Below are 71,807 nucleotides of genomic sequence, written 5' to 3'. Positions count from 1 at the left end.
TGGTAGTAGAGAACTCAGGTGGGGTGGCCTATGCAGCTAATTTATCACTGCGCTCCTACACTCTGGCTAGGCTAGAATGTGATCTCGCCCCTCCCTTAGGTCAGCAAGCAATAACCTGAAGCTACAGCTGCTGCTTGGGCACAAATATGCAAAAGTGGATTCTGTTAGAGGCTGGGTGTGTCTAAGTGCGGCTCCTCCCCGTCACTCTAGTACCTGAGTGTCTGCCACAGGTAAAGCACCACTCCTCGGTTAACTTTGCCTGGCCATTCCCCATGACCTGTGCTTTCACTGGGAAGGGCACTGTGACTGCAACATACACTTGATTTGCCTCTTTTCAGGCCCTGCCACACCACTGCATGCTGTGAACACATTATCTGGTCCAATGTACTGCCCCAGCAGGCTGGAGCCTAGAACCAGCCCAGAGAGTGGGGCAGGTAGCTCTGATTTTAATGCAATATAAGTTTTTCAAAAATGCTTCATTATTATGGTTTCAGAGTAGCAGCCGTGTTAGTCTGTATTCGCAAAAAGAAAAGGAGGACTTGTGGCACCTTAGAGACTAACAAATTTATTTGAGCATAAGCTTGCGTGAGCTACAGCTCACTTCATCGGATGCATGCAGTGAAAAATACAGTGGGGAGATTTATATACATAGAGAACATGAAACAATGGGTGTTACCATACACACTGTCATGGGAGTGATCAGGTAAGGTGAGCGATTACCAGCAGGAGAGTGGGGGGGGGGGGGGGAACCTTTTGTAGTGATAATCAAGGTGGGCCATTTCCCGCAGTTGACAAGAACGTCTGAGGAACAGTGGAGGGGGGGTGGGGGGGTGGAATAAACATGGGGAAATAGTTTTACTTTGTGTAATGACTCATCCACTCCCAGTCTTTATTCAAGCCTAAGTTAATTGTATCCAGTTTGCAAATTAATCCCAATTCAGCAGCCTCTCCTTGGAGTCTGTTTTTGAAGTTTTTTTGTTGAAGAATGGCAACTTTTAGGTCTGTAATCGAGTGACCAAAGAGATTGAAGTGTTCTCCAACTGGTTTTTGAATGTTATAATTCTTGACATCTGATTTGTGTCCATTTATTCTTTTTACATAGAGACTGTCCAGTTTGACCAATGTACATGGCAGGGGGGCATTGCTGGCCCATGATGGCATATGTCACATTGGTAGATGTGCAGGTGAACGAGCCTCTGATAGTGTGGCTGATGTGATTAGGCCCTGTGATGGTGTCCCCTGAATAGATATGTGGACAGACTTGGCAACGGGCTTTGTTGCAAGGATAGGTTCCTGGGTTAGTGGTTCTGTTGTGTGGTGTGTGGTTGCTGGTGAGTATTTGCTTCAGGTCGGGGGGCTGTCTGTAAGCAAGGACTGGCCTGTCTCTCAAGAACTGTGAGAGTGATGGGTCGTCCTTCAGGATAGGTTGTAGATCCTTGATGATGCATTGGAGAGGTGTTAGTTGGGGGCTGAAGGTGATGGCTAGTGGCGTTGTGTTATTTTCTTTGTTGGGCCTGTCCTGTAGTAGGTGACTTCTGGGTACTCTTCTGGCTCTGTCAATCTGTTTCTTCACTTCAGCAGGTGGGTATTGTAGTTGTAGGAATGCATGATAGAGATCTTGTAGGTGTTTGTCTCTCTGAGGGGTTGGAGCAAATGCGGTTATATCGTAGAGCTTGGCTGTAGACAATGGATCGGGTGGTGTGGTCTGGATGAAAGCTGGAGGCATGTAGGTAGGAATAGCGTAGTGTCATAACAGTGTTCAGATCCCTAAACACACATTCTGAATAGCTGTTGGATGGTTCAGAGCGGTTATTAAGAAGTTGCAGGGCAGGAAGGGAGAGAATCAGTAGAAATTGTAGGAAAAAACTGGCATGTTTGTTTAACTTCAGGAACAAAAATACTGCAGTAGCAGCAAGCGTCTAATATATCTATCCCCCCCCACCCCATTCCTACTGAAGACAAAGGGAGTTTTGCCATTGATTTCAGTAGGGCCAGAATCAGGCCATGTCAATAGTTTCATTTCACAGCACAAGCACCACAGAGTACTTACCGTGGCATTTCGCATGTCAGGCCATGTTTCTTCTAGTGCCGGTTCACTCTCTCCCCAGGGGAGATCTGTGTGTGTGCAGGGAGGGTTCGGTTTGGATTTGCTGGTTTATTTGTTTTTTAAATGTCCAGGCTGCTCTGTGTTTATATTAAGAAGGCAGGTTGGAGCAGTGCACCTGCTACTTAGAGTGGAAGGTGAGAAGGTTTGGGATGGCCCTTGCTTGCTGGGGGAATCCATTCTCCAGTCTCTGGCCAGCCCTATGGGGGTCTGTCTCCTGCTCAGATGAGCTTTCCCCTGATGGTGGAAAGTTCCACTGGGCCAGAGGAGCGGAGCTGTCGAATACGGTCAGCAGCCCAGATCGTTCGACTCTCTACGGCTATGTCTACGCTACCTGTATGACGGTGGCACAGCCACTGTACCACAGCTACACCTGTAGCACTGTACTGTAGACACTTGCGCCAGCGACGGAAAGGGCTTTTCTGGCCCTGTAGTAAATCCACCTACTCAAGAAGTGGTAGTTAGGGCAATGGAAGAATTCTTCCATCAACCTATCGGTGTCTATACCGGGGCTTATGCTGGCCTCACTCTGGCACTGCTAGGTGTGACTTTTTCACACTCCTGAGCAACAATAGCTCAGCTGACCTGAGTTTTAGGTATAGACCAGGCTTCAATACCCTGGGCCATGGAGTGCCTAGAGGAAAATGGCTGATAGGACTCATAGATAAAGAAAAGAGTTGGCCTATGGTTTTGACGGTCATCTTTTTCTTCCACATGCATCACAAGCTGATATCTACGTTGTTCAGCCATCTAACTGCAGCACCATCCAGCATACCAAGGCTGGTGCGCTCCTCCACCACATGTCTGGCCCTCAGCATTGCTGGGACGAGTGGGCTAAACAGCCATGCTGGCCATTGTGGTTGGCAGCCTGTTAACCCTAGTCCAGGATCTGCATCCCAGGTGGCAAACAGGTCAGGCTCCTAGATTTCACCAGCATGCATGTCTCTCTATCCCAAAGCTGATGACGCTCTGCAAGGATAGAACTGTCGGCCCTGATATGTTGTCATTCATCTGAGACTGGCACTGGGACCGCAGCACTGGTTGTGAGTGCACGAACAGCCATTGCCAAAGGACGTTGTGAAGTCAGTTGTGGCAGATAAGCAGGCACTGCAGGTGAAGTTGTTTTCTCCTGGAGGGGGGCAGATATCTCCAGTGGTGCCCCCTGGCATTCATAGAACATTTGCCTCTATTCCCAGGAGTTCCTGCTAGCTTCTGGATCAAGGCAGCGTGGGAGGTAATCATTTTCTTTAAGTGTTCTAGATGGGATTGGTTTGATTCCTAAATAAGTGACAACAGACTGGAAAGCGAGTGGATGAACCTCAACATGGACTGTAAGGGGCTGACTGGCCAGGCGATTATTCAGATGGGAGGTTGTGACCAGGCTCACTTAAGGTGTCTCCACTGAAGAAGGTAAGTGGCCAGAGCATTTGGGTCCTGGCTGAGTGACTCTTCATGATCATGTAGATTGTTATCCATATCAGCAAGACAGATGTCATCTGCTTATACTTACTTATTGGCCTTATCCACTGATAGGCCATAACTATCTATGTTAAAAAGGAGAGGAGCTAGAGTGGATCCTTACGGGAGTGCCTTACAGAGGCATCTAAGATATCTGATTATGTCTCCAGTTTTCACGATGAAGCTCTGATTCATCCTTTCCATGAAGGTCTGATTCATTATCATTTCCATGAAGAACCACACCATGGGCTTACAGGGAATAGTCTGCAACAACTTGGAGGGCAGACCTGTTTGTCAGACAGAGTCATATGCCACTTACAGATCTACCAGTACAGCGCCAAACTTGACTTGATCTTGGGTACACCATCCTCATCTGAAGCCATCCTGAACAAAGGGCAATTGTGATTCTATAACCTTGTTGGTGTGCATCAGAATCAGTCTCTTCATAAGCTTGTATGTGACACAAAGGAGAGAGATGGGTCAATAGCTCTTGGTCTCTTCCACCAGTTTTCCTGGTTTTGGCATAGCTACGACCTTTGGCCTGCACCATACTTTTGGGATGCAGTTCTTCTGGGAACATCAGTTGAGGAACCAGCTTTGGGGCACAGATGAAGCAGGAACTCCATATGGATATAATCCAGGCCTGGAGCCTTTCCTGTCTCCATAATTTTGGGGTCTGGTCCAGCTCTTAGTTTGAAAAAGGAGCCATCAGGTTTGAATCCAGACTAGGAACTTTCTAGCTCACTGCAACCTCAGTTTTGACCTCATGGCTGAAAGTCTTATCCAAGCTCTGTGTACATTCATTAGCCACTCGCTGAGATGCGATAACATTTTCAGTAACTGGAAACTCCTTTTGGCTGAGGCTGGAATCTCCAGAAAGTCTTTTGATGGTCTGCCAGGCTTTCCAGCTAGAATGAGTGAAGTCCATCTTTGTGACTGTCTCTCTCCTTGAATTAGTTCCTTGCTCTTATTAATGGCCTCCTGTTCATTACCAGCACATTTGAATTACAACAGAGCTTAATTCCCTCTGACAACCACCTAGGGATGTATTGTTGGCAATAGCCTCTTTAGAGATCAATTTCTTAGCAGTTGCCTGAACTAATGCACAGAAAATTTGGTAAGAGTCATTTATATTAGTTGGACAAATCATGTACAACTTGCTGACAGACATATCTAGTTCTGCTTGAAAGAATACCCACACAACTTTCTGAAAATTCCACTAGGCCTTCTGTAGGCAATTTGTTCCCAATATCCACAAGCCTGAGGTGATCAAAGATGGCCAATGCTGAGACTTTGGGAAAACTTCAACTTTTTGCAAAAAGAAAAGGAGTACTTGTGGCACCTTAGAGACTAACAAATTTATTAGAGCATAAGCTTTCGTGAGCTACAGCTCACTTCATCGGATGCATTTTCAACTTTTTGCTTTATGATCCTGGTGACAGTTACCTGGATGATGAAAAGGAGATGTCAGGTGAAAAGCCCGCTGTCCATTTGCTACTGTGAACGCTTGGTGTTTCTTGTGGGTCATAGAGGAGTTGTAGGTCAGCTATGGATGCCCACTCTAATAGATTCTCTCCATCTGCATTGTTGTCAGGGTATTCCCAACTGACAGGGCAGGACCTGAAGTGGCCACAGCAGATGGAAGAATGTAGAAAGGTGGGCAGAGTGGGGGCTGGCCAGTTAACTGATGGAGGCTCGTAGACTTTGATCAGCATAAGCTCGTTCTCCTTTAGTGCTTGCCATTCTATGGTGTCATTTGGACCAGTTGTCAATACAATGACAGCAGCCAGCCCTTCTCTAACATAAGACTCCATCCCATATTGTTTGTACTTCTGATGAGCCATGACAGCCTAGCACTGAAAGTTGCACACTGGTGGTTGAGTACATCTCCAGAACCAAGATTACATGTGCTTCAAGGTTTGTAGCTCAGTAGAGAAGGAGATCTCTCGATATTGAATGGCAGCATCTTGAGAACCAGCCCCACTGCTAGGGTTTGCAGCTCTGGCCCTGAAAGGGGCTCTGTAGGAGGATGGCTCATTTGGGCTGATGGTCAAGCAGAACACAAGCTGGTGTTCCACATTTTGTGTCCTTTCATTTTCCTTTACATTACTCATAGGAAAAAAGAAAAGGAGTACTTGTGGCACCTTAGAGACTAACAAATTTATTTGAGCATAAGCTTTTGTGAACTTATGCTCAAATAAATTTGTTAGTCTCTAAGGTGCCACAAGTACTCCTTTTCTTTTTGTGAATACAGACTAACACAGCTGCTACTCTGAAACCTGTTATTACTCATAGGGAGCACCATGAGCAGGCAGTAGATGTGGCCCTCTTTTTCGATGATCACCCAAATACTCACAAAATCTAATAAGTAGGAAAATTGTGAAGAAATAATAGCATATAGGTATATCTGAGTATCTAAAACCATAACACAGTGTGAAAGAGGAATAAATAGCTAGTAAAATGCTGCCCCAGCTGGAACAGGCCATTTAGATTATTTAAGGCGCCTGTCACCATAACAGCAAGGTGTTGTCTTGCAAACATTGAAGAGCAATAAATTATACTTGGCTGCCCACAGTGGCTGGGATTAACAACTGCCCTTCTGCCAAGGACAATAAACATAAGAACATAAGAATGGCCATACTGGGTCAGACCAATGGTCCATCTAGCCCAGTATCCTGTCTTCTGACAGTGGCCAATGCCAGGTGCTCCAGGGGGAGTGAACAGAAGCAAAGCAGAAGTCACCTAATATAAGGGCTCCGCATTGGGCTGCAATGCTACATAGATACAAACTGTGCAGAGAGGGGAGTTTGGGAGGTGTGGGAGCCCAATGGCTGCTGCAGTGGGCAGTCACGCACAGTGGCAAGGCCCCCAGGCATTCATGGCTTTGAAGCTATGGCAAACATCTGGACGGCATCCAGAAGCCAATGCCATGAACAAAGGGACTCTACACAAGGTGTTTGCCTGGATGCTTGCTCACTAGGCAGCTGTATTCTGAACTAAGTGGACTTCCCTGTTGTCCTAAGTAGAACAAATGGCACTGCACTGAGGATGCCCATAAGCTATATAGGCCACATGAGGAAAGAATGGCCAGTCACAGGTGGGACCATGAGACAGCACACCTGTTTGAGAGCACAGGGGCAGCAATGGATTATTTAGCAACCTGTGGCTGAGAACCTGACACCCTCAGTTGGTAATGAAGACACTGCCTCGCCCCACTGCCAACCAGAGCTGCTCCTGCCCCACCAGGGTGACTTACAGCCTGTTTGCATTCATGCAGGGCCCTGTCTCAGGCAGGCACTGGGAGGGCTGAATTTGGGCATGCGGGGAAGTCGATGCGTTAGCTGCCGAGTGATGGTACTGAAGCCATGAACATCCCACCATCATCGTGAGTGACTTTTCTTGCAGGTTTCACAGGAGAGTGGGCAAAACCAAAACCCTTGGTGGCCTTCTAGGGGGAGGAAAGGGGCAGCCAGAGCTACGTGCTGGACCTGCCCTGAGCAACCCCCTGAGGGCCTGGCCTGCCCACCTTGGCACAATCCTGCAGCCAGGTGGCCAATGCCCTGCAGTCAGGGGATCACAGCTGCACCTAGCTCCCAGCAGGCCCTGCAGGCCAGTGCAGTCTCAGATGGAGAAGGACGGAGATGAAATCAACATGCAGACAGAGCTGTCCCAGTACCCTCTCTTTAAAAGGGAAGGTCGTGGTGAGACTCACCACCTGCTGTGACATGGCAGTCAAGGCCACACAGCCTGAGCCTGACTGATGCTCTCTGTGATGCCTTTCAGCTCGAATCACTCGAGTGGCAGTGAGCAGTCACAGTCAGGGCTGCTGCAAGTGGCTACCACATGGGGCCATGCTGCTGGCTGCCAGTCTGCAGCTGTTGTGGCTTGAGAGAACTGTCCTTTTCCCCCCTTGCCCCACTGCCACAGCACAGGAGGGTTCACCACATTGCACTGGAGCTGCGTTGTGATGTGGGTGAAACATTGGGGTTGCAAGTTGCTGTTATCCGTCTCTCTCACTTACTGTATCCTGTCATGTATGAAGGCAGCATTTCTCGATGACTGGTCTGGGGACCGGCACCGGTCCCTGAGATCTCCCAACACAGTTCAGTGGTCAGTCACTTGGGTCAAACTCACCCCCATTTTGTCAGGACAAAGTAAGGTCAGCAGTGAGCTGCTCTGCCCAGCTGCACGGTGGAGCATCAATGCCTAGCCAGGAAGGCAGGAACGTGGCAGTGCTGTGAGCAGCTCTCCCACAGTCCTGTTGCAAGAAGGAAATTGGCTTTTTGGAGTCCTGGCCAGTGGTGCACATTGTGCGTGCAGGAGGACTGACACCCGCCCTAGAGTAACCCCACTGTACCCCAACCAGGAGATACTCATGGGCTGGCTGTGTGCATCTAGGCAATGCTGGGTGAAGAATTTTGTCCCTCTGAGCAAAGCCTTTAACTTGGCCATTGCTCCTTTTCTCAGAGTAGCAGCCGTGTTAGTCTGTATTCGCAAAAAGAAAAGGAGTATTTGTGGCACCTTAGAGACTAACAAATTTATTTGAGCATAAGCTTTCATGAGCTACAGCTCACTTCATCGGATGCATTCGGTGGAAAATAAAGTGGGGAGATTGATATACACACAGACAGAACATGAAACAATGGGTTTTATCATACACACTGTAAGGAGAGTTTCAGAGTAGCAGCCGTGTTAGTCTGTATTCGCAAAAAGAAAAGGAGTACTTGTGGCACCTTAGAGACTAACATATTTATTTGAGCATAAGAAGTGAGCTGTAGCTCATGAAAGCTTATGCTCAAATAAATTTGTTAGTCTCTAAGGTGCCACAAGTACTCCTTTTCTTTTTGTAAGGAGAGTGATCACTTAAGATGAGCCATCACCAGCGGGGTGGGGGGGAAGGAGGAAAACCTTTCATGGTGACAAGCAAGATAGGCCATTTCCAGCAGTTAACAAGAACATCTGAGGAACATTGCGGGGTGGGGTTGGGGTGGAGAAATAACATGGGGAAATAACAGGTTTCAGAGTAGCAGCCGTGTTAGTCTGTATTTGCAAAAAAGAAAAGGAGTACTTGTGGCACCCCAGAGACCAACAAATTTGTTAGTCTCTAAGGTGCCACAAGTACTCCCTTTCTTTTATGGGGAAATAGTTTTACTTTGTGTAATGACTCACCACTCCCAGTCTCTATTCAAGCCTAAGTTAATTGTATCCAGTTTGCAAATTAATTCCAATTCAGCAGTCTTTCACTGGAGTATATTTTTGAAGTTTTTTTGCTGAAGGATAGCCACTCTCAGGTCTGTAATCGAGTGACCGGAGACATTGAAGTGTTCTCCGACTGGTTTTTGAATGTTATAATTCTTGACGTCTGATTTGTGTCCATTTATTCTTTTACATAGAGACTGTCCAGTTTGACCAATGTACATGGCAGAGGGGCATTGCTGGCACATGATGGCATATATCACATTGGTAGATGCGCAGGTGAACGAGCCTCTGATAGTGTGGCTGATGTGATTAGGCCCTATGATGGTGTCCCCTGAATAGATATGTGGACAGAGTTGGCAACGGGCTTTGTTGCAAGGATAGGTTCCTGGGTTAGTGGTTCTGTTGTGTGGTGTGTGGTTGCTGGTGAGTATTTGCTTCAGACTGGGGGGCTGTCTGACACAAATCAGATGTCAAAAATTATAATATTCAAAAACCGGTCAGAGAACACTTCAATATCTCCGGTCACTCGATTACAGACCTGAGAGTGGTCATCCTTTAATAAAAAAACTTCAAAAACAGACTCCAACGAGAGACTGCTGAATTGGAATTAATTTGCAAACTGGATACAATTAATTTAGGCTTGAATAGAGACTGGGAATGGATGAGTCATTACACAAAGTAAAACTATTTCCCCATGGTATTTCTCCCTCCCACCCCACCCCCCACTGTTCCTCTGATATTCTTGTTAACTGCTGGAATTAGCCTACCTGCTTGTCACCATGAAAGGTTTTCCTCCTTTCCCCCCCCTGCTGTTGGTGATGGCTTATCTTAAGTGATCACTCTCCTTACAGTGTGTATGATAAACCCATTGTTTCATGTTCTCTGTGTATGTGTATATAAATCTCTCCTCTGTTTTTTCCACCAAATGCATCCGATGAAGTGAGCTGTAGCTCACGAAAGCTTATGCTCTAATAAATTTGTTAGTCTCTAAGGTGCCACAAGTACTCCTTTTCTTATCACAGCATAGCACCTGAATCAGAGAATTGGAGTGCTTGTGTAGCATATTTCTGCATTTTGAGCAAAGACTGTCTAATAAAAAGGTTGTGATAAAAATTAATACTTGTGTTCACTAGGCATTTGCATTAGTCCTCACAGCATCCCATTGCACAGAGGGGAATGCCAGCTGAGGCTCAGAGCCTCAAAGGTATTTAGGCTCACATTTCCATTGAAATCCATGGAGTTAGGCTCCTAACTACTGTCAAGGATCTGGGCATAAGTGATTTGACCAAGGACATGGAAGGAGTCTGAGAGAGCTGTGTATGGAACTCCTCTTCTGGCTCCCAGTTCAGCACCTCAGGTACAAGGCCATGCACGCGCGGCCTCATACAGTTGCTTGAGCCAGTTTTTATTAAAAGTCATAGTGAATGCAGGAGGGTCCCTATATGGCATCACCTCTGCTCTCCTGAGCCTTACGACCCAGCAGATAGGAACCCAGCCTGTTGGAGGACAGGGCTGTCTCATGGCTGCCTAGAACTGGAACCGACATTGAGATTCCCAGGCAGCGGAAGGAGGGGGAGGAGTTTATGACATCACTTTGGGGAGGAAGGGAACATCTGAGGTAATTTCAGCTTGTAATAGCTGGAGTGGGAAGGAAGAGCTCTTAGCAAAGTTACTTCTGCTCCTTTTTCAGGATTCGTACTGGAGTCGGGGTACTGAGTTGTTTGAATAGCAGCCCTTGTTGGTTGAGGCTTAGCTAGAGGGGGGAAGTACTTGGCCCTCCATTGCAGCAATGGGCTCATGGAACATAAGAACAGCCATACAACGGCCAGACCAAAGGTCCATCTAGCCCAGCATCCTGTCTTCTGACAGTGGCCAATGCCAGGTGCCCCAGGGGGAATGAACAGAACAGGTAACCATCAAGTGATCCATCCCGTCTCCCATTCCCTGCTTCTGACAAACAGAGGCTAGGGACACCATCCCTGTCCATCCTGGCTAATAGCCATTGATGGACTTATCCTCCATGAATTTATCTAGTTTTTTTTGAACCCTGTTATAGTCTTGGCCTTCACAACATCCAATGGCAAAGAGTTCCACAGGTTGACTATACGTTGTGTGAAGAAATACTTCCTTTTGTTTGTTTTACACCTGCTGCCTATTAATTTCATTTGGTAACCCCTAGTTCTTGTGATATGAGCAGGAATAAATAACACTTCCTTTTTTACTTTCTCCACACCAGTCATGATTTTATAGACCTCTATAATATCCCCCCCGTAGTCGTGTCTTTTCCAAGCTGAAAAGTCCCAGTCTTATTAATCTCTCCTCATATGGAAGCCGTTCCATATCCCTAATAATTTTTGTTGCCCTTTTCTGAAACTTTTCCAATTCCATGGTATCTTTTTTGGGATGGGGCAACCACATCTGCACACAGTAATCAAGATGTGGGCATACCATGGATTTTTATAGAGGCAATATGATATTTTCTGTCTTATTATCTATCCCTTTTTTAATGATTCCCAACATTCTGTTTGCTTTTTTGACTGCAGATGCACATTGAGTGGATGTTTTCAGAGAACTATCCACAAGGACTCCAAGGTCTCTTTCTTGAGTGGTAACAGCTAATTTAGACCCCATCATTTTATACATATAGTTGGGATTATGCTTTTCAATGGGCATTACTTTGCATTTATCGACACTGAGCCTTGGTCTGCACTAGGAGTTGAGGTCGAATTTAGCAACATTAAATTGATTTAACCCTGCATCCATCCACATGACGAAGCCCCCCCCCTTTTTTTTTTACTTAAAGGGCTCTTAAAATTGATTTCCTTACTCCACCCCCGACAAGGGGATTAGCGCTGAAATGGGCCTTGCCGGGTCGAATTTGTGGTACTTTGGACGCATTTAGATGGTATTTGCCTCCGGGAGCTATGCCAGAGTGCTCCATTTTGACCGCTCTGGACAGCACTCTCAACTCAGATGCACTGGCCAGGTAGACAGGAAAAGGCCTGTGAACTTTTGAATTTCAATTTCCTGTTTGGTCAATGTGGCAAGCTGCAGGTAACCATGCAGAGCTCATCAGCAGAGGTGACCATGATGGAGTCCCAGAATCGCAAAAGAGCTCCAGCATGTACCAAACGGGTACGGGCTCCGATCGCTGTATGGGGAGAGGAATCTGTGCTATCAGAACTCCGTTTCAGTTTTCAAAATGCCAAAACATTTGTCAAAATCTCCCAGGGCATGAAGGACAGAGGCCATAATAGGGACCCAAAGCAGTGCCGCGTGAAACCTAATAAGCTGAGGCAAGCCTACCAGAAAACCAGAGAGGCGAATGGCCGCTCCGGGTCACAGCCCAAAACATGCTGCTTCTATGATTAGCTGCATGCCATTTCAGGGGGTTCAGCCACCACTACCCCAGCCATGTTGTTTGACTCCTTCAATGGAGATGGAGGCAACATGGAAGAAGGTTTTGGGATGAGGAAGAGGATGATGATGAGGCTGTAGATAGCTCACAGCAAGCAAGGGGAGAAACTGGTTTTCCCAACAGCCAGGAACTGTTTCTCACCCTGGACCTGGAGCCAGGACTCCCCCGAATCCACCCAAGGCTGCCTCCCGGACCCGCCAGGTGGAGAAGGGACCTCTGGTTAGTGTACCTTTTAAAATAGTATACATGGTTTAAAAGCAAGCATGTTTAATGATTAATTTGCCCTGGCATTCGTGGCTCTCCTGGATGTACTCCCAAAGCCTTTGCAAAAGGTTTCTGGGGAGGGCAGCCTTATTCCTTCCACCATGGTAGGACACTTTACCACTCCAGGCCAGTAGCACATACTCGGGAATCATTGTAGAACAAAAGTATTGCAGTGTATGTTTGCTGGCATTCAAACAACATCTGTTCTTTATCTCTCTGTGTTATCCTCAGGAGAGTTATATCATTCATGGTCACCTGGTTGAACTAGGGTGCTTTTCTTAAGGGGACATTCAGAGGTGCCCATTCCTGCTGGGATGTTTGCCTGTGGATGAACAGAAATGTTCCCCACTGTTAGCCACGGGGAGGGATGAGGGTCTGGCCAGGTGGTGGGGGGGCAAAATGCGACCTTGGAATGAAAGCACATGTACTATGTATTTAATGTTAACAGCAAGGTTTGCCGTGAAAGAGCGTACCCATTGTTCTATAAAATGTGTCTTTTTAAATACCACTGTCCCTTTTTTTTTTCTCCACCAGCTGCATGTGTTTCAAGGATCACAGGATCTTCTCCTTTCCAGAGGCTAGTGAAGATTAGAAGGCGAAAAAAACACACTTGCAATGAAATGTTCTCTGAGCTCATGCTGTCCTCCCACACTGACAGAGCACAGACAAATGCGTGGAGGCAGACAATGTCAGAGTGCAGGAAAGCACAAAATGACCAGGAGGAGAGGTGGAGGGCCGAAGAGAGTAAGTGGCGGGCTGAAGAGAGGGCTGCAGCTGAAAGGTGGCGGCAGTGTGATGAGAGGAGGCAGGATTCAATGCTGAGGCTGCTGGAGGATCAAACTAATATGCTCCAGCATATGGTTGAGCTGCAGAAAAGGCAGCTAGAGCACAGACTGCCGCTACAGCCTCTGTGTAACCAAATGCCCTCCTCCACAAGTTCCATAGCCTCCTCACCCAGACGCCCAAGAACGCGGTGGGGGAGCCTCCGGTCACCCAGCCACTCCACCTCAGAGGATTGCCCAAGCAACAGAAGGCTGGCATTCAATAAGTTTTAAAGTTTTAAACATTTAAAGTGCTGTGTGGCCTTGTCCTTCCCTCCTACACCACCCCTCCCGGTGCTTCTCTCCTCCACCACCCTTCCCGGGCTATCGTGGCAGTTATCCCCCTATTTGTGTGATGAATTAATAAAGAATGCACGAATGTGAAGCAACAATGACTTTATTGCCTCTGCAAGTGGTGATTGAAGGAAGGAGGGGAGGGTGGTTAGTTTACAGGGAAGTAGAGTGAACCAAGGGGTGGGGGTTTCATCAAGGAGAAACAAACAATATTTTCACACTATAGCCTGCCCAGTCATGAAACTGGTTTTCAAAGCTTCTTTGATGCGCACTGCGCCCTCCTGTGCTCTTCTAACCACCCTGGTGTCTGGCTTCGCGTAACCAGCGGCCAGGCAATTTGCCTCAACTTCCCACCCCGCCATAAACATCTCCCCCTTACTCTCACAGATATTGTGTTGTGCACAGCAAGCAGTAATAACAGTGGGAATATTGGTTTCGCTGAGGTTTAACCGAGTCAGTAAACTGCGCCAGCGTGCTTTTAAATGTCCAAATGCACATTCTACCACCATTCTGCACTTGCTCAGCCTGTAGTTGAACAGCACCTGAGTACTGTGCAGGCTGCCTGTGTATGGCTTCATGAGCCATGGCATTAAGGGGTAGGCTGGGTCCCCAAGGATAACTATAGGCATTTCAACATCCCCAATGGTTATTTTCTGGTCTGGGAAGTAAGTCCCTTCCTGCAGCTTTTGAAACAGACCAGAGTTCCTGAAGATGCAAGCGTCATGTACCTTTCCCGGCCATCCCAAGTTGATGTTGGTGAAACGTCCCTTGTGATCCACCAGTGCTTGCAGCACTATTGAAAAGTACCCCTAGCGGTTTATGTACTCAGCGGGTTGGTGCTCTGGTGCCAAGATAGGGATATGAGTTCTGTCTATGGCCCCACCACAGTTAGGGAATCCTATTGCAGCAAAGCCATCCACTATGACCTGCACATTTCCCAGGGTCACTACCCTTGATAGCAGCAAATCTTTGATTGCATTGGCTACTTGCATCAAAGCAGCCTCCATAGTAGATTTGCCCAATCCAAATTGATTCCCGACTGACTGGTAGCTGTCTGGCGATGCAAGCTTCCACAGGGCTATTGCCACTTGCTTCTCAGCTGTGAGGGCTGCTCTCATCTTGGTATTCATGTGCTTCAGGGCAGAGAAAAGCAAGTCACAAAGTTCCATGAAAGTGCCCTTTTGCATGCAAAAGTTTCACAGCCACTGGGAATCATCCCAGACTGCAACACTATGCGGTCCCACCAGTCTGTGCTTGCTTCCCGGGCCCAGAATCGGCGTTCCACCACATGAACCTGCCCCATTAGCACCACGATGCCCGCATTGCCAGGGCCCGTGCTTTGAGAGAAGTCTGTGTCCATGTCCTCATCACTCTCGTCACCACGCTGACGTCACCTATTTGCTCGGTTTCGCTTTGCCAGGTTCTGGTGCTGCATATACTGCTGGATAATGTGCATGGTGTTTAATGTGCTCCTAATTGCCAAAGTGATCTGAGGGGGCTCCATGCTTGCCGTGGCATGGCGTCTGCACAGAAAAAAGGCGCAGAATGATTGTCTGCCGTTGCTCTGACGGAGGGAGGGGTGACTGATAACATGGCTTACAGGGTTGGCTTACAGGGAATTAAAATCAACAAAGGGGGTGGCTTTACATCAAGGAGAAACAAAAACAACTGTCACACAGAATGGCCCCCTCAAGGATTGAACTCAAACCCCTAGGTTTAGCAGGCCATTGCTCAACCCACTAAGCTATCCTTTCCTCTGGTATTTCAGGCAGGACTGACTCTCCATTAAAGTTTTCAAGGTGCCCCTGACAGACCTCACCAAAATGATTGTCGGCCGTTGATTTCATGGAGGGAGGGGAGAGCAAATGAATACAAAACAAATCTGGTCTATTTTTTATTTTGATCCACTCCATCTATCTTTTACATCTTTGGCTGGCAGCATACGGTGCAGTAGGACTGCAAGCCATCCACATCTCCTGGCTGCTCGGCAGAAGATGGTGCAATAGGACTGCTAGCCATCCTCATCTCCTGCCTGCTCACCATAAGATGGTACAATAGGATTTCCGGCAGGACTAAAGAGAATGACCTGGTCGAGTCACTCCTATTTCAGTCCCTGCACCCCATGTCTGCCCAGGTGCTCCTGACCAATCTTACTGAGGCAGCCAGGAGCACCTCGGACACGAAGAGGATGGTTTTCAGGCCTATTGCACCATCTGCTGCCACAAAGCAATGGGTTGCTGCTGCTGTGTAGCAATGCAGTACCGCATCTGCCAGCGCCCAGGAGACATACGGTGACAGTGAGCTGAGCGGGCTCCATGCTTGCCCTGGTATGACATCTGCACAGGTAACTCAGGAAAAAAGGCATGGAATGATTGTCTGCCGTTGCTTTCATGGGGGGGGGGGCTCACGACATGTACCCAGAACCTCCCACAACAATGTTTTTTGCCCCATCAGGCATTGGGATCTCAACCCAGAATTCCAATGGGCAGCAGAGACTGCGGGAACTGTGGGATAGCTACCCACAGTGCAACACTCCGGAAGTCGACGCAAGCCTTGGTATCATCTGCAAATTTTGCCACCTCACTGTTTACCCCTTTTTCTAGATCATTTATTAATGTTAAATAGGACTGGTCCCAGTACAGACCCCTGGGGGACACTACTATTTACCTCTCTCCATTCTGAAAACTGAAAATTTATTCCTACCCTTTGTTTTCTATCTTTTAACCAGTTACTGATCCATGAGAGGACCTTCCCTCTTATCCCACAACAGCTTACTTTGCTTAAGAGCCTTTTGTGAGGGACCTTGTTAAAGGCTTTCTGAAAATCTAAGTACACTGTATGGACCAGATCTCCCTTGTCCACATGCTGGTTGACCCCTCAGAGAACTCTAGTAGATTGGTGAGGCATGATTTTCCTTTACTAAAACTATGTTGACTCTTTCCCGTCAAATCATGTCCATCTATGTGTCTGATAATCCTATTCTTTACTATTTTCCTGTTGCTTGGCTGCTACATTACATGGAGGGCGTTGCAGCATGCTGCTGCTACCACTCTATGGATAGATTCTGCCGTGCCAGCCCTACAGGCTCAGCCATCTGAGAGCTGCTGCTGTACTGGTGCTTCCCCCACGCTGCTCAGGGGGAGGCTTCCAGCCTACCTGCTATTGAAACTGCAAAAGAAATTGCAGAATTTCCTTCTGTTTAAGGCTGAGCTGTGGTGAGTGAGAAGGATGTGGTTCTAGTAGGGAGGGGACTAATGGAAAGACAACATAGTGGTCACATTCACTACTGCTTTAGAGCATATGAGAGAGAACCTGCCCCCAGCTAAAGAGAAATGTACAGTGTTATCACTACACAGGAAATAGTGCCTGCAGCACTGGGACAAACGGTGGGGGAGGTTTTAAACAGTGCTCAGGCTCCAGCAGCAAACACTGATCTCGATGGGGAGGGGGAATGCTCCATGGATCTCAAAGCAGGGCAGTGTGGGGAATCTCCATTGTTCTCAATGAGAACTGGGGGGCTGGTGTATCCTTAATGCAGCATTTCCTGGTTTTAAGGTGCACTCAACACTCTGGAAGGGCACTCAGCTCTGCTGGTCAGACCGAACTCCACAGTAATGAAGGTTTGGGGGCAGTGAATATAGAGCTGGGTACTTGCTTGAAGGTCTGCAATGAGAACTTCATTCAGTAGAGGATGCTGAAGATTCACAGACTCCCTTGTCCAGCTGGGAGTCATAGGGCCTTCTGCTAGAGACTAAGGAGGCCAAGCTCAGACACTGGCATGGAAATATCTACGTAATTGTTCAAGATTCAGCAAGTCCTCAGAAGTAATAGGAAGTGTCTGGTCCAGGCACCATATTTCTCACTGCAGTATTTAGGATTGCCAGCCCTCCAGGATTGACCTGGAGTCTCCAGGAATTAAAGATTAATCTTTAATTAAAGATTAGGTTATGTGAGGAAATCTCCAGGAATATATCCAATCACAATTGGCAACCCTAGCAGTACTGCATCCGATGAAGTGAGTTGTAGCTCACAAAAGCTTATGCTCAAATAAATTTGTTAGTCTCTAAGGTGCCACAAGTCCTCCTTTTCTTTTTATGGACAGGACTGTTTTCTATGAGATTACTGAGGAAATTATGGCCTTAGATCTGTAGTAATTAAACCGTCTCCTTCAAGCATAGGCACATAAAGACTTTTCTCAGGGTGGGGGAGGTTAGCGATCTTTTAATACTCTTCTAACTCTTTGGTGAATGGTTCCTGTTCCCCTCTGGGGACTAACTGAAGGATGAGGTAGGCACCACATCATGAAATCTTTTTGTTGTCTATCAAAAATAATGGACTACCAGTTAAGTGGTTTAAATATGAGCAAGGCAGTTCGGAATAAATATCTCCCCCTATCTTTTAGATATGTATCACATAAGTATTCATTTCCACCCCAGCTGCTTCTTGAATTAGAATCAATTAACACACAAAAAAGCCCATGTCTTCTTAATTCAATCCCCTTGTGCATATGCACTGTGTTATTCTTTGATTATCACACTAGTTTTCAGTGCCCAGGATGGACAGTGTTGCCTGAACAGGTAACTGTTCAAAATTTCTTTGTATCCTCCTCCATGCAACCTGTGATTCCATGCATTATTTACATCACGCAGCCAAACCCTTCTCTGACTAGAGAAGTATTCCTTTCCTCCTCGACTTTAGCTATGGTTCACTCATCATAGCATCTTAGTGCTTTGCAAGTGTTAATAAATTACTAATCTTCACAACACTCTAATGAGGTGGAAGAGTTGATCCCCATTTTACACCATGGGGAACTGAGGCACAGAGATTAAAACCAAAATTGGCAGAAATGACAATGACTTTAGATGCCCAGCCTGGGAAGCCTGCAGCCTGATTGTCCAGAGGACTTAGCATTATGTAGCACTTCATAAGTCAGTGGGAGCTCTTCTCTGACCATGATGTAGCTGAAAGTGCTCAGCCCTTCTGCAAATTAGACCTCAGGTCGAGAATCCAGACAACGAGGAATACACAATTGTCATAAAAATAAGGGAAGGGTAACCACCTTATGTATACTATACATAAAGATGCGATAAATCACTCCTGGCCAGAGGCAAAGCCTTTTACCTGTAAAAGGTTAAGAAGCTCAGGTAACCTGGCTGGTACCTGACCCAAATGACCAATGTGGGGACAAGATACTTTCAAATCTGGAGCGGAGGAAAAGGCGTTTAGTCTGTCTGCGTGATACCTTTGCCAGAAACAGATCAGGATGCAAGCCCTCCAACTCCTGTAAAATTAGTAAGTAATCTAGCTAGAAAATGCATTAGGTGTTCTTTGTTTTGGCTTGTGAAATTTGCTCTGCGGAGGAAATGTGTATTCCTGTTTTTGTGTGCTTTTTGTAACTTAAGATTTTGCCTAGAGGGATTCTCTATGTTTGAATCTGACTGCCTATAAGATTACCTTCCATTCTGATCTTACAGAGTTGTTCTCTTAATCTTTTTTTGTTCTTCTAATAAAGTTCCTGTTTTTTAAGAATCTGATTGGGTTCTTGGGTCTTAAAAATCCAAGGCTGTTTTGTGCTCATCTTGTTATTCTCAAGTCTCTCCAGGAAAGGGGGTGTAGGGCTTGTAAGGGATATTTTGGGGAAATAGGAACTCCAAGTGGTCCCTGTTCCTGATTGTTTGTTAAATCACTTGGTGGTGGCAAGCGTTTTACCCTAATCCAAGGACAAAGAATTTGTGCCTTGGGGAAGTTTTAAACCTAAGCTGGTAGAAATAAGCTAGGCGGTCTTTCATGCGGGTCCCCACATCTGAACCCTAGAGTTCAGAGTCGCGGGGGGAGAGAACCCTGAAAACAGTTAAGAGCCTTGGTGAAAGTTTGTGTTTAAATGACTTGACAGCATCACATACAACTCGGTGGCAGAAGCAGGGATAGAAACCAGTTCTCCATGGGATCAGTCTTCAACCCTGCCTCATGTTCAACCTTCTGCAGCCATGAGACTGGGTCTTTCAGACAACAGCCTCCTTCACTACATAACCCTGCCTCATTCCCAGAGGATATACTGTCACCTGCCCCTAGCAGCTGGGAGAAGCTATTGCAGAGAAAGTCCTGCTCAGCTCTGTAAGCCCTGAGCTGGAGCACGCTCAATCCCACTGGGGCTGCGCATGCACCATCCTCCCCATCACACACATAGGTGCATGCTCAGTGCAGACAGAATCTTCAGAGAATTTAGCTGCCAAATTAACAAGTGTCCACCAAGCATGTGCAAACTGAGATTTTCTCAAAAGGTGGCCAGATTTGGGTGAATTTTCACAGGAATCACAAAAAGGCACATTCCATGCTCTGCTCCAAAACATGGAGGTGCTAGTGCTTCTCAATTAAATGGTTGGATTTTTTAAATTTTTTGTTTTAAAATATGGACAAAAACTTATTTCCCCTGATCTCATTCTCAGAAAACGTTTTAGCTGAAATCTAACAAACAAATCTACCTGAGGGAGATGACAGCTGAATGGTTAAAGTTTGGCAAGGTTATAAGCAACAAAAACCAGGGTCTTATAATGGAAGCGACAGGCAACCTTTTGTACAGGCAGGGCTACCTGTGCCGCCCATGAGGGCTAATTTTAAAGTTGAAAAGTGGCGTGCAGAAGGCTCTGGTATAATTGCAAATTACACTGGAAAGTACAGAGGCACAGAGATCCCCTCCTATGCTATCTACTCTGTGTTTTAAAGAATTCCTCTCCCTGTACAAGTATTATCTCTCAGCTTTACCAGGTGTTCAGCTAATCAAATCCTATGCTTTGGGCCCAGCTGTTCCTCCACTCACGCTCCATCTCTTGTTGCTCATTTACCAGCAGATCCATCACCTGCAGATTAAACAGGATATGAGCTGCCAGCCACATGCTCAAGGACATTTTTAAATACAGGAACATTTTGTCTCCAGAATAAACTATTTCAGGCTGTCACCAGCCTCACTGAGGTTCCTAGCCAGGTTTCAGTATGGAGACTCAGCAGAGGTAGCAGCAAATGGCCAGAAGTCCAGAGCAGTAGGATTTTCTCTACCCACATCTGATTGCCTCCTAGCCCCTTATCAGGCACACCTGTATGTCATTCACAAGGGGTCCCAAGGGCATGACTTGCTTCCTCCGCTTCTGTCTGAGCTGCCTGTGTTGTCCTGCTTAGCAAGCTTCTGTTGGTGCAGCTTGCCTCCTCCTCTGACACCCCTGGCTGCCAGATCCATTTGCCTCTCCTCCCCTAGCTGCCTTTCCACTCCAGCACCCACGCTCTGGACCTCTGTGTCATCACCACTGCCTTTGCTGGATCATCGGGAACTGTCAGCTTGGTCCCCTGCACACCTGTAGGAGAAGAGGGACCCAGTGGCCACCAGTTTGGAGCAAGTGCCATCATGGCAGGAGTGCAGCATGGCCACTAGCCCCATTATTTCTGATCACAACTGACGAGGCCTTGCTGTGCACACAGCTCTGCTAGCTGCTTCTTGGCAAACTCAGAAAATGCATCTTTCTCCTCCTGCCCTTCTTCTGCTGCTTTCCTTGGGTTCTGTTTCCTTTACCTGACATAAAACACAAGAGAAATAACAAAAGCTAACCTTTCCTGTTCCCAGCCTTCTCCCACTGAATCACTTCACAACCGAGTTTACCAGGGCCCTGAGTGTGAACCTCAGTCAACCTGCCAGCTGTGTGTAAAACCTACAATTGACTCTGCCACTTGGACATTCGGCTGAGGGCACCCCAAAACCGAAGCCACTGGTTACCATTTTACATCAGAAGGGAGTGCTTTGCTGGGGTTAGATGGTGTCAGCTCCTTTGCCACACTAATGTGGCTGCCTCACTAGGAACTCAGAAGGTACATTTGGTCCAACTGAATTGCTCCTGCTGCTCTGCTGGATAGGACATTCTTCATGCTGTGTCTTTGGGGCCACATCCCTGTGAAGATGCTGCATTTAATCTTTAGTAAGTAGGTTCCTGACCTTGAAAATCATCGAGTGGGCCAGACATTAGCCACCTCCTCTCTAACCATAGCCTACCCACACAGCTGCATTCTCTCAGAGGGGGTGTGCATAATCCACGAAGCTCTGGAAGCAGCACAGGGAGCCAGAAATGAAGCATCCTCAGTCAAGGACCTGCAGTGAAAGGAGGAGCTTCCAAAAGGAGATTATACAAGACTACTCCAGAGTCTGACAGAGAACCTTGCTCTGCAGCTAGAGCTTTACACAATAACCACACTAAATGTTTAGATGTATATTGCAAGCAAAGCTTCCTGTAACCAGAGAAGGGGGAAGACTTAATGAGCTGCAACCTTATTGTGCAATCTAGTTTACCTATGATGATAGGCACTATAGAAAATCCTCGAGATGTACTTCTCCCCACTGGCCCATTTTACTGCAGTGCTGTGGGGTTTAGTGAGTAGGTGGAGACACCAGTATTTTATTCAAATCAGAATCAAAAAGGAAAGGTTAACTTTCTTCATATTAAACAGCAAAAGCGTAATTGCATTTGACAGGTTAATGGCAGGGTCAATGTCAACCTAATCCCGTTATAATAAAGCCTTTATAAACAGCATAATCCCCAGGGGTCTCCCATTGCTATTTTGTGAGCACTTTTAAGATAAACACTTCTAGTGTTTGAGTAAGAGATGTTGTCTACCAGCATTAATAGTATTTGTTCAGACTTCCTTACCTGTCCAGTAGCAGCAGACTTTTAGGATGGTTCACAAGAAAACTGCAATAGCAGCTCCCGGAGGTTAGCTCACCTGTGAACGAGCTGGACATTCATCACCGAGATGTGGCACTCCAAGCACTGGCTAACGCATTTCAGCACTGCCACAGAGAAAAGAACTGTGGAACAATACGGCTTTATTTTTAAGTGTCTTTACAAGGAAGAGGAGTAGAGTTTTGGATGCAAGGGCTTCCGTACATCATGCAGAACTCTGAAGAGATACTGGTTTGCTAGAGCTTGTCTGATTTGATTTTTTTTTTTAAATTCCTGAAGTGATAAGGGCTCTTTAATGCTACCCACTGTGAATGGATTCATACAAATCTCATAAGAAGATGCCAGGATTATCTGTGTGTATCACTCTGAAGCCTAGAAGTCTGTGTGAGTGTGAAGCAATAGAAGCAGCTGCAAGCATGGTTGAGCAAGCTTTTTCTTCAGTATATCGTCAGGTTCAATCAGCCCTGGTAGGTGTGGTCTGTTACCATCCTATTTTAAAGTTTTCAACCATTTTTTGCTCCCCCCTTTTTTTAAACCCACAATTTATGAATTACACCCATTTAGTGACTTATACTTAAAATAAAGGCTTTTAAAAGCATGTAGGTGCCATGGCTACCCAAATTTAGGGAAGCAAGTCAGAAAATGGAAATAGTTCTGCTCTGTGAATTGTAATGTTTATCCTACCAGAAGTCTGGCCACTAATACAGCACTTGTGATGTCAGAGGGCTAACTTCCAGTGCTGAACAGGTCACATATGAAACTGTTTGTTTATATTACTCTTTCAGCTCCACATAAGCAGCACCCTCCTCTTGTACAGGCCAACACTGATGTGGTTCCCAGAACTACCTCCCTCCCACAAAACACTCTACGTTTACCCTCACCATTTCCCGTGACTCTCACACGGCTGACTGTTTTGAGTGGAGTCAGTTAATTGTGACAGGTTTCAGAGTAGCAGCCGTGTTAGTCTGTATTCGCAAAAAGAAAAGGAGTACTTGTGGCACCTTAGAGACTAACAAATTTAGGTGCCACAAGTACTCCTTTTCTTTTTAGTTAATTGTGAGATGTTATTTTGCTTCCAATATATAGCAGAACTATACGACTAAGGGCTTGGCTACATTGGCACTTTACAATGCTGCAACTTTCTCGCTCAGGGGGGTGAAAAAACACCCCCAAGTACTGCAAGTTTCAGTGCTGTGAAGTGTCAGTGTAGGCAGTGCACCAGCGCCGGGAGCTATTCCCCTCATGGAGGTGTTTTAATAAAATAAAAATAAAAAAAAAAGCGCTAGGAGAGCTGCAGTGCTTTAACATTGCCAGTGAAGATGTGCCCTAAGTTAATACCCTCCCTTTAGAAACAAAGCCCACCACCATGCAAGGAAGGGGTTTAGACATGTTTCAGCATGTAAATAGCATACAGACTAACACGGCTGCTACTCTGAAAAAAGCATAACAAAGGTTTGTCTCTCAGCCAATAGTGTGTGAAGGAACAATTTGATACAATCTGTTTTCCCTGCAGACAATTCTATGAACATTAGCTACAGTGGTAGACATTTAGGGCAGAAATGTTAGCTCCTACCTAGGTTTATACATTAGTAGTTACAAGTTTATTCACAGAGTTAACTCCACTCCCCCCCCCCCCCCCCATGAACTGCTTTATAAGCTGATCTACAACAGAAATCCTCTTTGGAGCCTGAAAAAGGTTAAATGGCTGGATTGTATGGAAGCATTTTTAATATTACCAAATTTCACAGACCACATTTTTAAAGAAGTGAGTTGCCAATTTACATGACAGGAAGGGGCTTGTCAAGGCAACACACTGTCACACAGATCACTGGCCATTCCGACTACACCCACAGAATATTCACTATTCACCACTCTCCTACTAGAGCACAGAAATTAAAGTTATGAAAAAGTGAGAGAACTAGAAATAGCCACATTCAGGAGCTGCACTATTTTTTGAGTATGAAGGCTGGCTATTTGCTGGCCCCAAGCTAAACTACACACCCAGTTAAACTGTAAAACTGACTCGTGATGCTTAAACAAGAACAGATGCAGTTACATGCAGAAAGGCATTCAAACTTCCACTGGTATTTTTAGCCATGACTGGATGGCAGATCTCATCAGAGCTGAGCTTTTACGTTACAACCTCATGGGATAATCTCCAAGAGCAGGCTCTGTTGGTGGTTTCACATTGTATGAGCTGGGTTTAATTACCAGCTTATTATACAGCAAATTTCCCCTCTCGCTCAAAGTTGTGCAGCTCACAAGAGCTTATGTTAGTGTCAATATCCTTCAGAAAAGTAGTTAATGTTTTGGCAGTGCTTTTATTACAACTCAGTTTTGTTCTGCAAGTTAATATGAGAAAGTTACAGTATCTTTGAAGTGAACTCAACAGAATCTGGTTAGCATCAGATTGTTCTCTGGGGGGGGCAGGGGGGAGAGAAGGAAAAAAAAAAAAAAAGAGTGAGGCCTATACACTGAACTTGGGTCATGTCAAGGGGTCTTACAATGGGCGTATGTGTGAGCCAGGCCGAACCTCCTGAAAGACTCAATCAAGTGAGGTTTTTTTAGTGTTACTTGCACAAAGCTTTAACCTCCTTGTGCTGCCTTTCATTTTGCTGAAACTTGGGACTTCTCAATACTGTGATCAGTTGTGTATTTATACCATAAATCAGGGAAATCTGGTTGAAATGAGAGCAAGTAGCTTTCCCCTGATTTAATACCTCCCCCCAACTGAGAGACTCCCAAAGGACTAGCCAGTATTATGCTCAGATGAAGCCATCAGCCCAGAGTTTGTTTTCTGATCTGGTTATTTTCCTTAACTCTAAATTTTAGCCTTTAGCACGGATAAGTAGCATCCACTGATGGAATAATTCAGACAGCCAGCATTCACTTTTGAATCTTTCACTTCCACATCCTAGGAACCTGGAGGAGACCTCAGTATGACTCAGGAGAGTACAACATGTAGATATTTGAAGTGCTGGAAAAGTCTGAAAAGCTTAGCATTATTAAGAAGAAACCTTCCCAATGCCCACTTTAATGCCCAGTAAATTTCTGGTTTCAGAGGGGAAAAAAGGAGTTAATATGGTACGCGTGGGACTGCAGTCACTTTCCAAGATAAACATTACAACTCATGATAGCATTAAGTTTGCACGTGCAATTTTAATTGCAAAGTCAGTCAAGCAGTAGTTAATTGCCATTTATTAGATTAAAATTATAAATTCAGTGCTCCAAATAGAATTTTCTTCATACATTGAGCCCAATGAGAAATACTACAGTCTCCAAAAGGCTCAATAGAGCTGGTGAAAAGTTAGGGATAAGAATAATCAATCTTTATTCTTCCCCGAATGACAAATACTTCCTGAGAATAGTATTTCTAGTGCACTTGGCATATTATACAACCGAAGCAGAAGAGAAGACAGACTGAGCCCTCAAAGTCAACAGCTCCACTAGGAAAAAAGTTCTATGAGTAACATTTCTAAATCCAAGTCGAACGAAAAGGCAATTCCTTCCCATGGTAAGTGGTTAAGTCAGATGTTTATGTGTATTGCCCCCTCCCTCCAAAGAGGCTTGTCTGATTTGCAGGCGTTCCCATCCTCATATCCTGTGGTTAATATAAAGTTCTGTCTCCTGGCAACAATACAAAGATAACAACCAGGCACCTTCCATTCTACTTTATTTTCACTTTCAGATAAAAACAAACCATTGTTCTTTTAAAAGAGAATAATCCATTCATTTGTGATTATAAAGTGCATTTTGAACTTTGTGTACAAAAACATTTAAAAAAGACACACATGCAAGAACAGCTTAATAAGGCACTTCCAGGCATAAAACAAGGACAGCAATGCCTCACTTCTACATTCACATTGGCGAAAGAAAAGTGTGAAGAGGAAAGCTCCAAAAAGTTTTTATTTTTTAGAATCATCATTGGTCAAAGAAAGAGTCAGTTCCCAGCACAATGTTTACACAGTGTCAATGTGTATGTTACAACTTCCAGAGCTTTTTCCCATCCACTGCAGTACACGTTGCTTCCAATGGCTGGTATGCATGGCCCCTTCATTGTACCACCAGAGGAGGAAATAAAAGCACACCACCACCCATGGCATTACAGAACACATCACTGTTGCATTTTAGGGTGTCATGGTTAGGATCCAAAGCTGTGCTAGAATAGGTTAGCTAAAAGTTGTAGCTGTACACTAGATTTTTAGAACATGTTAGCTAAAAACAACCAGACCTTTAAATCCTAATAATGCTAAACCACTGACTCATTCACATCCAGCCTTTGGAAATCAAAGAATGGATTTTAAACCAAACTTGGATAAGTCTTTCCTAAAGACAACTTTATGGAGGACACTAAACTTATCAAACAGAAATTCAGGAAACAGACTTTTCAAATTAGTGAATGAAGCCTGTGCAACCCATATTTACATACACACAGTATCAATTTAATGCCCGAAATTAGTGACTGAGTACAATAAGGCTTTCCACAGCCCAATACATTGATGCAAAGATCAGAAAGCTATGCATTCTTTCTGTAAGCTCATTGTTGTTACTCAATCATATCTAATAGAAGGTTGGGTACATCATCTCCTAAAATTATATGACAGCGTAGAAGTGTTTTGTACTGTGGTCTCCAGAATTAAAGAAGTGATGTTTTTAAAAGCAATTTTTTAATTTTTGAGAATAGCATAGCCATTTGTTTCTTCCCATGCCCTCCTAAACACAAATACTGGGTATGTGCCAAAATATATAAAGTTTGTGTTCTAGAAAAATAGAATATCTAGAAATATTAAACCCCATTTGAATTATTCCACTGAAGTATATGAAATAAGTTATTCTGCTCGAATAGCAAGACATTGGCTTAATGACTGAAGTGGGTAATTTAGCTACATTCTCTCTGGCAGTACCTAAAATGACTGTCCTTTGCAATTCACCTCACCTCCAAAACAAGCCATGGTACTCTCCCCTCTAAAGCAACAGATCTCCCTTTTCAACAACTAGAGCAATGATGGCATCTCATGCCCTTGTGAGATCCATTTACTTGGGCAGAACTACATTTTGTATGGAAATAGCACTGAAGGCCAACGTGCGCACTTATGAGGTTAAAACTGTGATAGCTTCTACAATGTCAATACAAGATACAGATGTGACAGCTCAATATGTAATTACAGTGCAAGTCTGGTGTTCTACCAATCTAAGTGAACCCATTCTAGCATGAAAATGGTGAACAAAAAGCTACACATCCATTCTAGTGAGACAAGTTTTAGACAAAAAACAGTTGACTTGGATTAATACAAACTTTCAGAACTTTTGAAAAGTTAGCAGTCACATTTCAGAAACCTTTGTAGTTCAAGCCACTGCTGTGATATTGTACAAGAAAAACGTTCTGAGCCAAGGCACTCACACCGCACTAAAAAGTCTCCCAAATAAACTGTCTTCATAGGACATGACAAGCAGCAGCAGCAGCGAGGTCTGTTTATCAAATTTCAGACCCACTACAGCAATAAACAAATTCACAAACGTGCAATGTACTGACTGTCCATGCAGACTCATGCATAAACCCTTTGGCATCCGGTTTCCTAACAGAACGAAAGCTCATTTTACATTAGCACTAAAAGTAGGAGCTGCTGCACTCCCCAGGCAGGGTAAGGCAGTTAATAGAGACACATATTGAGAACAGAACAGTGATCTTTCAGCCGCTGCAAGATTAAAAATTAAAAAGAAAAATTCCTCAGTGTTACTCCCCAAGTAGTTCCAGGGGGGCTGGAAGACCTTCTGGGCATATTAACAATTGCAGACAAAGAGCTCTTCCCCTCCAATAAAAATGTTTTTTCAAACACTTGATGAGTCAAAGGATTTAACCCCAAAGCTACAAGGATACTACACAGTTCTAAAGGAAAAAAAATTCAAACTCCTCAACATGGCCAATCGCTATGAAATTACTACACAAGTTATATTTAAATAAAAAATATCTTACGGATGAACTGGTGACAGTGTACCAGTATCTTCCCACAAATGCAGATCTCTCCTAATATGGCATGAGGCAAAGCTTCTAGTCATGGTTATTGTGTCGTTTCTAGAATCTTTTCCATCTCTAACCGAAAGCCTCCAGCACAGTAACAAGGTCAGAGAGAGGGCCATTCACGTCCCCCTCTTGCCATAAGCGGGCTAGCTTAGCTTTAATATCTCCTGTCATGTATAAATAGTCTTCTAGCAAAGCCAACTTGCATAGTTCTACAGAAATGTTAGAGCAGTTAAAAAAGCCTCCCTCTTTAAGATACTCAAGCCTGTAACAACCCTAATGTGCAACACAAGACACTACTACATACCTAAGTGAACAATGCAATCACTGAAGTAGTAAGTGTTTAACTGGAGGAGATTAGCAGCATTATACAGAAGAGGACTAGCAGCACTGGGCAGAAACTCTAGTGAGGTCTCCCATTCTGTCAAACTGTTTCCAAGTGTTGAATCTGGGGGGTAACTATCATGATGCAAAAGACACTTGTTTAGCTGGTACTAAAACCACTCGCGATCACTGAACGTTAGTCAGTCATCTTGCTCTACCCCAATGGAGCTTTGCATTGCCATGTAAAGTGTCATTTACCCAGCCCTTTGGCAAACTTCACGTTCAGGCCAATTCCCAAGCTTGCAACAGGCACAGCAATAGTTAATGAATCAAGACTCAGTTCCTCTATTAGTAGTAAGGCCCTAGCTTTTCATACCCTGAATAGCTAGGCCACTCAGGAAACAAGCCATAGGAGCACCTTGGACTTCCAAATTGATCAAAGGCAATGCCAAAATCAGGTCCAGCCTGAGGCTGCGAGACTTCCCGAGCAGATTTCAGTTCAGACTGTATTATCCTGTAATTCAGGCCTCTGTTGCTGTCCCAATAGACTTTCCTATCACACTCGTAATAGACTGCAAACTCGAGTCTTTCATGGGACTGAATTCTCTCTGGCAAGCAGATATCAAAGGAAAATGTGTCCTTGTCTGAACCTGCGTAAGTGTCCTTGACATATTGGCACGGATAGTCTGTGAAGCTTTTCCAAGTGTCAAATGTCATCCTTATTCTCACAGTCTTCTCAAAAGCAAGATTCTTAACCTTCACTGTGCCCACAATAGCTTTATCCTTTAGCATGCAGTTTTCCAGGCAGACAAAATCCGTCTGAAGTCGATTTCTGAAGTCCAGGTAGTCTGCAGAAGGCTGTACGAAATCCAAGACGAAGTTGTCCCTCTCTACCGTCGTCAGACCCACAATATTGTCTATTAACTCTGTGATGTTGAATGGAATATCTAATGGGTCATCAAACTCTGAAAACACTTTAACCATTGTCAGAGCCAAGCCTCTGCTATCAGCAAAAGAAACTCTCTTTTTTACCCTATTTCCTTGGAGAGATGTTGCTGCCTCTCCAGGTTCACTGAACTCAGCCTTGCTGTTCTGAATGCAGGGACGCAACGGTTTGTTTGGTTTTGGAGCTATTTTACAAGCAAATCTCTCTCTTCTCAAGGGTGGAGAACACAGATACAGCTGCATGGCTATGTCCACAGCCATTGCTGGGGTGGGAGCAAAGTAGTCCAGTATTCTGAAAGAAAGAGGGCGAAAAGGTGAGTTTTCAATCACTTAATTATAGGACCTGAAATGGAGCATAAGCAAACTTTATTATGCTGTGACATGAGCTCTCTACCTTGCTTGTCACCATGAAAGGTTTTCCTCCCCCCCCCCCCCCCCGCTGCTGGTGATGGCTTATCTTACGTGATCACTCTCCTTACAGTGTGTATGATAAACCCATCGTTTTATGTTCTCTGTGTGTGTATATAAATCTCCCCTCTGTTTTTTCCACCAAATGCATCCAATGAAGTGAGCTGTAGCTCACGAAAGCTTATGCTCTAATAAATTTGTTAGTCTCCAAGGTGCCACAAGTACTCCTTTTCTTTTTGCGAATACAGACTAACATGGCTGCTACTCTGAAACCTTTGAACTTCAGTTACTGCTACATACAGTCAGCTGCTGTATAGGTTTTTTTTCCCCCATGGAGCACACCTTGCCCCCTCATCCCCCTGCAATAACATAATATCATCAATGACAAGTGTTAAAAGCAAAGCATACAGAGAACAAGAAAAGTAAACTGGTTTTTATATTGCATTTCCTCCATTCTAGCTGCATAAACCATTTTGTTTGTTAAATACTGTGCAGAGATCAACAATCTTTAAATAAATCCAGGCTGTAGGAATCATAGAATATCAGGGTTGGAAGAGACCTCAAGAGGTCATCTAGACGACTGCCCTGCTCAAAGCGGGACCAATCCCCAACTAAATCATCCCAGCCAGGACTTTGTCAAGCCTGATTTTAAAAACCTCTAAGGAGGGAAAGTCCACCACCTCCCTAGGTAACCCATTCCAGTGCTTCACCACTCTCCTAGTGAAACAGTGTTTCCTAATATCCAACCTAAACCTCCCCCACTGTAACTTGAGACCATTACTTCTTGTTCTGTCATCTGCTACCACTGAGAACAGTCTAGATCCTTCCTCTTTGGAAACCCCTTTCAGGTAGTTGAAAGCAGCTATCAAATCCCCCCCTCAATCTTCTCTTCCGCAGACTAAACAATCCCAGCTCCCTCAGCCTCTCCTCATAAATCATGTACTCCAGCCCCCTAATCATTTTGGTTGCCCTTCGCTGGACGCTTTCCAATTTTTCCACATCCTTCTTGTGGGACCATGACTGAAAAGGATTACTGGCCCAGGAAATATTTCTTCTACTCTGTCATGGTGTTTTTAGTTATGACAGGTTGCAAAATACTAAACCTAAATATAGTGCTTTATCCCCACCCCAATGGTTTTGCTGTATTACGGTTAAATGAACATTGGAAGTTAATGTAAAATTTCAGTAGTTTCACGAACTTAAATACAATTAATTATATTTCTGCATGGTTTCCTCTCCAGGAGAGTCTGATATTTTCTCCACTTCACTGCATAGTTGTAGCTTCCTTTAAACATAGAAACAGGAACTGCATATTTCATCAGCAGTAGTAGTATGGAGCTGACATGACCTCGGGGGGGGGGGGGGGGAGCAGGGGAACCAGAACCACAGCACAACATAGACACTAGACTTCATGATAACTTGATTTTTGAAGTTTGGGGGGGATGACATCAAATTTTGTCATTTCTTATGACAACTCCTCAAGTTATTTCAATAAGCTTCCCTCCTCAGACTCTTCTGGCATGATTTTGAGCAGCCAATTTTCTCATGAACATTGGTGTTAGAGATGAATGCCTTACACAACATGATATTCAGTAGATCTAGCTCTAACTGTTCTTGAGACACTGGCAAAATGGTAATATGAATGTGATCCTAAGGTCTGATACTGTTCTCTCATGGGCTACCAACACTAAACAGATGCTGCTCAAGCTTTCCTGCCCCATCCAATATTACAATGTGTATGGTAACACCCATTGTTTCATGTTCTCTGTGTATATAAATCTCCCCACTGTATTTTCCACTGAATGCATCCGATGAAGTGAGCTGTAGCTCACGAAAGCTTATGCTCAAATAAATTTGTTAGTCTCTAAGGTGCCACAAGTCCTCCTTTTCTTTTTGCGAATACAGACTAACACGGCTGCTACTCTGAAACCCGTCTTTATAGCCATGGCGATTCAGGAAATAATGGATAAATATATATGTATAAATACTCATTTTAAATGGTCACAGAGATGAGCAGTGACATTTTGACAGGGGACTGAGCAGTGTAGCATGGGAGTATTCTAGACCAGTCCCCAGGAAAGGCTAGCAGACACAGCAGGGTACATGCAGCTCCACAGGATACGTGCACTTAATGGTAACAGGAATTATGTTCAATTAAAACCAAAGGGACCTTTAGCAAGCTAAACATGCTATAACAACCCGCCACCACCAAAAAAACCCGACTAGTGCCAAGAGCCACCCCCACCCAAGCCACATCCTGCTCTTGCGGAGTCTTCTGCCGTGTGTGTGCTCACCAGTATCTGGCCCAGGGGCCAGACTCACTGAACTTCAAGCCCCAAATTAATGCCACCTCCCACAATCCAGGGAGTCGCCCTCTCAGCCCCCACACCAGGTGCTAGGCAGCATCCCACTCAGGAAGGCAACTGATGCTGGCACCACACAGCCTTGCACTAAGGACTTCTTCCTTCCAGAGAAGACCCCTTCCTGGTCCAGAACTGGGTATGAGGAACCCAAGGAAGCCCCAACCAGCCTGAAAACCAGTGCCTGCAGGCCTCTTGTCCACCACTCAATACCAAGGGCCTGTTGACACCACCCCGCCAAGCAGAAAGCATTCAGGGTGGTGGTGTCTCTTGCTAGGCCTCCAGAGAGCGACTCTTCCAACAGGTAGGGCCCCCTACCATTACAGCAGGAATTTCCACCCAGGGCAAAAGGCCCCACCTGCCACCATCCACTAGAGCCCTTCCGCTCCCACAATCCTCTGCCTGGGCAGCAGGATCCCCTGCTCCCCTTGCTTGGATAGCAAAACAATGTTGTTGGTGGGGGGAGGCAGTGTCTCGGCACACACAGAATACTCTACTGGGGAGGCTGGGTATCGTCAACGGCCCCCTCTTCCAGGCAGTGTCATTCTCCCTCCTGCCCATGTCTCCTGCTACGGGGCATTTGGGAGGGTAGCCCCCACCTACTACAAACAGCAGCAGCCACCTTCCTTCTCCCACCTAACTATGCAAAGATGGTAGCACTGGAGCTGGGTCTGCATCATTATGTTGTTCACACTCAAAGGTTCTTCCCCGCAAACATCAGAACTAGAAACAATTGTACACTGACAGTCTACCGCCTAGATTCGAATGACATGCATGGGCAAGAGTCCGACTTGCCAGGGATGAACTGATTGTTCTACCAATCCTGTATTCTTCAGGGCTTGGAAAGCACGATATAGCCGATTGATTTTATTTAACATGTGATTTAAAATGAAGAGCTTTTCCTTTAAAATAAGTAAGTAAGTAAATAAATAAATAAAAAGTAAAATAAAAAAATCTTTCAATGACTCATCTCCTGTCATTCCCAAATCAAAATCTATGGTCCAATCTCTAAATGAGACCACAGCATCACAACAGCAGGTGGTTAAAGAGAGCCAGGGATAAATGAGAGATCAAGGCTGCCAACCGCTATTGAGAACCGTAGTACCTTACAACTACAATACTCAGGCCAAGAACTGTGCTCCTTACAGAAAGCTGTCTACACATCAACCCTTCTTCAGAACAGCATCAAAATATTTCATCTGCAAGTTGCATTCAACAAGGACTTCTGTTTATTCAGAATGTGCGTCAAGACCCGAGTGCAAAAGTGCACTAAAGCAACAAGCTCCTCCTCTGCGTCCTCATCACAGCCTGACACAGCTCAAATCCAACTAAAACAGGGGTGGGCAAACTATGGCCCGGGGGCCGAATCCAGCCCTTCAAATGTTTTAATCGAGTCCTCGAGCTCTCGCCAGGGATCAGGGTCCGGGGCTTGCCCTGCTCCTGTGCTCCAGCCGGGGAGCAAGGTCGGGGGCTTGCCCCACTTCACATGTGCCATGGCTCTGCATGGCTCCTGGAAACAGCAGCATATCCCCCCTCCGGCTCCTATGCCTAGGGGTAGCCAGGGGGTTCAGCATGCTGCCCCCGCAGTTCCCATTGGCCAGGAATTGTGAAGCTGGAGCAGGGACATGCCGCTGCTTCCAGGAGCTGCTTGAGGTAAGAGCCACCCGGAGCCTGCATCCCTGACCCCCTCTTGCACCCCAACCTCCTGCCCCAGCCCTGATCCCCCTGATGCCTTCCAAACCCTCGGTCCCAGCCTGGAGCACCCTCCTGCACCCCTAAACCCTCATCCTCAGCCCCACTCCAGAGCCCGCACCCCCAGCTGGATCCCTCACCCTCTTCTGCCCCCCCAACCTCCAATTTCATGAGCATTCATGGCCCGCCATACAATTTCCATACCCAGATGCGAGTCTTGGGCCAAAAAGTTTGCCCACCCCTGAACTAAAGTGTCCCAAGCCTCACAGAACAGCATTAAATCCATGTGTGCATTCTCTACTCTGTTGTACACGGTCTTGTAAAGCTTCTACTCACACACAGGAAGCTATTGTTTGTATATGCTATTTCATCCTGCAAAACAACACAGCCTCAAATATTCACAACTGCGTGTTACCTCGACCACTCTCAGAAACATTACAGGGTCATGTCTCATTACGGTTAAACCTAGGGAGGTGGTGGAATCTCCATCCTTAGAGGTTTTTAAGGCCTGGCTTGACAAAGCCTTGGCTGGGATGATTTAGTTGGTGTTCATGCATCCGACGAAGTGAGCTGTAGCTCACGAAAGCTTATGCTCAAATAAATTTGTTAGTCTCTAAGGTGCCACAAGTCCTCCTTTTCTTTTTAGTTGGTGTTGGTCCTGCTTTGAGCAGGGGATTGGACTAGATGACCTCCTGAGGTCTCTTCCAACCCTAATCTTCTATGATTAGAGGAAACTAATAATTGCCGCCTCAATGTCCTTGGCAATATCTGGATAATGAAGGAAATACTGTGTTATTTAATAAAAAGGTACTCTATCAAAAAGCTATTTTGGGACATTCAACCTAAGAGTTTAGAAGTCAAACCTCATGATGCATCCTATTTAGGCCATTAAAGTCACAAGGCCAGATCTACTGAACTGACTGCAATTTTCAGTTACGATTTTATAACTCAGATGTGAACTTTTGCTCTGGATTGACCTTGGGGCACTTACTTCAAAGTCCAGGAATGCTGGGTGGAACTCTGTTGAGCAACCCTAAAAGGAATGGGTAAGCTTTTCATTTCAGTCAGAGACTTACAGTAAGGTTAATGAACCGTCTCAGGTTTTAAAGCATTTGGATCTTTAAAAGTGATTCACTGACAGAAAAAGTGTGTTTAAAGGGACACTGACAACTTGATACACTGTTCACTCCCACCACTTTGGCTTCTCTGCCAAGAAGTCCTGCAGAACTTTTTGGAAAAACTTACTTAAAAAAAAAAAAAAAAAAAAAAACTACTTACGTCCAGGAGAAGCCAGTCTGAACAGAGGCAACATGCAGGTTAGAGTCTCAAGGTTTGAAGAATGACTGTGGGGACACCACTTCTATGAGAGAGGGAATTTAGTACTGAGGCTACGTCTACACTGCCACTTTCAGCACTAAAACATTACAGGGGTGTGAAAAAACACCCCCGAGTGACAAAAGTTCTAGAGCTGAAAAGTCGCGCTCCGAGCAATAAAGCTACCACTCCTTGTTCGGGATTTTTTTTTTTTTTATCATCATCATCACTGGGAGAGGTTTCCCCCAGCAATAAAGCGTGACTACACTGCCCACGTCACCACGCTGCCGCAACAGCACAGCTGGGGCCATGCTGTAACATGGGCAGTGTAGACATACCCTTACAGCACTTACCACCCCGGAACAGAGGTGCTTCAGTTACAGGTTGTTAAGACCTGTTACAGGTTGTTAACACCAACAAAAACAGTAAATCAAATCCTAGACAACATAAATGGAGTCTCAGCTTGTGGTCTACAGGTCAGTGAACTTCACCCAGAGACTTTACAGGCACTGATTTTCAAAAGATCGGACTCAAATTACAGAGTTATTGAAATTTAGGCCACGTCTACACTAGAAACCTTAGAGCGACCCAGCTGTACCAATGCAATTGCTCTGCTGTAAGCCTTAGGTTGTGATTGCAAGTACTTCTCATCCACCTTACCTATTATAATGAAGGCCCTCACATAAGAATTCAAGGCCATTCAAGGGTTTTAAAGGTTGTCACCACCTGCAAGCCCACCTGCAAGCGAGCAGAAACCCAGAGCAGCAACTCTGGATGTTATGTTCATGCATGCCTACCTGCAATGAGGTGGAGAAGGACAGGTGTGTTCTAGAAGAACAGAAGTCTTCCTGTGGCCTTGAGGACCTACTCCTACTCAGGAAGTTATCACAGCAGCGAAGCTTGAAGGTAACCAAAGCATCAGATCACTGGGAGGTCTGCACTAGCGAGTAACGACTGCACATCTCCTGGCCAGCCATAGATGAAACACCATAGACCATCCATGCCATCTGGAATACTTCTCCCTATTAACAGGGGCTCTACACAAGAACAGGAACAAGGTGAAACCCCACGAAGGCACCAATTGCAATCCAATATGCTTTCAGATACCTCAGAAGGAGCAGCCCACAAAGTGAATCCCTTAAGATCCTACAGGAGAGGTAACAATGGAACATACAGCCAGACTGGGTCAGTCCAAAGGTCCATCTAGCCCCGTATCCTGTCTTCCAACAGTGGCCAGTGCCAGGTGTCCCAGAGGGAATGACCAGAACAGGGAAACATCAAGTGATCCGTCCCCTATCGCCCATTCCCAGCTTCTGGCAAACAGAGGCTAGGGACACCATCCCTGCCCATCCTGGCTAATTGCCATTGATGAACCTCTCCTCCATGGACTTATCTAGTTCTTTTTTGAAACCTCTTATAATCTTGGGTTTCACAATATCCTCTGGTAACCGGTTCCACAGGTTGACTGTGCGTTGTGTGACAAAATATTTCCTTTTGTTTGTTTTAAACCTGCTGCTAATTAATTTCATTCGGTGACCCCTAGTTCTTGTGTTACGAGAACGAGAAAACAACACTTCCTTATTTATTTCCTCCACACCAGCCATGATTTTATAGACCTTTATCATATCCTCCCTCAGTCATCTCTTTTCCAAGCTGAAAAGTCCTAGTCCAATTAATCTCTCCTCATACGGAAGCTGTTCCATAATATCACTTTTGTTGCCCTTTTCCTGTACCTTTTCCAGTCCCAGTACATCTTTTTTGAGATGAGGCAACCACATCTACGTGCAGTATTCAAGATGTGGACGTACCATGGATTTATGTAGAGACAACATGGTATTTTATGTCTTACTATCTACCCCTTTCTTAACTGTGCCCAATGTTCTGTTAGCGGTCAGTAATCTAAAAAGCTACTGGCAGATCAAATGGACACCGACTGCTAGATCATACAACTGACAAGAGCCGAAGTTCCACACTTGGATCTGAACCCCAATCAAAGGGGAATCCAAGAAGTCAACATCTGTCAGGGAAGGTGCGAGTATAGCGGGCCCTGCCCCAGCACAGGGGGCTGGACGAAATGATCTCTCAGGGCCCCTGCCTGCTCTGCATTTCTCCAATTCTCTAAGGCTGTGGAAGCCGAGGGGTGCAGCAGCTTCCCTGAAACCCCTCTGCCACCGCGGGGGTGCATCTGGCAGAATAACCTGTCCCCGCCCTTCAGGCCACTTGCCTATAATTCAGAAGTTGCCATTGCTGGGACCCAAGGCCGCCCCACACCTTGGCAGAGTCAGACTACAGCGTACAGGGTCCCGGTTTCTCCATTCCTCCAGATGCCGTAGCTGAAGAAAAGCCACGCTCTTGCTCTCAAGCCTCAATGCTCGTTTAGGGGCCACTTACTCGTGGGGCTCCAGCCGCCGCGCCCGCAAGCCCCGGGGCACCCGCCTGCGAGGCTCGCCCTGGGCCGCTGTAGCCCAGCGAGCTCGGACCCTGCCGGGCGAGCGCGGGGCGGCCCAGCGGAGGCTGCAGGTGCGGCACGCCGCGGGCTGGGGGGTCCCGGGCCGCCGCGGGGGCGGGGAGGCTGGCGGGACCCAGGCTCGGGAGGCCCGAGCTCCCCTGTCGCTGCCGGGCTTAGGGACCCGGGGCCAGGCGCGGGCTTCGCCAGGCTCGCCCGGTACCCGGGGGGGCCCCCGGGGGGTCAGCCCCGGGGCACCGGCGCCCGGCCGCGAAGCTCCCCGTAGCGGGCGGGGCTGGCCCGCGGGCTCGTACCTGGCGCCGGGCGCTCGGCTCGGCTCGGCTCGGCCCAGCTCCGGCTCCGGCGGCGGCTGCCGAACGCGGCTCAAGAGGGGCGAGGGCGGGGCGCGTCGGGGCGCTGAGCCCCGAGCCAGACCGTCCCCACTGCAGCCAATGGAGCGCGCCGAGCCCGACCCGCCAGCCAATGGGAGCGCGCCGAGCCCGACCCGCCAGCCAATGGGAGCGGAGTTTCCGCGTGACTCGCAACCGTCTAGCTCGTGAGCGTACCCCCTGCCGGTGCTCTGCGGAGCAGCCCCGAGACGCCATCCCCCCGCTGGGCCGGGAGTGGACCGGCCCCTCCCCCCCCGGACACAGCCCCCCCCCCCCCGCTGGGCCGGGAGTGGACCGGCCCCTCCCCCCCCGACCCAGCCCCCCCCCCCCGCTGGGCCGGGAGTGGACCGGCCCCTCCCCCGGACACAGCCCCCCCCCCCCGCTGGGCCGGGAGTGGACCGGCCCCTCCCCCGGACACAGCCCCCCCCCCGCTGGGCCGGGAGTGGACCGGCCCCTCCCCCGGACACAGCCCCCCCCCGCTGGGCCGGGAGTGGACCGGCCCCCCCCCCCGGACACAGCCCCCCCTCGCTGGGCCGGGAGTGGACCGGCCCCCCCCCCGGACACAGCCCCCCCCCCCCCCGCTGGGCCGGGAGTGGACCGGCCCCTCCCCCCCCGGACACAGCCCCCCCCCGCTGGGCCGGGAGTGGACCGGCCCCTCCCCCGGACACCCCCCCCCGCTGGGCCGGGAGTGGACCGGCCCCTCCCCCGGACACAGCCCCCCCCCGCTGGGCCGGGAGTGGACCGGCCCCTCCCCCGGACACCGCCCCCTCCCCCCCCGCTGGGCCGGGAGTGGACCGGCCCCTCCCCCGGACACAGCCCCCCCCCGCTGGGCCGGGAGTGGACCGGCCCCTCCCCCGGACACAGCCCCCCCCCCGCTGGGCCGGGAGTGGACCGGCCCCTCCCCCGGACACAGCCCCCCCCCCGCTGGGCCGGGAGTGGCCCGGCCCCTCCCCCGGCCACAGCCCCCCCCCCCGCTGGGCCGGGAGTGGACCGGCCCCTCCCCCGGACACAGCCCCCCCCCCGCTGGGCCGGGAGTGGACCGGCCCCTCCCCCCCCGGACACAGCCCCCCCCCGCTGGGCCGGGAGTGGACCGGCCCCTCCCCCGGACACAGCCCCCCCCCGCTGGGCCGGGAGTGGACCGGCCCCTCCCCCGGACACAGCCCCCCCCCCGCTGGGCCGGGAGTGGACCGGCCCCTCCCCCGGACACGGCCCCCCCCCCCGCTGGGCCGGAAGTGGACCGGCCCCTCCCCCGGACACGGCCCCCTCCCCCCCCGCTTGGCCGGGAGTGGACCGGCCCCTCCCCCGGACACGGCCCCCTCCCCCCCCGCTGGGGCGGGAGTGGACCGGCCCCTCCCTCGGACACAGCCCCCCCAGCAAGGGGCCGAGGGGGCAGCCCCTGCCTCGCGCAGGGCACCCCCCGTTGCCCAGAGGGCTGGGCGAAATGGGATAACCGAGGGGGCAGGGCCGGACCCCTCCAGGGAGAAGCCCAGAACTCCCGGGAGAAGGGCAGAGCGACCCGCATGGCCGCCTCACTCGGTATTATTGCCCTGCGGCGCAGGCACCTGCCAGGGCCAGCCCACCGTATCCGGCGGTCCCCGCTCATCTGGCCTCTGCCTCCCAGCGCTTGGCGTCGGGCCCTTCCACTTCACCTTTGTCAGTGCACGTGGCAGGCTCAGTTCGCTTCCCCCCTTTGTTATCTGATCGATCAACCCTAATTCCTGCCGAGCTTCTTCCAAATAGGGGTGCTGCAATGCGGAAGTGGGGAGGGGAAACCCCACTTTCTAATCCTGCTGTGAACACAGGGCAGGAGAGCTACTTTTTCTTTCCTACAACATTTGCACTCAATAAAAAGATAATCTTAACGAAATGAGGGGATATAAACGAGCAATTAAGCAAGCACCTTACAGAGCTACATTAGAAAGACCATTTTCGTCCAGGGACTAGCTGAAAATGTCACCATCCAGTCGGTCACTGACTACTTCAAGCAAATAGGAATCATTAAGACAAACAAGAAAACTGGGCAGCCCATGATTAACCTCTACACAGACCGTGAGACCGGGAAGCTAAAGGGGGAAGCCACAGTGTCTTTTCATGATCCCCCATCGGCCAAGGCAGCCATCGATTGATTAGAAAGAGTAGTAGAGTCAAACGCGCTTTTTTCACTGCACGCATCCGATGAAGTGAGCTGTAGCTCACGAAAGCTTATGCTCAAATAAATTTGTTAGTCTCTCTGAGGTGCCACAAGTCCTCCTTTTCTTTTTGCAGATACAGACTAACACAGCTGCTACTCTGAAATGGGCTTTGACGTGCAGGTTTACTCTGGAGATGTAGGACCACAGCGTTGGGAAAATGTCTACACTTTGGGCTATTTGTTGAGCCTTGAGTTAATTGTTTAGTAATTAATTCAAGGTATCAGAGTAACCTGAAAAACTTGTTTTTTTCCACCAAACGCATCCGATGAAGTGAGCTGTAGCTCACGAAAGCTTATGCTCAAATAAATTTGTTAGTCTCTAAGGTGCCACAAGTCCTCCTGTTCTTAATTCAAGGTAGTTAACACATTTGTAAATACTACTTTGGACACTCCCCAAACGTTTCTTCTGGGACACACACATTTGCTTTACCCTCCTGGATAAGTTTTTAGCAGTCAATTAACTTCAGGCAAAACTACCTATGACAAGCCCACTGCTGTGTCTTCGGGCATGGCAACACTTGCAGATGTACAGCGCTGGGAGTTAAACCAGCCCTTGGAGAGAGCAGCAGGGAAAGCGCTGTAGTGCGTTCACACTGTCAGCAGCAAGCACACTGGCGTGGCCACATTTGCAGCAGTATTGGGAGTGGTGCATTATAGACAGCTGTGCCACAAGGCACCTCTTCCCATTCTGTCACTGTGGCTTGTGGCAAGGGGGTGGGGCATTCTGGGTCCTGTCCCAATGCCGCATGATGCATCGCTTTGCATCCCAGCAATCCCTGTGCTTCCATCCACATTTGGCACCATCTTTCAACATTTTTTGTACTGCGCGCTCTGTCTTCCCTTTCGGTCTGCGGGAATGGAGCCCAAACTGCTGAGGAGTATGCTGATGGGTCTCGCCAGCACGTCACAAATGGCAGTCGAGTTACTCCTTAAGCTACAAACTGACAGTGAGGAGTCCAATGATGATGTCGACTCACATAACGCTCACGACACGAGTTTGCTTGTGGCATTCACAGACATGCTCACCGCAGTGGAACACCAATTTTGGGCTCAGGAAACAAGCACTGAGTGGTGGGATCACATCGTCATGCAAGTCTGGGATGACGAGCAGTGGCTGCAGAACTTTCAGATGAGAAAAGCCACTTTCATGGGACTCAGAGTAGCAGCCGTGTTAGTCTCTAAGGTGCCACAAGTACTCCTTTTCTTTTTGCGAATACAGACTAACAAATTTATTAGAGCATAAGCTTTCGTGAGCTACAGCTCACTTCATTGGATGCATTTGGTGGAAAAAACAGAGGGGAGATTGATATACACACACAGAGAACATGAAACAATGGGTCTATCATACACACTGTAAGGAGAGTGATCACTTAAGATGAGCCATCACCAGCAGCGGGGGGAGGGGGGGAGGAGGAAAACCTTTCATGGTGACAAGCAAGGTAGGCTATTTCCAGCAGTTAACAAGAATATCTGAGGAACAGTGGGGGGTGGGGTGGGGTGGAGTGGGGGGCAGACATAACATGGGGAAATAGTTTTACTTTGTGTAATGACTCATCCCCAGTCTCTATTCAAGCCTAAGTTAATTGTATCCAGTTTGCAAATTAATTCCAATTCAGCAGTTTCTCGTTGGAGTCTGTTTTTGAAGCTTTTTTGTTGAAGTATAGCCACTCTTAGGTCTGTGATCGAGTGACCAGAGAGATTGAAGTGTTCTCCAACTGTTTTTTGAATGTTATAATTCTTGACGTCTGATTTGTGTCCATTTATTCTTTTACGTAGAGACTGTCCAGTTTGACCAATGTACATGGCAGAGGGGCATTGCTGGCACATGATGGCATATATCACATTGGTAGATGCGCAGGTGAACGAGCCTCTGACAGTGTGGCTGATGTGATTAGGCCCACAATGCCATCCACAGCCTCAGAAACAACTCTGACATCATAATCAAAAAGGCTGACAAAGGAGGTGCTGTCGTCATCATGAATAGGTCGGAGTATGAACAAGAGGCTACTAGGCAGCTCTCCAACACCACTTTCTACAAGCCATTACCCTCTGATCCCACTGAGAGTTACCAAAAGAAACTACAGCATTTGCTCAAGAGACTCCCTGAAAAAGCACAAGAAAAAATCCACACAGACACACCCCTAGAACCCCGACCTGGGGTATTCTATCTGCTACCCAAGATCCATACACCTGGAAATCCTGGACGCCCCATCATCTCAGGCATTGGCACCCTGACAGCAGGATTGTCTGGCTATGTAGACTCCCTCCTCAGGCCCTACGTTACCAGCACTCCCAGCTATCTTCGAGACACCACTGACTTCCTGAGGAAACTACAATCCATCAGTGAACTTCCTAAAAACACCATCCTAGCCACTATGGATGTAGAAGCCTCTACACCAACATTCCACACAAAGATGGGCTACAAGCCGTCAGGAACACTATCCCCGATAATGTCACGGCTAACCTGGTGGCTGAACTTTGTGACTTTGTCCTCACCCATAACTATTTAACATTTGGGGACAATGTATACCTTCAAATCAGCGGCACTGCGATGGGTACCCGCATGGCCCCACAGTATGCTAACATTTTTATGGCTGACTTAGAACAACGCTTCCTCAGCTCTCCTCTCCTAATGCCCCTTCTCTACTTGCACTACATTAATGACATCTTCATCATCTGGGCCCATGGAAAAGAAGCCCTTGAGGAATTCCACCAGGATTTCAACAATTTCCATCCCACCATCAACCTCAGCGTGGACCAGTCCACACAAGAGATCCACTTCCTGGGCACTACGGTGCTAATAAGCGATGGTCACATAAACACCACCCTATATCGGAAACCTACTGACCGCTATTCCTACCTACATGCCTCTAGCTTTCATCCAGATCATACCACACGATCCATTGTCTACAGCCAAGCTCTACGATATAACCGCATTTGCTCCAACCCCTCAGACAGAGACAAACACCTACAAGATCTCTATCATGCATTCCTACAACTACAATACCCACCTGCTGAAGTGAAGAAACAGATTGACAGAGCCAGAAGAGTACCCAGAAGTCACCTACTACAGGACAGGCCCAACAAAGAAAATAACACAACGCCACTAGCCATCACCTTCAGCCCCCAACTGAAACCTCTCCCAAGCATCCTCAAGGATCTACAACCTATCCTGAAGGACGACCCATCACTCTCACAGATCTTGGGAGACAGGCCAGTCCTTGCTTACAGACAGCCCCCTAGTCTGAAGCAAATACTCACCAGCAACCACACACCAGACCACAGAACCACTAACCCAGGAACCTATCCTTGCAACAAAGCCCATTGCCAACTCTCTCCACATATCTATTCAGGGGACACCATCATAGGGCCTAATCACATCAGCCACACTATCAGAGGCTCGTTCACCTGCGCATCTACCAATGTGATATATGCCATCATGGGCCAGCAATGCCCCCCTGCCATGTACATTGGTCAAACTGGACAGTCTCTACGTAAAAGAATGAATGGACACAAATCAGACGTCAAGAATTATAACATTCAAAAACCAGTTGGAGAACACTTCAATCTCTCTGGTCACTCGATTACAGACCTAAGAGTGGCTATACTTCAACAAAAAAGCTTCAAAAACAGACTCCAAAGAGAAACTGCTGAATTGGAATTAATTTGCAAACTGGATACAATTAACTTAGGCTTGAATAGAGACTGGGAATGGATGAGTTATTACACAAAGTAAAACTATTTCCCCATGGTATTTCTCCCCCCCCACCCACCCCCCACTGTTCCTCAGATATTCTTGTTAACTGCTGGAAATAGCCTACCTTGCTTGTCACCATGAAAGGTTTTCCTCCTTCCCCCCCCTGCTGTTGGTGGTGGCTTATCTTAAGTGATCACTCTCCTTACAGTGTGTATGATAAACCCATTGTTTCATGTTCTCTGTGTGTGTATATCAATCTCCCCTCTGTTTTTTCCACCAAATGCATCCGATGAAGTGAGCTGTAGCTCACGAAAGCTTATGCTTTAATAAATTTATTAGTTTCTAAGGTGCCACAAGTCCTCCTTTTCTTTTCATGGGACTGTGTGCTGAGCTCGCCCCAGCCCTGCAGCACAAGGACATGAGATTGAGAGCTGCCTGACGGTGGAGAAGTGGGTGGCTATTGCAATCTGGAAGCTGGCAACTCCATCCAGTTCGGAGTGGGAAAGTTGACCATTGGAATCATGTTGATGCAAGTTTGCAGGGCCATTAATCACATCCTGCTCAGAAGAACCGTGACTCTGGGTAACGTGCATGACATTGTGGCTGGCTTTGCACAAATGGTTTTCCCTAACTGCAGAGGGGTGATAGATGGGATGCATATTCCAATTCTGGCACCAGCCCATCTAGACTCTAAGTACATAAATAGGAAGGGGTATTTCTCTGTGGTTCTCGAGGCGCTTGTGGATCACCATGGACGTTTCATTGACATTAACGCAGGCTGGCCGAGAAAGGTGCATGACGCACACATCTTTCAGAACACAGGCCTGTTCAGGAAGCTGCAAGCCGGGACTTTCTTCCCAGATCAGAAGATCACCGTAGGGCAGGGGTCTTCAAACTACAGCCCATGGGCTGGATCCGGCCCAGGGCTTCCATTTGTCAGGCCCTCCAACCAACGGGGGAGAAGCAAACAGCTGAGTAGGCACCCCGAGCAGGCAGGGGGAAGAGCTGCTGACAGCAGCTCGCGTGGGAGGGGTAGCTCAGCTAAGCTGTGCGGAAGGTTGAGTGCCCCTGGGACCAGTGTCCCCCAAAAAGGGGAGCCAACTTAGGGGAGAGTTGCTGCTGCAGCCCAGCAGGTACAATCAATTCTGATGATAGGGAACGCTAACTTCGAACCACAGCTAAATGGAGTTTTGTCAGAAAACATCAGTACCATACTTCTCACTAATTCTAAAATAATATTTCTTTATTTTTGAATATGTGTATTTGTATGATACAAATGTGTGAATTTTTAGAAATAAAATAAAAAAAATGTGAAATGATTTTTAATGTATTGACAAATATTTTGTGTGATTTCACAGTATCTGCATCAATTAACTTTTATACCTGATTTAGAATGTAATGCAACACTGACACAAAGTAGAGTAGTTGCAAAAAAGAAAAGGAGGACTTGTGGCACCTTAGAGACTAACAAATTTATTTGAGCATAAGATTTCGTGAGCTACAGCTCACTTCATCGGATGCAATACAGACTAACACGGCTGCTACTCTGAAACCAGAGTAGAATAGTGTTGTTTTGAATGATTTTGCATATATTTGCATATATTTACATACATTTAATTTTTTTTCACAGTTGCTTCGGCCCACAAAGCCTCTTCAAAAATCTAATATGGCCCTCGTCTCATAAAGTTTGGAGACCCCGCCATAGGGGAAGTCAAAATGCCCATTGTGATCCTTTGAGACCCCGCTTACCTTTTAATGCCATGGCTCATGAAACCCTACACAGGCAACATTGACAGCAGCAAGGAGCAGTTCAACAACAGGCTGAGTCAGTGCAGAATGACTATGGAGTGTACTTTTGGCTGTTTAAAGGGCTGCTGGTGCTGTCTGTATGGGAAGCTGGACCTGGCAGATGACAACATCCCCGCGGTTATATCCATGTGCTGTACCCTCCATAACATTTGTGAAGGGAAGGGTGACAGATTTACTCAGGCATGGAACTTGGAGGTTCAACACCTGGAGGCTGAATGTGAACAGCCAGAGAGCTGGGCTATTAGAGGGGCCCAGCGCGGGGCTGCAAGGATTAGGGATGCCTTGAGGGAGCAATTTCAGGCTGAAACGACCAGTAATGTTTGGTGCCCTGCACGAGAGTGAAGTGCAGTGGTTCCAATGTTAGTAGGAATCTGTGTTTGCTATGTATGATACACTGACTTGGAGGGCCTGTTGCTTTCCTTGGCTAAAGTATCTTTTAGTAAATGCAATAATAAATAATGTTTTCAAAGCCAAAAAATTAATTTATTGAAAAGAAACACAACAGCTTGGGAAACAGAAAGGGCAAATGGGTGGGGTGGGGAACGGTACAATCACAGATTTGCGTATGTCCTGTTATCATACTCAGCCTTCCAGTCTCGGGTGCCATGTAATGAGTGCTGCACTTCTGGCTGGCTAAAATGCATGGTGACGGGGGTTGAGTGCAGCGGGTAAAGGTTGTAGTTTTCAGGGCTGGGTGGTGAGGCTACAGGTGTTGGAGGCAGCTGGTGGTGATAAGAACCCGGATGTTGGGGAAAATGGGTTGGAAGTGACATGGGGGCACAAGGGCTGCGAGCGGGGGGGCAGCGGTAGTGCTCTGTCTGCATTGCTATAAGGGCCTATATGGAGTTCATTTGGTCCTCCATGATGCTTAGCAGCCGCTCCATGCTTTGGTGCCAGCGATCCGCATTCTGCTGGTGGATCCTCCTTTCACTCTCCCGCCACTCCTGCGCTTTTTGATTTTCATTAAGAGACTGCTGCATTACTTCATGCAGCATGTCCTCTTTGCTTCTACATGGCCTCTTCCTAATTCTTTGGAATCTTTCGGCCAGTGATAACAAGGATGGCTGAGATCTCAAGGTTGCAACTGTAAGGCCAAAATGAAACACTTAATAGAGGCAGCATTGTTCACATCAGTCAGAGCAATGATTCGCCCATACTTAAAGACAAGCACAGTCTACATAATAGCAGAATTTGCCCATTCCAAAGCAAGCGCATATAACCCACAGGAGCCCCAAAATAGTGAGTAAGCATAGAGGCAAGGGGGACTGATTGTTTCATGGCCATACTGTCCTCTGGGTTTCTGTGCCTTGGGGAGAGCTAACAGCTGCAGGGGGCCTCTATACTGAACACTGTCCCCATATTTTCCACAGGATGAGGTTGTCCTGGAAGATATCTTGCTGCTGAGGGTGACCTGGGAAACAAGCGAGGGTCTTTTTCTACAATGCGGCTTCCGCCCTGGCCCATATGCAGCTTGCCTGTGTGCAGCAATGGTCATGCCGCCCCTCACAGCACAGTGCCGTGGACAAGTTAGCCTTACTGGGACAAGGAGCATAGTAGAGGAACCTGCGCAAGCGCATTGCCCAGCTTCTGCATAAGACCTTTGAAGAGATCACTGAGGCCGATTACCACGATGTGAGAGAGCACATCAACGCCCTATTCCGCATCTAGGCATGCATGCAGCCCTAACCCTCCTCGCCCCAAGAGCCTGCACCAAACAACTTCCTTCCCAAAATAAAAGCCGCTTACCGGGAACTTCCTCTGGTGTTTGTCCTTCCCCAAGCACCGGCTGCTGAAACTGGCTACCTTCCTCCTGGCTTGAGAACAGCTCCTGGCTGCATGCTGGGGATGCCGGGGTGTCTCCCTCCTCCTCAGTCCCCTCGCTCCCGCTTTCCTCCTCCTCCTCCTGCCTTGTTGAACTGGGCTCTGAAGTGTCCATGGTGGGTCCTCGGAGTGGAGGTGGGGTCGCCTCCAAGTATCGCCTCCAGCTCTTTGTAGAAACAGCAGGTCACGGGGGCAGCACCGGAGCGGCTGTTTGCCTCGCGGGCTTTGCAGTAGGCAGTCCGCAGCTCCTTCACTTTAACCCTGTACTGCAGTGCGTCCCGGTCATGGCCCCTTTCTATCATGTCCCTTGATATCTGCCCAAAGGTATCGTAATTCCTATGGCTGGAGCGGAGCTGGGACTGGACAGCTTCCTCCCCCCAAACACTGATGAGGTCCAGCACCTCGCCATTGCTCCATACTGGGGATCGCCTGACGCGTGGAGGCATGGTCACCTGGAAAGATTCACTGAGAGCACTCCACGCCTGGCTGAGCAAACAGGAAGAGGATTTTCAAAATTTCCAGAGAATTTAAAGGGCGGGTCTACAGTTGGTCACCTGAGGGCAGGGCAGTAGAGTTCAAAGTGATGACCAAAGTGGCTAGAACAGCCATTGTGGGACACTTCTGGAGGCCGATCACAGCACAATTACAGACCAGGGTGTCCACACTGGCGCCACGGCGCTCCAGCCAGGGCGCAGCAAGCATTATGCTTCTCATTGAGGCGGATTACCAGGAGTCCTCCAGCCGTGGAGTCCGGGTGCTGTATGTGCTTTGCCAGTGTGGATGCGTTATGAGTTAGGGTGCCTGGGTCTGCTTTAATGCTCTCTAACTCGTAAGTGTAGCCATGCCCTTCACCTCTGTAGAAGATGGAAAGTATGTCCCCACAGTGCAGTTGTTGCTGAATTGATACCTGCTTCAAGTCATACCACTGCTGTTGTGTAATTATAGTTTAGGATATCAAGTATTTAAAGATAGTTATGGAAGTTATAAAGAACTTGAAAACCATTTGATCTATTAACTAAAGCACCTGAAGATCCCCTTTCACAGCAGTTAAAACAACAAGAAATGAGTGAATTCTTACTCCAAAAGCATTTTATACATATTTTGTTTTCAAGCTAGCACAACCTCATCATTTGCCCCCCCCCCTTTTGTATCCTTCAACAAACATAGGTTTGTTTGGATCCAGTTGAAATAAGATGGTCTAGATAAGGATCTTCATCCTTCTTTCTGGGCAACCTGTGTATTGTCCCCTTAATTGTGTCCAATGGTACCCAGAAACAGTGAGTCATTTTCTGTAAAAGATGCCAGTTCTGCTTCAGTACTCTAGCAAACAATTCACATTCTTGACACCCCTTTCCTCTCTATTCCATGGAAGTTCAGGTGCACCACACCATTAATGTGAATTCCTGGAGTACTTATTTTCCTGGGAGGCGAAGGAGAGCTGCACATCACTTAACTACAGACACAGGTGGAAAATGCAAGCATGGCACATTTAAAAATTCAGATGTCTGATACAGAATAATGGAATAATATGGTCAGTGCTAATGTGTTTCCAGCTGCTGCAAAGCCATGAACTTACTCTTTACAGACATATGTAACACTTTACAGGGCTATGCACAAATCAGAAGGGGTTTGTCTGGACAAATTGTTATGCACACTTTGCCCAGGGTTTAATAAGGCTTTTTGTTTGTAAGTTCTTTTTAGTTCTTATTGAAAGTCTTAGAGAAATAAGGACTGCTTCTGATTTCACACTGGTGTGAAACGTCAAATGGAATTATTCCTAATTTACACTGCTGTGAGATTGGAATTGTGCCCATAGCTAGGTGGGGTGAGGGGAAGAAGCTCAGAATTATAGGCAGCAAGGAGTACAGACATGTTAGCTAGGATGGATTTGAAACCGACTGTTGTTATCGTTCAGATTTAACAAAGTACATTATATGTAAGTTTTTATAACAAGCCTAAATATAAAGGAAAAGGGACAAACCAACCAATTGCCTTTTCATTGCAAGGAAAGGCTTTTTTGGGCTGTGAACTCACAAGAGTGGCCTATCTAGAACGTTTTGGTGGTAGGGGATGAACAGGGAGAAAGGAGTCATCCCACGTTTGTGGATCTGATCATCACATGGCCTCTTCCGCTGCTCCCCAAAACACCAAGGCCCCAATCCTGGAGTGAATTCCCTGTGGGTGCAGCAATCCCACCCCCAGACAGCTCATTGCAGGATTCTTAGTAAACATCTTTTCCAATTAATGTTACAGTATCTAACAGAGACACTATTGTGATGGTTATTTATCTAACAGAACTGCCTAGAAGCCCCATTGTTGCAGGGGCTGTATTACACATATTAAGAGAGAGTCCCTGCCTGAAGAGTTTAAAATCTTAATAGTAAAACAAAGGGCTTTCTTGCACCTTCCTGTGAAGCATCTGTTGCTGTTTACTGCCAGAGGCTAGATGGACAACAGCTCTGATCTAGTCTGGCACTGCCTGTGGAACGTGTAGATCCGCGAGGGACTTTAACACTCCTGGAAACGGCACAGCAGATGTTCTCCCCCGCACACAGCCCAGCCCATTCTTTTAGAGGCACCTAGCACTGCTGGCACAATCAGACATCTCCAGTGCTCATACACCAGGAATGAAAGATCTGAGATGGGGGTGCCCCTCACATGGCTTTTGGGGTAGGAAGTCTTGCACTCTTCCACTTCCATGGGCACCCATTCAGGGCTAGTCCAGTCAAGCTTGGTAGCTGCCAGTGATGACTCTCAGCTACATTAGAGCTTTTAACATTCAGAGATGAAAAGCTGCACTCCTTCTATGGATATTTGTTTTTAATTAACTTCTGGTAGCACACAAGGCCATTCTTATACCCTGACGCCTGAAGAAATAAATTACAATTTCACAAGCATAATCTATCAGCTAAAAGGATAGTGTTGATAGGAGCAGACCTAGAAGTCTCTTACTGCTAGATAAGTGCTGAGATCAAATTCAAAGAAATCAAGGGGAAGCCTGCGGGCCCCGCAGTAGGCTCAGCAGGGCACAACTGACCACAGTGTTGACCTAGCAAGGCATTTAGGCATTAGCCCATTTAGAATCATAGAATATTAGGACTGAAAGAGACCTCAGGAGGTCATCTAGTCCAACCCCCTGCTCAGAGCAGGACCAACACCCACTAAATCATGGCTTAGTCAAGCCAGGCCTTAAAAACTGCAAAAGATGGAGATTCCACCATCTCCCTAGGTAACGCATTCCAGAGTTTCACTACCCTCCTAGTGAAATTGTGTTTCTTAATATCCAACCTAGACCTCCCCCACTGCAACTTGAGACCATTGCTTCTTGTTCTGTCATCTGCCACCACTGAGAACAGCCTAGATCCATCTTCTTTGAAACCCCCCTTCAGGTAATTGAAGGCTGCTCTCAAATCCCCCCTCACTCTTCTCTTCTGCAGACTAAATAACCCCAGTTCCCTCAGCCTCTCCTCGTAAGTCATGTGCCCCAGCCCCCGAATCATTTTTGTTGCCTCCACTGGACTCTTTCCAATTTTTCCACATCCTTCTTGTAGTATGGGGCTCAAAACTGGGCACAATATTCCAGATGAGGCCTCACCAATATTGAATTGGTGGCAATTCGATCTGCTGGCAATGCCTCTACTTATACAGCCCAAAATGCCGTTAGCCTTCTTGGCAACAAGGGCACACTGTTGACTCATATCCAGCTTCTCATCTACTGTAACCCCTAGGTCCATTTCTGCAGAACTGCTGCCGAGCCATTTGGTCCCTAGTCTGTAGCGGTGCATGGGATTCTTCTGTCCTAAGTGCAGGATTCTGCACTTGTCCTTGTTGAACCTCATCAGATTTCTTTTGGCCCAATCCTCTAATTTGTCTAGGTCCCTCTGTATCCTGTCCCTACCTTCCAGCATATCTACCACTCCTCCCAGTTTAGTGTCATCTGCAAACTTGCTAAGGGTGCAATCCACACCATCCTCCAGATCATTCATGAAGATATTGAACAAAACCGGCCCCAGGACCCACCCTTGGGGAACTCCGCTTGATACTGGCTGCCAAGTAGACGTGGAGCCATTGATCACTACCTGTTGAACCCGACAATCTAGCCAGCTTTCTATCCACCTTATAGTCCATTCATCCAGCCCATACTTCTTTAACTTGCTGGCAAGAATACTGTGGGAGACAATATCAAAAGCTTTGCTAAAGTCAAGGAATAACACATCCACTGCTTTCCCCTCATCCACAGAGCCAGTTATTTCATCATAGAAGGCAATTAGATTAGTCAGGCATGACTTGCCCTTGGTGAATCCATGCTGACTGTTCCTGATCACTTTCCTCTCCTCTAAGTGCTTCAGAATTGATTCCTTGAGGACCTGCTCCATGATTTTACCAGGGACAGAGGTGAGGCTGACTGGCCTGTAGTTCTCTGGATCCTCTTTCTTCCCTTTTTTAAAGATGGGCACTACATTAGCCTTTTTCCAGTCATCCAGGATCTCCCCCGATCTCCATGAGTTTTCAAAGATAATGGCCAATGGCTCTGCAATCACATCCGCCAACTCCTTTAGCACTCTCAGATGCAGTGCATCTGGCCCCATGGACTTGTGCTCATCCAGATTTTCTAAATAGTCCCGAACCACTTCTTTCTCCACAGAGGGCTGATCACCTCCTCCCCATGCTTTGCTGCCCAGTGCAGCAGTCTGGGAGCTGACCTTGTTCGTGAAGACAGAGGCAAAAAAAGCATTGAGTACATTAGCTTTTTCCACATCCTCTGTCACTAGGTTGCCTCCCTCATTCAGTAAGGGGCCCACCCTTGCCTTGACTTTCTTTTTGTTGCTAACATACCTGAAGAAACCCTTCTTGTTACTCTTAATATCTCTTGCTAGCTGCAACTCCAAGTGTGATTTGGCCTTCCTGATTTCACTCCTGCATGCCTGAGCAATATTTTTATACTCTTCCCTGGTCATTTGTCCAGTCTTCCACTTCTTGTAAGCTTCTTTTTTGTGTTTAAGATCAGCAAGGATTTCACTGTTAAGCCAAGCTGGTCGCCTGCCATATTTACTATTCTTTATACACATCGGGATGGTTTGTTCCTGTAACCTCAATAAGGATTCTTTAAAATACAGCCAGCTCTCCTGGACTCCTTTCCTCCTCATGTTATTCTCCTAGGGCATCCTGCCCATCAGTTCCCTGAGGGAGTCAAAGTCTGCTTTTCTGAAGTCCAGGGTCCATATTCTGCTACTCTCCTTTCTTCCCTGTGTCAGGATCCTGAACTCGACCATCTCATGGTCACTGCCTCCCAGTTCCCATCCACTTTTGCTTCCCCTACTAATTCTTCCCAGTTTGTGAGCAGCACATCAAGAAGAGCTCTGCCCCTAGTTGGTTCCTCCAGCACTTGCACCAGGAAATTGTCCCTCACACTTTCAAAACTTCTTGGATTGTCTGTGCACCGCTCTATTGCTCTCCCATCAGATATGAGGGTGATTGAAGTCTCCCATAAGAACCAGGGCCTGCGATCTAGTAACTTCTGTTAGTTGCCGGAACAAAGCCTCGTCCACCTCATCCCCCCCGTCCGGTTGTCTATAGCAGACTCCCACCACGACATCACCCTTCTTGCTCACACTTCTAAACTTAATCCAGAGACACTTCAGTTTCTGCAGTTTCATACCGGAGCTCTGAGCAGTCATACTGCTCTCTGACATACAGTGCAACTCCTCCACCTTTTCTGCCCTGCCTGTCCTTCCTGAACAGTTTATATCCATCCATGACAGTACTCCAGTCATGTGAGTTATCCCATCAAGTCTCTGTTATTCCAATCACATCATAATTCCTTGATTGTGCCAGGACTTCCAGTTCTCCCTGCTTCTTTCCCAGGCTTCTTGCATTTGTGTATAGGCACTTGAGATAACTCACTGATCATCCTGCTTTCTCAGTATGAGGCAGGAGCCCTCCCCTCTCCTGCTCTCCTGCTTGTGCTTCCTCCTGGTATCCCACTTCCCCACTTTCCTCAGGCTTTGTTCTCCTTCCCCCGGTGAACCTAGTTTAAAGCCCTCCTCACTAGGTTAGCCAGCCCGTTTGTGAAAATACTCTTCCCTCTCTTCGTTAGGTGGAGCCCGTCTCTGCCTAGCACTCCTCCTTCTTGGAACACCATCCCCTGGTCAAAGAATCCAAAGCCTTCTCTCCGACACCACCTGCGTAGCCATTCGTTGACTTCCACAATTCGATGGTCTCTACCCGGGCCTTTTCCTTCCACAGGGAGGATGGACGAGAACACCACTTGTGCCTCAAACTCCTTTATCCTTCTTCCTAGAGCCACATAGTCTGCAGTGATCCGCTCAAGGTCATTCTTGACAGTATCATTGGTGCCCACATGGAGAAGTAGAAGGGGGTAGCAATCCAAGGGCTTGATGAGTCTTGTCAGTCTCTCCGTCACATCGTGAATCCTAGCTCCTGGCAAGCAGCAGACTTCTCAGTTTTCCCGGTCGGGGAGGCAGATAGATGACTCAGTCCCCCTGAGGAGGGAGTCCCCGACCACCACCACCCGCCTCCTTCTCTTGGGAGCGGTGGTCGTGGAACCCCCATCCCTAGGACAGTGCATCTCATGCCTTCCAATCGGCGGAGTCTCCTTCTGTTCCCTTCCCTCAGATGTATCATCTAGTCCACTCTCCGCATTAGTACTTGTGGAGAGAACATGAAAACAGTTGCTTACCTGTATCTGCGTTGCTGGTACATGGACGCTCTCCTTTCTTCTTCTGGAGGTCACATGCTGCCAAATTACTTCACCGTCCTCCTGTTCCCGCTGCGCAGCCTGCTCTGAATCTTCAGAACATTGTGTGCATAGAAGCATATCCTGACATCGGTCCAGGAAATCTTCAGTTTCTCTTATGCAACGCAGGGTCGATACTTGTTTCTCCAGACCTTGAATCTTCTCTTGCAATATGGAGACCAGCTTGCACTTTGTACAGACAAAGTCGCTTCTGTCCTGTGGAAGAAAGACAGACATGGCACATCCAGTACAGCTCACAACAGCTGATCGCTCCCCATCCATGTTACCTTCCTATGTTGCCTATGTTGCATGCGGGGCCCAATCTTGCAGGCATGCTCAGAAGCTACCTATTCATCAGGTTCCATTCAAAATCCAGCTGGAAGAGGTGCTCTCCTTAGCCCAGTCGTCAGAACACTCCCTTAGGATGTGGGAGACCCAGGACAGGGGTGCTAATTGGGGCAGGAGCCCCCCGAGTTTCATACAGGAGGTGTGGGAGCTCCTAAATACAGCACAGCATTCCTGTGAAATGTAAGTTCTGCAGAGGATAGGTGCCCCTGGGGCAGGGAGTCAGGATTTTGTTTACAAACAGAGGCAGGGTGATTAAGATAAGAAAAGGCTGATGATTAAATTAAGGATCTGGAAGTTTAGCTGTAAAAGAGGAATCCCTTGTGGAGAGGGGAGTGGAAGGAGAGGTTGTTTTAAAGAGAACACAGACAGAAAACATACAGCAAAACACTGAGTCAAGGTTACAATCAGAAAAGGGGGAGATTTGGGGGCATAGGTGAAAAGAAGGGGTCAGACCCAGGGCAGGGCTAGCAGTGTATAGAAAAGTTCCCACTCTACCTGTGGTACTTACGTGGCTCCATTGATGTAGGAGCAGTGATCTGTATGCTATGTATAACCTGTATGCTCAAAAGGTCTGTTACACCTTCCCCCCCTTTGTCTGCTCTCCCTCTTTGAACACCTGTGAAGTGGCTTTCCCCTTCCCCCTCCCTCCTGGAATGCTTGTGGGATGAATGGGCTGCTGGAGCAGCTGGAAGATCAGAAGAGCTCCTAGGTAGACAAGGTGTCTGGGACTCGATCACACACCCAATGCATGGACACTGCCTGAGGTGGAGTGTGACCAACCAGACGTGGCCAAGTCATCTCTAGTCGCAGGCCATGAGGAACAGGTCCTTAAAAGGGGAAGGGGCCATGTGCTCAGGAGTGCACTCACAAGCTTGTACCTCCTGTGAAGGCCCTTTTCCCGGACCGTGGGGCCAGTGGTTCGCCATGTTGCATTCCATCGTGCCTTGGGAAGACTGACCTTCATCGCCCCGCCCATCGCTGCGCTGTGGGACACTTACCTTGAAGGATCCCGACATCTCCAGTGCCGGGCCTGTCCTGGGAGCGTGAGTATGCAAGTGTGAGTGTGACCCGCCTCCCCCTTTCTTTTGAGCTTAGCTATCAGTACAATAAACATGGTACTTTCTGCCAAACTCTGGTGGGTCATTAGTTCTCCCTAAGTTTACTAGTTGGCCCAATTTTGAGTAACACACATCACCATAGTATCTGAGGCTGCACCTCACAATGTCTAACCTATTTCTCCTCCCAGTCCCTAGGTGAGGCTCGAGCAGTGCTGTTATCCCCATTGTACAGATGGGGCACTGAGGTACACACAGACTAAAGGCCAGATTTTCAAAGGTATTTAGGCACCTAGTGAGATTTTCAAACACACTTAGAAGGTTTGCTGTTTTGTATATCCCACTAGATATCTAGCTGCATCTTTGGGTGCCTAAAATTCTTTGAAATTTTATTCTTAAAGCACTGGCCTGGGGTCAGACAGGAAGTCCATGGGGTGAGGGGGGTAGAACCCAGGTCTTTCAGGGCTAGCTCCCTATCCAGGAGACCAGGCTTGCTCTCTGCTGCATGCTGCAAAAAAGTGGATTCGGATAGAAGGGTGCAAAACCAAGTGAATCACTCAACAGTCTGTAATGGGACTGGCCACACAATGAAAGTCTGGAGGCTTCACAGCTACTCATACTTTGCCCCCCAAACCATTAGGAGTAGCACATGAGTTGGTTTGCAGTCCTCAGACAATCACATTTCCCTTCCAATAGCACTATAGCAGAATGTATTTGTTTTACTCCAAAGTGCTCCGCAGCCTTTTACAACTTCAGCATGGTAATTACAATGGTAATTGCATAATGGCTTGGATCAAACCTCTGTAACATGCTGGAGAAGATGCTATCTGTTATGTTAGCATGAGCTAAGAGTTATATTTAAGCAACTCTTTGATCACTTGTGTAGCCTTCTTGGTGATCCCAGTATGATCCACCCACTCTCATTGCAGCTTTTTGGCTCTCTCTTGAGGAGGTGAGGGTTCTGTGCTTCCCCTGCATTCCTTGCAGCTGAAGGATGAGGGAGAGAAGAGCTGTTCTGAGATGCAGGGAATGGCCCCAAACCCAAACTCCAGATCCAACCTTATCAAAGACTGTGGAGGCCCAGGACCTGGAGATCCACATCAGAGGCAACTCTTCTTGCGCCAGTGTGATGGAATGATCCAAACTCTAGGATTTGGGATGGAGGGAGGGAATCAGACTTTGGATGGCTTGCACCCATCGTGACAGGACAGTTTGCCAGCATTAAAGCTAGAGTGGGGCTGGTAAGGATTCTAAGGCTGAATTAGCCACACTGTGGTTCCTGCGTTAAAGCTATAGAATCCCTTTGGTCTCTCCCCAACAGTCACTGCAATCAGAGGTGGATTACCATTTTGTAGGGCCCTGGGCCAGAGCAAGTGGGGACCCCTCTGCACCCCATCAGCCTGCAGTCACCCACATGTGCCCCCCCCCGAGGTGCTCCTGTTGGGGGGGTGGGGTTGGGGCACGGGGGCGTGTCCCGGTCCACCTGCCCAGCGCTCCTGGGGGCCCCCCCCACTCCACTGACCTGGTGCTTCTGCCGGAGAGTGAGGTTGGGGCATGGGGGCTTCCCCCGCTCCCTGGCTGGTGCACTGGGAGGGTGGACTGGGCCAGCCCCCGCATCCGGATCCCACTCCCAGGCAGGAGCACTGGGCAGGCAGAGTGGGTCGGAGTGCAGGGCCCCCAGTTGGCCAGGGCCCCTGGGTATGGGCCCCATTGGCCTCATGGCTAATCCGCCACTGAGTGCAATGTACACACAGCTATAATAACAATGAACATACATTGTGGCCTTGGACCTGCAAGACCTTGTGCGGTGCACGGCAGGGAGAACCAGTCCGTTGCACACCTGGGCAAGTGTGAGAGAAGGCTGCTGATGAGCACTGCTGTCCCATTTGTCCCAGACACTGGGCTTTGGCCCCTCACACGCCTGCACCCTCACTTGCAAGTGTGCACTGCACAAAGGTGGTGGAGTGAGCTGCACAATGGTCTTGTCTGAGGAGATCATTTAAATGCAGGCCTAATCCCACCAACCAGGGCCTTTAGCATGCATTCCCCCTGGGCAAAATCCTGGGCCTATGGAAGTCAGTGGCAAAACTCCCATGGATTTCAAAGGGGCCAGAATATCACCCAGGGCTTCAGTAGTGTTATGAGGCAGGAAGGGCTTGATGGCTGCCCAGCAGTATTCTCAGCATCCCCTGAAACATGCCTCCTGCCACCTAGAGACACAGTCTGCACATGCATGGCTCCTTAGGCCTGCTGTACTCTTAAAGTGTAGGTCCCCATAGCTGCCTCACTCAGGGGTGTGAAAGATCCAACCCCCCCGAGTGTAGTAGCTATGCTGACCTACCCCTCGGCAGAGTCACAGCTAGGTCAGCGGAAGAATGCTTCTGTCAGCCTAGCTACCACTGCTGGGGGAGGTGGTGTCCCAGAAACCCCCCTTCCGTCACTGTCATCTGCATCTACACTATAGGGTGGCCAACTTTTTAATCACACAAAATCGACACCCCCACTCTGCTCCCTTTCTGATGCCCCGCCCATGCCGTACCCCTTCTCTGAGGCCCCGCCCCCCCACTTGCTCCATCCTCCCTCCCTCCGTCACTCACTCTTCCCCACCCTCACTCACTTTCACCAGGATGGGGCAGGGTGTTGGGGTGCAGGAGGTGGTGAGGGCTCCTGCTGGGGGTGTGGGCTCTGGGGTGAGGCCAGGGATGAGGGGTTTGGGGTGCTGGAAGGGACTCTGGGCTGGAGCAGAGACTGGGGTGCAGGGGGTGAGGGCTCCTGCTGGGGATGTGGGCTCTGGGGTAGGGCTGGGGATGAGGGGTTTGGGGTGCAGGAGGGAGCTCTGGTCTGGGCCAGGGGGTTGGAGTGCAAGGGGAGGTGCGTGTGCGGGGTCCTGGCAGCGCTTACCGGGACTCTGAATCCTCTAGGCTCATGGGCAGCCAGGCGGTTCTGCTGAGCGGACTTTTAATGAGCCGGTCAGCAGTGCTGACCGGACGCACCAGGGTCCCTTTTCGATTGGACGTTCCGGTCGAAAAGCAGACACCTGGCAATCCTACTATACTACGGAGTTGTACCCGCATAGCGACAGCACCGTAGTGCAGATATCGCCTGAGTTAAGATCTTAGAGTGTAGCCGTGTTAGTCTGTATCAGCAAAAACAATGAGGCGTACTTGTGGCACCTTAGAGACTAACAGATTTATTTGGGCATAAGCTTTCGTGGGTTAGAACCCACTTCACCAGATGCAGGTCTGACTCCTCTGTTAGTCCCACAAAGGCAATTACAATCAAAGCACCTGAACATTTGAATTCAAGGCAAAGAGGAGCAAAACCAGGTGGTTGTGGGATTATTTGAATAAAATGAAACCCAAGGATGGGTTATACCCAGCCACATTTATCCAGCCCCTCCCCCAACACCCAGGGCTCTATGCATGAATGGTTCTGGTTTTGCCCATCAGAGTTCAGTCAGAACGCTGCATGGCCAGCATTCAACCCCCGACTCAGCTTGGCGGGCAGTCAAACATTAATCCTCAGCCAGGAAATGCCAGAGAAATCAAGCCTGAGAGTGAAGTCTAACCCACTACAAATGTAAAAGATCTGGAGCAGTGTCAGACTGTGGTCATGCCGAAGGCAAACACACAGACAACTCTGGCTCCATTCGACATGCCAAAGGGTTCCAGACTCCCCAAGATGGCAAAAGGACCATTGGCATTATCTCCTTTACCAGCTGGCAGCTGGTCCTGATCCGTGCTGCTCGCTCTGCTCCTCTTCCTCAGCCATCAGGGCAAGGACAGCTGTGAGCAAGCCCTCCCCCGCCGTCCTGTCCTCGCCTCTCTTCCCCAAAAGCAGTGACAAATGGAGTGACTCAGTGAGCTCTGGAAGGACTCACAGACAGAATCTGGGAGCTCTAGAATAACGTGGCTACTCATCTTAGTGCAATGACCCCTGCAGCATCCTGAACTCCAGAGGGCCACCAAGGATCTGGAACTGGGCTCAGCGGGCCGAGGAATTCCTTAGAGCGTGGACTGTATAGGACAGGGACCCTGTCTGCCATTATTTGTACAGCACCCAGCACAGCAGGGCCCCAATCCTGACTGGGGACCCCTGCCCTAACAACAATATAAATGCTACTAGTACTACCTTGGCAGGCCAATAACCCCCTGAAGACAACGAGAGGTAAGGAAGGAGGACCCTGGGGGCTGCGGTGGGGAGGAGGTGTTGGCAGTACCCCACTTCCCCTGAGATGAAGGGAAGTGGATTTAGAGACCTTCTTTCCCACATACTCCCCCTTCTGAGGGAGGCCAGGGATTTGGGGGGAAAGGGGCTTGGTAAGCGTCTCTGTAAAGGCAGGGATTTCACAGCCTGAGATCAGCACCTGTGGGGCAGTACCACGAGAACCAAGGGCCCATTCCATGCCCGAGCGCTGGGTTACCTGTTCCTCTCCAGCACCATGAGCTCCACGGCATTCCTCTTCCTGTAATCCACAGTGCAGGGTCTCTGGGGGGCCAAGGTGCATTGTCCCTCACAGACCTTCAGGGATTTCCTGACCCTGTCCGACTGCTATGACTTGATATCCCCACATGCAGAGAGCAGAGCAGTCCCACTGTCCTGTGACACCTCGGTCCTGAGGAGGGGTTAAGAGCAGGCCTTGTTCTCCAGTAGGTGGAAGCATCCCTCTTGCTCTTGCCATGGGGAGTGGGAGCAGGGAGGATGCTCCTCACAGATCTTGAGGTACCTGTAGGCTCGGGGGAGGACCCCCTGCCCATTCCATGCAGTTTGTGCCCTTGTCAAGGTTCCTCTGTCACAGGACATGGTACAGCCTGTTGTGTCTACCCCACCAAAGGAAGTCTGCAGCTTTGGGTCCAGCTCTCTGTGCTGCATGGAGATGACCCAGGAGCCGAGGCCCAAGGCCCATCTCTATAACACTCTCCTTCAACCCCAGACTCATTCACTCCCAGTGTAACCAACATCCTTACAACAATCTTTCTGCATTCCACTCAGTAGTCCTCCTCTTGCAACAGCAGCACCAGCACATCCATCTCTGAGTGACCTTGTGGCGCTGTGCAACAGCTGATGGGCTTCAGCTCCGACTCTTGCTGAACAGCTCTTGCTTATTCTGTGCAATCAGCTTGGAAGAAGCCTGCTTCTCCCAGGCTGGTTACTCATCTGGGAAGAAAACGCATTTGCCATGTGCCTGCTGCGGATCTAAGTTAGTCGGATCTAAGCAAGCAAGCAACCCTGTGGCTACCCCTGCCCTTCTCCTGCCTCTGTTCTCCCTGCAGAGCTGCAGCAAGGTGCTTGGTATTGCTGGCAGCTCCAACTGGCATACAGCTCCAGCAGGGGCAACTCACGACCCTGGCAGGTGGCACTGACTAGGGCTCTTCTGGTGCCCGAGGAGAGCTGCAAAGGCCAGAAAGCGCTAGGATGTGGTCCCTGTCCATGCTGGGCTCTTGGCCTACTGTGGCATGCAAGGAATTGTGTGATTAAAACCCAGCGCATCCAACTGGGTGTGCAGCCGCGACTCCTGCTGGGCTCCCCTCGGTGTGAACAGGTGCTTGCTGCAATGGTCCATGTGCTAGATCGAAGACAGCAGGAAATCTCATCCTGCATTGCATTAAACCCTTCCTGGGGGGTCACAATAGGGGCTCCCCTCCTGGCCCCTTAACCCCTTCTTGATCAGCACTTTGCTCCCTCCACCTCCTCACCTCTGTGACCTCTAGGTCAGCCAGTGGCTGGGGGGGGGGAGGGGCTGGGCTGTGACATCCGGTGGAGACAGTGTGACAGATATGGCGACTTCCTGCTATATCTGGGGAGACCTTATTGAATTCATCTGAAGTATTTTGGGGGTCCCATGTCTTAAAGTAATAGTTCATGTATGATTCTGTTCTGTGGCATGGGGGCAGAGTTGCCACAGCTCCTCCTGGAACTGAAAATGGGGTGGTGATAAGGCAAATCAGCCAAGTACCACCTCCTGGGAAGGTTCTCATCTACTAGTTCAGACTGGATTCTTTAGGGACCAACAGAAAAAGAAAGGACGTCTGGATAAATAGGCTGAATTTAAACTGATTTGAGGCTTGCTTTCTGATCCAGCAAATGGACAGGAGCTGCTGTCCAAGGGCTCCCTACCCTTGCGGAAGGGTTGATAAAATTTTGGGCTCTGGAAGCCCCATAAGACTGATGGGTGACCTCTGTAAATTGTTTGCAGGTGTACAGGAATGCTATTTTTAAAAAAAATTTTTCTCTGCAATGCTTTTACTTTAAGAATAAATGTGCTTGCTCAGAAGCTCAGAACTGGGGTAACTTGTAACTGTGGGCAATACATGGTTTACAGCTCTCAGAGAGAAAGCCAAGTGCAGGCACTGGCTTGTTTAGGCAGTCTGGCTTGCTGAGGATCTCTGGGTATAGCTCAGGGAGCTGTCCAGCCTTATAACCCCTGGTCAGGAGGGAGGGAGATGCGGGTTTCCACCCAGGAGAGGTGATGGCTGGGAGCTGGAAACCTCTGAGTGGGTGGCCTGAAGGACCACAGAGGGTTAAACTGTACAGTCATCCTGAAACTGTGACAGATCGCTCTCCTCCCTCCCCTCAATGACACAGCCCTAAACCCTAAAGAGAAGGGGAGAGGAGGTGAGGTGGGACAGGAGCAGTGCTGGCCCTGCTAGCTAGGAAACGCCACGCAGAATGTAGCCTGTGTTCTAGACATAGGCACAATGCTCTCTGCTGTGCCAAGTGCACTGCTGCCATGCATGTATGTGTGAGATGCACTGCTCTTTCCAGGTAGGGACTCATCTAGGAGAACAATGATTGATAACTAAACAGAAATAAGCCACCAGGACCAGATGCTATTCACCCAAGAGTTCTGAGGAAACTCAAATGTGAAATTGCAGAACTACTAACTGTAGTCTGTAACCTATCATTTAAATCAGCTTCTGTAACAGATGACTGGAGGATAGCTAACATGACCCCAATTTTTAAAAAGGGCTCCAGAGATGACCCCAGTAATTACAGGCTGGTAAGCCTGACTTCAGTACTGGGCAAACTGGTTGAAACTATAGTAAAGAACAGAATTGTCAGACACACAGATGAACATAATTTGTTGTGGAAGAGTCAACATGGTTTTAGTAAAGGGAAATCATGCCTCACCAATCTACTAGAATTCTTTGCGATGGTCAACAAGCAGGTGGACAAAGGGGATCCAATGGATATAGTGCGCTTAGATTTTCAGAAAGCCTTTGACAAGGTCCCTTACGAAAGGCTCTTAAACAAAGGAAGCTGTCACGGGATAAGAGGGAAGGTCCTCTCATGGATCAGTAACTGGTTAAAAGACGTAACAAAGAGTAGGAATAAATGGCCAGTTTTCAGAATGGAGAGAGGTAAATAGTGGTGTCTCCCAGGGATCTGTTCTGGGCCCAGTCCTATTTAACATATTCGTAAAGGATCTGGAAAAAGGGATAAACAGTGAAGTGGCAACATTTGCAGATGATACAAAACTACTCAAGACAGTTCCAGGCAGACTGTGAAGAGCTACAAAAGGGATCTCACAAAAATGCCTGACTGGGCAACAAAATGGCAGATGAAATTCAATGTTGATAAATGCAAGGTAATGCACACTGGATAGATAATAAGACAGAAAATATCATATTACCTCTATATAAATCCATGGTTCGCCCACAACTTGAATACTGTGTGCAGTTCTGGTTGCCCCAGATCTAAAAAGATAAAAAAGATAAAAAAGATATGTTGGAATTGGAAAAGGTTCAGAAAAGGGCAACAAAAATGAAGAGGGGTGTGGAACGGCTTTCAGATGAGGAAATATTGATAAAACTGGAACTTTTCAGCTTGGAAAAGGACTAAGGGGGGATATGATAGAGGTCAATAAAATCATGACTGGTGTGGAGAAAATAAATAAGAAAGTGTTATTTACTCCTCCTCATAACACAAGAACTAGGAGTCACCAAATGAAATTAATAGGCAGTAGGTTTGTTTTAAACAAAAGGAAGTAGTTCTTCACACAACGCACAGTCAACCTGTGGAACTCTTTGCCAGAGGATGTTGTGAAGGCCAAGACTATAACACGGTTCAAAAAGAACTAGATAAATTCCTGGAGGATAGGTCCATCAATGACTATTAGCTGGGATGGGCAGGGATGGTGTCCCTAGCCTCTGTTTGCCAGAAGCTGGGAATGGACGACAGGGGATGGATCACTTAGTGATTACCTGTTCTGTTCATTCCCCCATTGGCCACTGTTGGATGACAGGATACTGGGCTAGATGGACCTTTGGTCTGACCCAGTATGGCCATTGTTATGTAACAATGGCACCACTTTAGAACAGAACCAGCCCCAATCTTTATCTTGTGACTTGGCAGCGTCCCGATTTTCAGAAGCATTAGGAGGCATTTGCGGTCAGTTCTTCAGCTTGGCACTTGGACAGCCAGCGAGGCACATGGATTCTGCCCCAGAGCTATGAAAGCCCATGGCCCTGTCTGCTAGCATAGCCCGGCAGGAAAGTTGTAGATACACACGGCTCTGTTCTGCCATCACTAATGCTGCATAGGACCTGGAGTTCTGCATAATGCAGAAAAGCTGGGTGGGTTATGGAAGTGTGTCAGGGAGGGCACCAGCGTGTTTGAAAACTCAGCCTGCCCTTCCAGAATGAATACTCACCAGGACGGGCTGCGTAGCATGGGGGAGAGCTGCTCAGCCAAGGCCTGGATAGATGTGAGGGAAGGGGAGAACTGGGCCAAGAAGCAGTGTAGATGTGGACAACATTAATACAGACATTCTAAAATGTTGTTTCTTTGAATGCTGACACAGGACACGTAACCTGAGCCCATGGGATCCCCATTGTACAGGATAAACATCATCCTTTCTCAGGGGTAGAAATCAGTCCCCAGGATCACACCACCCACGGGGCCAATGCGCCAATATGCACTTGAATTTTCCTGACCTTTCTATTGTCAACAATACACACCAGTCACACAGAGGACAGCAAAACTAATCCCAGCCGAGCCAAATTGCTCATGGCATTTCCAAGCTGTATTCAAACTCAAGTGGGAAGTCAGTTAGAAATGGTAAGTGCTTGGATGGCAGAAAAGGGCTAACAAAAAGAAAGCGCTATGCGATCTGATGAGGAGATTTACCTGACAATAGGAATGTGTCCCCCGCGGCATTGCATAATCCCCAGGCAAAGGGCGGGGAACATTCCCCTTCACACTGTGGGGTTTTTCAAACTTCCCTTGCTAGACAGAGAACAGCAGCTCCAGAGCGAGCCCTGGTTTTTCTGCCTGTGGCACCCAGGTTATGGCTCAGCTCAGCTCCAGGGCTTCTGGGGTAGCAGAAGCAGCTCTGAGTAGGTTTGTTCTCACTTCCACAAGGAGCAAAACATTGAACCTGTTGGGCCAAAGTTTGGACTTTCCAGTTCTGGAGCTCAACCCTTCAAACACCTAACAATGTGTGCAACGTTTCAGAGTAGCAGCCGTGTTAGTCTGTATTCGCAAAAAGAAAAGGAGTACTTGTGGCACCTTAGAGACTAACAAATTTATTAGAGCATAAGCTTTCGTGAGCTACAGCTCACTTCATCGGAATGCATCCGATGCTGTAGCTCACGAAAGCTTATGCTCTAATAAATTTGTTAGTCTCTAAGGTGCCACAAGTACTCCTTTTCTTTTTGCGAATGTGTGCAACGTTACTCCTGTGAGCAATTCCCAACAGGGTTACTCCTGGGAGTAACAGTACACACATGCTTAGGGGCTTGCAGGAGTGGTGCCCAGTGCCCTGGTGACGTTGGCCCCTCTCCCCCATCTCTGATTTGTGCCTGCACACAGCATGGAACAGGGCACACACTTTACATGCATAAATGCCCTGACCTGTGCAAATCAATTGCTGGGCACTCAGCAAGGGGCCTACATCAGACAGTCCTAGAGTCCTACAGTGTAAGCCAGGAGGCATCACCAGCTCATCTGGTCTGACTGCCTGTACATCACAGGCCACCCAACACCCGCACTCTACACCCAACAATTGAAATGAGACCAAAGTTACAGCTCACTGAAAACCAGACTGTGATGGGTCACAGGGAGAGAACAGGAGGGCCCAAGGCCTCTGCAATTGCAGGGAAATGATTGACTGAGATATACCTAGATGAGGTTGGCAAGTGACCCGCACCCACACATTGCAGAGCAAGGCTCCCCACCCCCAGGTCACTGCTAATCTGATCTGGGGGAAATTCCTTCCCAACCCCACACACAGCGATCAGTCAGACCCTGAGAGTGTGAGCCAGAACCAGCCCACCCATCACCTGAGAGAGAGAATGCTTGGTGCCCCCTCCGAGCCCTGGCCCATGTCCCATCTTCAGCCATGGCCTGTCCTGATGCTTCAGAAGAAAGGAAGGAAAAACAAAACAACATCAAACACCAGAACACAGTATGGGGTGGGGAGGGGGAATCCCCTCCTGACCCCTGCAAGTGGCTGGATGAAAACCTGAAACATGAGATTAAATAAAATGGGGGTCCAAAGTGAGAGGCAAGTCAGAGGCACTCTGAAAACCTGGCCTAGCCTAGTACCATCTGGGCTGCTGCATGTAAAGAGGGGATATTAGGCCTAAACTGGGAACAAGAGACTTCAGTTTGGAACATTTAAAAATACACTTGTAACCTTTGCAGAATGACAGCTGGGTCCAGTTGATCCCACCAGAGCTTGCATGACCTCTCCATGTCATCTCTATTTTAACCCCACCACTGTCAGGGCCTCAGATCATCACAGGTATCACTTTCCTAACCGAGGCCAGGGTGGGACTGTCCTGGAAACTGGCTAATGCTTCACCTTCCTCAACAGAGCGGGACAGTTAGTCCCACCTCTGCAAACCACACCTGTTCAGCAAAGCACTTTGTTATATCCTTGGCACGCGTGTGTGCACATGCCCACACACACACACACACACACACACACACACACACAAGTTAGATCAAAATATCAAATAATCTGCTGGAAGGATGCAATGCAGCACTGCTTTATTTCTTAGAATTCAGAACACACGAGAATCCCAAACCAGAGAGAGACAAAAAAGACTGCTCCCTGAGGCAGAGACACACAACTCACCCCTCAACCCCTTGTTGTAGGCTGGCTGGCTACAGACTGACTGCTGCTAGATGCCCAGATTTGGCATGATTTTGGCAATTAACTGATCGTTGACTATTGTGGTAAATATGCCCAATGGCCTGGCATGGGATGTTAGATGGGGTGGGATCTGAATTACTACAAAGAATTCTTTCCTGGGTGTCTGGCTGGTGAGTCTTGCCCACATGCTCAGGATTTCGCTGATCGCCATATTTGGGGTCAGGAAGGAATTTTCCTCCAGGGCAGATTAGCAGAGGCCCTGGGGGTTTTTCACCTTCCTCTGCAGCATGTGGTACGGGTCACTTGCTGGAGGATTCTCTGCACCTTGAAGTCTTTGAACCATGATTTGAGGACTTCAATAGCTCAGACATGGGTGAGAGGTTTATCGCAGGAGTGGGTGGGTGAGATTCTGTAGCCTGCATTGTGCAGGAGGTCAGACTAGGTGATCATAATGGTCCCTTCTGACCTTAAAGTCTATGAGGCTATGAGGTTGCATGCTTCCCTAGGGAGTTCCCTGCCAGCAACCAGGATCAGGAAATCCCTTGAGAATTTAAAGCAATAGATCACAATTTTAACAGAGTTTTCAATACACCACACACTTCAGTACATGCTCAAGCCCAGTGGACATCCACAAGGCTTAAGCATGTGCTCAAAGTTAAGTGCATGTTTAAGTGCTTTGCTGCGTTGGGGGTGTGAAGCCAAATCAGTCAGGCACGTGCTCCTGGGGTGAGTACAGTGACCCTGGGAGATAGGTTTCAGAGGGGGAGCCGTGTTAGTCTGTATCAGCAAAAACAACGAGGAGTCCTTGTGGCACCTTAGAGACTAACGAATGTATTTGAGCATAAGCTTTCATGGGCTAAAACCCACTTCATCGGATACATGGAGTGGAAAATACAGTGGGGAGATATATATACACAGCACATGAAAAGATGGGAGTTGCCGCACCAAGTGGGGGGTCAGTGCTAACGAGGCCAATTCAATTAAAGTAGAAGTGGGCTATTCTCAGCAGGAGGAAAAATCACTTTTACAGTGGAATAGCTCAGTCTGAAAGACTGGCACAGCCAGCAAGAAAGTACACCTGGGTTCCGTGCATTCCCCATTGCTCAGCATGTTATCCAGAAGCAATGCAGGCTCTGCCCTCCAAACACAGCAATCTCCCACATACAGAGATCAGTGGGAGCCATGGGGTGCTGAGCGCCCCTGGAGAATCTGGTCACTACATCCCAGACAGGGAGGGCAGCTCCCAAAACAGAAAAGAAAAGGGCCTGTTTGATTGTGTAATGTGGATCTGCCATGTCAGGAACAAGGTTCAAGGTCAAATACTGTAAACCACCAAGGCAGCTTAATAATGTTGCCCCTTTTCAACCTGAGCAGCTAGTCAAAAGGCCCTGGGGATAGCCCATTTGGGAGTAGAAATACCAGCCAGGTATTTATTTGAAGCAGTTTTGTTTTCTTACTAAGAATGCGCAAAGCCCTGAATGCAGAAAGAACCAATGAGCAGGAAACAGCTTCCTTTGCTCACAGCACCAAGTGTGCTCTTTTCAGCCTGCACCCCGACCCAAGAATCTCTCCCCAGGTTTCCCCAGCGTCAGACACTGGGCTCTCAGCTGCTCCTCTGGCTGTTTGGCTGTCTCCCCAGTGTCAGAGTTTTTTCTGTTCTGCCTTCCTCCCATCCGCCCCCACACCAACCACAGACGCACACACATCTGACCACAATACCCAGGCGAACCCTTTGCCCACATAGTGCTCCTTTCTGGGTAGACTCTGTGAGGCCTTGTTTTTGGTGTGAAGTGGAGGGTGCTGGGCACATTCACACTTCCGTTTTAACAAGGTTTCCTCCAGCTTCTAACAATAACCCCAGAGCCAGTATAAATGGTATATGAGCCAGATCCAGCAGCTGCCCCCCAGCCCTTCCCCAGGCTGAACTCCGCCTCAGGCGTGCTCTGAGTGTTAACTGCAGGACCTAGCACTTACAAAATCCTAAAGCAATTACATTTAATAATATTCTGCAGGAACTCTTTTTCCTGCTGCATGGAGCAGCAGAACTAACAATGTTCTGAATTACGATTGGTTTCCTTACATTTATCGTTGTTGATAAGTGCGTGTAATCTGCAGGATTCAGATCTGTGGAGGAAAACAGAGAAATGAATCCAAATATGACTGATTATTCTGATTTATTATTTGTACTGTGATAGCTCGCAGGACCGTCCAGCATGGAGCAAGGCTCCGTGATGCTAGCTGCTGTACAGATACATAATCAAAGCTGGTCCATGAGACAAAGGGTTTACAATCTAGCTACATTACTCTGGTCCTCAATGGATGCACAGGTAAAGCAGGCAGTGGAGGAGGTGAGAAATGATTTCTGACATGGGTGTTTATAATCCTACAACATGGGTTAGTCCTAGAGTCAGAGAGTTTAAGGCCAGAAGGGACCATCAGATAGGGTTACCACCTGGACAGTATTTGACTGGCCTGGCTGTTTTTTTTATGGATTTGCCAGTTGCCAGAAAATAATTTAATCTGCCGTGTTTTTTTACTTGAGTCTAAAGAATTGCATTATTCTCACAATACACTGGGATAGCTAATGGTAAAAGTTTGTGTCCAGCTAAAGATGCTGCAGTGTTCCCACTTCCACAGTTTAAGTGATAACAGATCAAAACTGTTGAAAATACAGCAGCTGTCTGCTCACCAACACGCAAGCACATTGCACATGTGTGTGTAAGAGAGGGTTTAAGTCATGCGGGTGTGAGGAGCCGTGTGATGTTATTAATCTTATCTATGTTATGTTCTCTTTCTGGATACTATAAGTGGCTGTTGAAGCAGGGGTTGTGGAGTTGCCTTGTGGGGTGGAGGTGAGTGCTGGATTTTTTGCATTTCTAAGGTAGTAACCCAACCATCAGATCATCTAGACCAGCCTGTACATCACAGGCCACCAACACCACCCAGCATCCGCACACTATCCCCAATAACCAAAACAAGACCAAAGTGTTACCCCCTAGAGGAGACTAGCCTGTTCTGTATCACAGCCGCAAGAAGGGGGACCGAGGTGCACCAATATCTGCAATGGCAGGAAAAGGATTAAATAAATAAGATGTACCCAGATAATCTTGGTTTGGAACTAGCAGCACCCAACTCATGAGCCTGATCCAAAGCCCAATGGAAAGACACCCATTGACAGTAATGGGCTTTGGGTCAAGCCCCAAATTATCCACATCAGTGCTTTACACACATTGTCTTGTAAAGTGGTCAAGACTGGTCAGTGCATTGTTGTGCTGGTGACAGGTGTGAGCCGGCCAGCCCTGCAGACTGGAACATTCTCATTATGCACAGAACATGGAAAGGGCAGTTGTGTAGGATTCCCAGATATTAGCGCCTGATCATTGGCCTCCACCTCAGTGTGGAATGGGCAAGAGGCAGTTAATCTCCATGCCTCTTCACTTGCAAAAAGTTCCCTTCGGGGGGTGTTGAGGCTGCTGCCACACACCTTTCCCCATTTCCCCCTTGGCTGGGAATGTAGGATTTCAGGACTCAAGTCTCAAAGGTTAGCAAACTAGGGAATGCTCAGTTACAGTCTGGCCATGAATTCATTGCCAGCAGGATAGCGCTACATTAAAAACCTCCCACAAACTGAGGTCAACATGGAGTCACTTGGGGAGCATTTTCTTCTTCAAGACAGCAGCTCTCAGTGAGCCTGAAGAGTGGCTCCAGCCCAACCTCTGGGAGCCAGCTGTGTCTCCGGGATTCTTTAAAAAAGGGAAGAAGGAGGATCCAGGGAACTACAGGCCAGTCAGCCTCACCTCAGTCCTTGGAAAAATCATGGAGCAGGTCCTCAAGGAATCAATTTTGAAGCACTTAGAGGAGAGGAAAGTGATCAGGAACAGTCAGCATAGATTCACCAAGGGCAAGTCATGCCTGACTAATTTAATTGCCTTCTATGATGGGATAACTGGCTCTGTGGATGAGGGAAAAGCAGTGGACGTGTTATTCCTTGACTTTAGCAAAGCTTTTGACACGGTCTCCCACAATATTCTTGCCAGCAAGTTAAAGAAGTATGGGCTGGATGAATGGACTATAAGGTGGATAGAAAGCTGGCTAGATTGTCGGGTTCAACAGGTAGTTGGGGGGGGGAGGAAGGAATAGCTCAGTGGTTTGAGCATTGGTCTGCCAAACCCAGGGTTGTGAGTTCAATCCTTGAGGGGGCCATTTATAGATCTGGGGCAAAAATTGGGGATTGGTGCTGCTTTAAGAAGGGGGTTGGACTAGATGACCTCCTGAGGTCCCTTCCAACTCTGATATTCTGTGTGATCAATGGCTTGATGTCTAGTTGGCAGCCGGTATCAAGCGGAATGCTCAAGGGTCGGTCCTGGGGCAGGTTTTGTTCAACATCTTCATTAATAATCTGGAGGATGGTGTGGATTGCACCCTCAGGAAGTTTGCAGATGACACTGAACTGGGAGGAGAGGTAGATACGCTGGAGGGTAGGGATAGGATACAGAGGGATCTAGACAAATTAGAGCCAAATTGGCCCCAATTAGGGCCAAAACAAATCTGATGAGGTTCAGCACGGACAAGTACAGAGTCCTGCACTTAGGACAGAAGAATCCCATGAACCACTACAGACTAGCGACCAAATGGTTCGGCAGTTCTGCAGAAAAGGACCTAGGGGTTACAGTGGACGAGAAGCTGGATATCAGTCAACAGTGTGCCCTTGTTGCCAAGAAGGCCAATGGCATTTTGAGCTGTATAAGTAAGGGCATTGCCAGCAGATCGAGGGACGTGATCGTTCCCCTCTGTTTGACATTGGTAAGGTCTCATCTGGAGTACTGTGTCCAGTTTTGGGCCCCACTCTACAA

The 71,807-nt window shown here is 48.0% G+C and overlaps 1 protein-coding gene and 1 long non-coding RNA gene across 4 annotated transcripts; one reads left to right on the top strand and one right to left on the bottom strand.

Annotated features, from left to right (window-relative positions):
* The first annotated feature begins 18,127 nt into the window (after positions 1 to 18,127).
* Positions 18,128 to 40,304, top strand: LOC122460038. Its single transcript, XR_006281085.1, has 3 exons — positions 18,128 to 18,141; positions 35,495 to 35,501; positions 40,094 to 40,304. It is a non-coding gene; the product is annotated as an uncharacterized LOC122460038 (long non-coding RNA).
* Positions 25,935 to 38,402, bottom strand: PPP1R3B (protein phosphatase 1 regulatory subunit 3B). 3 transcript variants are annotated; one of them, XM_038400563.1, is made up of 4 exons: positions 38,101 to 38,196; positions 36,138 to 36,377; positions 35,305 to 35,386; positions 25,935 to 29,858 (listed from the first exon to the last, which is right to left on the bottom strand). In XM_038400563.1, the coding sequence occupies exon 4, from the start codon at positions 29,825 to 29,827 to the stop codon at positions 28,970 to 28,972; it is 858 nt and encodes a 285-aa protein (XP_038256491.1). In that variant the 5' UTR covers positions 29,828 to 29,858; positions 35,305 to 35,386; positions 36,138 to 36,377; positions 38,101 to 38,196; the 3' UTR covers positions 25,935 to 28,969. The 3 variants fall into 3 exon arrangements, with proteins under 3 accessions (XP_038256491.1, XP_038256492.1, XP_043369769.1); XM_038400564.2 differs by lacking the exons at positions 35,305 to 35,386; positions 36,138 to 36,377 and having other exon boundaries at positions 38,101 to 38,402; XM_043513834.1 differs by lacking the exons at positions 35,305 to 35,386; positions 36,138 to 36,377; positions 38,101 to 38,196 and adding an exon at positions 31,213 to 31,652.
* Positions 40,305 to 71,807: the final 31,503 nt, after the last annotated feature.

The sequence above is a fragment of the Dermochelys coriacea genome, chromosome 4 (assembly GCF_009764565.3).
Source record: "Dermochelys coriacea isolate rDerCor1 chromosome 4, rDerCor1.pri.v4, whole genome shotgun sequence".
NCBI classification, from domain to species: domain Eukaryota; kingdom Metazoa; phylum Chordata; order Testudines; family Dermochelyidae; genus Dermochelys; species Dermochelys coriacea.
This window is presented reverse-complemented; position numbering and strand designations above follow the sequence as displayed.

What these genes read in the sequence shown, in the direction of transcription:
- PPP1R3B (XM_038400564.2), bottom strand. Translation starts at nt 29,827, where the DNA reads ATGGCTGTGGACATAGCCATGCAGCTGTATCTGTGTTCTCCACCCTTG.